The sequence below is a fragment of the Haliotis asinina genome, chromosome 1 (genome assembly GCF_037392515.1).
Source record: "Haliotis asinina isolate JCU_RB_2024 chromosome 1, JCU_Hal_asi_v2, whole genome shotgun sequence".
Lineage (NCBI taxonomy): Eukaryota > Metazoa > Mollusca > Gastropoda > Lepetellida > Haliotidae > Haliotis > Haliotis asinina.
In genome coordinates, this window is record NC_090280.1 from 15099978 (window position 1) to 15160925 (window position 60948).

The 60948-nt window shown below is 40.5% G+C and overlaps 2 protein-coding genes across 2 annotated transcripts; one reads left to right on the forward strand and one right to left on the reverse strand.

Annotated features, from left to right (window-relative positions):
* Nucleotides 1-22972: 22972 nt before the first annotated feature.
* On the forward strand, nucleotides 22973-36613 carry LOC137287428 (uncharacterized). The gene is made up of 12 exons (XM_067819701.1): nucleotides 22973-23211; nucleotides 25621-25650; nucleotides 26324-26480; nucleotides 28729-28940; nucleotides 29760-29959; nucleotides 30563-30951; nucleotides 32151-32244; nucleotides 32739-32889; nucleotides 34341-34731; nucleotides 35203-35293; nucleotides 35817-35916; nucleotides 36095-36613. Exons 1-12 carry the CDS (start codon nucleotides 23160-23162, stop codon nucleotides 36382-36384), a joined length of 2157 nt encoding a protein of 718 aa, XP_067675802.1. The 5' UTR covers nucleotides 22973-23159; the 3' UTR covers nucleotides 36385-36613.
* A 7463-nt stretch (nucleotides 36614-44076) lies between these two features.
* Nucleotides 44077-50803, reverse strand: LOC137296146 (galectin-3-binding protein B-like). The gene is made up of 3 exons (XM_067827885.1): nucleotides 50510-50803; nucleotides 46038-46183; nucleotides 44077-44248 (listed from the first exon to the last, which is right to left on the reverse strand). Exons 1-3 carry the CDS (start codon nucleotides 50801-50803, stop codon nucleotides 44077-44079), a joined length of 612 nt encoding a protein of 203 aa, XP_067683986.1.
* Nucleotides 50804-60948: the final 10145 nt, after the last annotated feature.

Sequence of the window (60948 nt, forward strand, 5' to 3'; positions counted from 1 at the left end):
AAAATTAGCTCTACAGTATACGACAAAATTATATTCCAGTGAGTCAAACCCTGCATATAACTGTGTCTTCAATCCTCTCTACGAGGATTTGTACAATAGGAGATCTTCTTTTGTTCCGCCTCTTGGTTTAAGAATAAAACCACTTATTTCTGCTGCCAGCATTGAGCTGGGTAGTATAGCTCCTTCCCGTCTCCTCTCTTCCCCTCCTTGGCAGATGGTTAGGCCCCGAGTGGACCTAACCTTGACCACTTTAAAAAAATCAGAAACTAATGAACTAAACTATAAACAAGAATGTAGTCAATTACGTACTAAATATAATAAATATAAATCCTTATTTACAGATGGATCCAAGGGTGGTGGCTCTGTAGCTTGTGCCACTGTCATTGGATCCAAAACAATATCTTCCCGATTGCCTGATAACAGCTCTATTTTCACGGCGGAAGCAAACGCTATATTAACAGCCTTAAAATATATCAATAGACATCCTAAGTGTAAACAATATATCATCTTTTCAGATTCTCTTTCTTGCCTTCAGGCGATTAAAAATATTTCTTGTAAACATCCACTTTTAATAGAAATTATTGAATTGTATAATAACCTTGCTACTGGCCAATACGACATCGTCTTTTGTTGGTTACCCAGCCATGTAGGCATTTCTGGTAACGCAATGGCCGATCTTGCTGCTAAGGTAGCACTCAACAAATCTGTGACACCACTTCTTATTCCCTACACTGATTGTAAAGCTACCATTAGATCGTATGTCCGTGATCTGATGCAGAAGAAGTGGGACACCCAAGTGGATGTAAATAAATTACATGCAATGAAACCATATATTGGGTATACCCACTTGGGTTGTCAGTCCAGATTTGATGAGGTCATTTTGCGGCGATGTCGTATTGGCCATACACGATATACTCATGAATACCTATTGAAAGGTGAGGATCCTCCGTTCTGCATCCCTTGTGATGAACGAATCACAGTCAAGCATATCCTGCTTGACTGTGTTGAGTATTCCATCACAAGGGATCGGTATTTTAGTTCACGAACTATGAAGGATCTTTTTACTAATACCAGCTCTCATTTAATAATTGCTTTTTTAAAAGAAATACATTTGTTATCAGAATTGTAAATAGTTAAATATTTTACTATTGGTAGTCTAGAGTAATAACTGAGATTGTTAGTGGCTGTGCCCTTGAGGGGGGGTTGCAGTATTGTAAAATTATTGTCCTCCTGAGAGGGTACGTAAGTCCAAAACATTCTATGTAAATTTAGTACGACCAAACTTTTACTCGTAGTATATTTGTTGCTTTTAATAATGGCTAACTTTCAGTATAATCGCCAATGGCTGAGGGGATGGTGTAAATCCATCTGGGGTCCATGCAGGTAGCAAAGGTACTGTAAGTCCCCATGGTCCTTAGTATGGTGATCTACCTTCAGTTGTTGGCGATCTACAGCCCGTGTTTTATGTTGTATTGTCCAAATAGTGGTATTTGTTTTAACTCTCCACACTAGTTTTAATTCTAAATGTGATATTCTAGTGGTCTTACTGTCCTTTGACGACAGGTTTTTATAATGTATATATATTTCATTTCAGTATAAAAACTGGTCTCGTCACGATATGGCTGAAATATTGCCAATGTGACGTTAAATATTAACTCACTCACTCACTCACTATAGTCGACGACTCGTCCGTCTGTCCGTCCGTCCTCCCGTCCGTCCGAAATCATTTTGTTTACGGAGCATAACTCAGAAACCGTTTTCCATGGAACATTTTGGTGCTAAGCTAATGGTCGGGTGGGCTTCGTTTCCGGAGCAGAACTAAAAAACCGTTCAATATTTTTCTGCAAAACTTGGTAGATATATCGATCAGAACCTAAAGTGGTGCCTTTTGGAATTTACAGGTTTTTGTAATTTATTATTTTCTCAGTTTCCATATAAGCGTTTTGGACTTAATCTCATGCCTTTTGCTATTAACAGGTTTTTGTTTTTTGTGATTTGTTAGTTTCTTGGTTTCCATGGAAATGTTTCGGACTTTGTCTCAAAATGGAGGGATAGGCTTCGTTTCCAGAGCACAAGTCGAAGACTATTTAATATCTTTCAGCAAAACTTGGCAGATATTTGAGACAGACCACAAAGTGGTGCCTTTTTGCTATTTACAAAGATTTGGTTTTCTAATTTTTCCCGGTTTCTATAGAAACAATTCGGACTTAGTCTCAAAATGGAGGGATAGGCTTCGTTTCCGGAGCACAACTCGAAAAGCATTTCATTATCTTTCAACAGATCTGGGCAGATGTATGAAACAGATCATGAAGTGATGCCTTTTGGTGTTTACAGGTATATGCTATTTCTATTTTCATATTTTCCATGGGAAGGATTCAAACGTAGTCTAAAATACTTTAAGTAACTGTCAGATGATTTGTCCTTTCAAATATGTTGGTCGCCGGGGGGGATATGTCATCTTCCGATGACTCTTGTTTCATAGGGTTCATAACCTTATCTTTAATCAAGTCTTTGAAGGACATTTAGAAGTGAAATACGTAGGAATGAAGATTTTTTTATGGATATTAACTTCTTTATTATGATAACACAACGTTTTGGAGTTAATGCTTACTCCTTCATCAGGTGAATGAGAATGGGGTACAGAGCTATATTTATATGTACAGGTAAACAAAGTAACAAGTGGAATGAGTTAACAAAAGCTGGAAGCCAGTATAAACAAGCACTGATAGGAAGGCGACAGTTATGATAACAATGATGGAAGCCAATGGTAAGATTATGTTTACATAACGCAGATGCGGATTAAGGACGATGTACATGATTGGGGATTAAGAAGGTCCATAGTGATGACATACACATGATAGGATGAGGATTAGGGATGATGTACATGATAGGGATGATGGTAAAGATGTAGACGGGTGAATTGTGTAAACACTAATGAATTACATAGCTGGAATGTACACAGATAGAAGAGATTAATTTATCAACAAGTCCCAGGCACTTGGTAGGTACACTCCTTGGTCACGGTTGATTGCTGGTTTCTGTCTCCGGATCTCGATGACCTCTTGTAGTTTCCTTTGGCACCAGCTGGTGTTGTTTGTAGATAGTATCCTTGTGTCCTCCCATCGAATATGAATTGCCAGGGTTCTTGAGAATGTGTTCCGAGATGGCTTTTGTTAACTCATTCCACTTGTTACTTTGTTATTGTTTACCTGCACATATAAATGTAGCTCTGTACCCCATTCTCATTCACCTGCTGAAGGAGTAAGCATTAACTCCCAAACGTTGTGTTATCATAATGAAGAAGTTGATATCCATAAAAAATCTTCATTTTTATGTTTCTCTTTTGTTTGTTACTACGAAGAATTTTCTTTCGGTGTCCTTTATTGTTCTCAAAACTTAATAGACAAAAACCGTGGGGGAAAATATTGGGATAATAACTGACGAACTGCGCACGTGTGATACTGATGTAGTGGCGATAGCTGTTCACCAGCCAGTACAGGGTATTCATTGACGTGTACAAGACCAATGGTTTTGACTTTTGCAATTTTTCATCGTTTTCATTTGTAGACAGTCAACCTGCTCAGGCGGATCACAACTTCGGGGAGAGAGTACCATCGCTGAGCCCACGCATGTTTATTAGGAGTGTTAATGAGGTGTGTGATAAACAGAGACATACCTTGAAGGCGACATCTCAAAGGTCAGTAGTCGTCAGTCACACGCCATATGTCTCTCTGAAACCTGCCCAGAGAAGTAAGCAGGCGAGTAACGATTCGAAGAGGCTAGCCCTGTTTAGACTCCGGTTGCAGCCATTTTTCAGCAACCAGGGTTTCGTGAGGTAACGGGATCGGCAGGTCAGGCCAAGTGACGTGGTTGATGAATGCCATTGTATCTCTATTGCGTAAGTAAGATGTCAACTACAACATGTCTTGGCAATTACTAAAAGACCGTAGTCTTTCTTCGATATTGTTGAGAGATGTATTAAACAAAGGAAGAAGGGAAGGAAAGAAAGAAAAGACGAACGAATGAATGAATGAATCCAGAAATTAAAGATCTGCTGCACAAAAACTGAGCCACACAAGGTTTGCCCCTATACTGTAACACCGGAATAGTATAGTATCGGAACGCAATGTGCTTATTGCATGGGCCTCGTGTCACAAAACGATCTCATCTCGTGGTTCTATGCACAACATATACTAGCATTAACTCTTTGTATTGAACGTAGTTTATAGAAAAAAGGAAGAACAGAGTCGTTGTAGAAATGTAACCGAAAGACTCCCAGGAGCCTCCGACACTGTAGTAGAGGACACCAGCTGAGTATTGCCGATTTGTGGTGGACAGATGATGCACAAAGGTCGAGTGATATGACAGATGAGTGAATAAGTGAGTGAGTGAGTGAGTGAGTTGGGTTTTCCACCTCTTGTAGCAATATCTCAGCAATATCACAGCGTTGGACTATGATGGATGGACGGACTTCACAATAGCAATATGTTTGGAATCGAACCCAGACTTTCGGTTTGACGACTTATCAACAAGGTCTCAAAGGAATTAATAGCAGAGATTTGATGGATTGGATGAGCAGCTTGGCACATGAAAGTGTCCCAGAGAGTGTCACGTGTAAGACGAGACGAGACTTCAGCGTGTTCCCAATGTACCTCTGTTCACCCTCCAGTGAATGTGTCCTGTTAACCTTCAAGTGTCTCAGAGGCAACATGAGTTGTATACTTTCTAGGGAGCTGAGAATGAAGATTGACTGGACACTTAATTGGACCATCATTATTTATGTATTTCATCATTATGACTCGAATCACATTATCGCCGAGATAACACATTAACGCTAATGAAGTATGCAGAATGAAAACTGTTAAACTCCCAAGAACGCCAACAGAAGGTTACACGTTACGTAACGGTTGTAGCATTCAATTTTATCCAACCGTTCAGTTGAGTGTTTAGCCGTTTTAGAGCTATGTTAATGAGACTTGAGAGTGAAACGCCCACGATACTGTGTGTATGTGTGTGACTGTACGTGTTAGAGACAGGTCCTCCATCCCACTGGAAAGGCTGATATGTTAAATTATACATTTGAATTTTCCACTTGCGATTGATGTCACAAAATCACAAAAACAACATGTTATGTTTGTTTCAGTGGACGGCTGTGCGGGTCATGTGGAGTTGGCAGCCACGGTCCAACAGGACAGCATCTTCTCCACAAACTATCCCAGCTATGACGAGTGAGTAAAACAGCAAGAGATTACTGTCTGTATAGTTGACAGAGTGTCTGCTCGGAGATGGTGGATAGTTCAACCCCAGACGCGTCAAAATATATATTGTTATACATAAATTTATTGTTGTCCAAACCATATAGCAGAAATTAATCGTGGTCTAAACGATAAAGACATTAATTATTTCTGATGAAACAGAGATAGATTTGTACCCAATGATAGGAAATTACTATTAACCTGAAGATAAAGGAATTAACTATTGACATGACGATACAGGAATTAACTACTGACCTGATGATACAGGAATTGACTATTGCCCTGACGATACAGGAATTAACTGGTAGCCTGATGACAGGGGGATTGACTTCTGACTTGGAAAACATGTGGTCGCAGTGATTCAGAGATTAATTATGGACCTGACCCACTGTTTTAAGTGTTGCCTAATAGTACATTAACCAGACACCGGAAGTACAAATACGTGCAGCATCAGCCATGAACTCCCTCCTCTTGTAGTGGAGCGTCCTGCAGCTGGAGACTGTATCCCATGACGACAGGTGCCCGGGTATACGTCGAGGTAGTCGACGTAGACCTGGACGACACACACGGCGTTTGCAGTGACAACCTCACACTGTACAGCGGTAGGAACCTTTTGTTCTGAATCTGAATTATCATTGTGGAAATTTCACAGGAAATAGGTAACAAAAATTATCTAATTTAGTTACTTCTGTCTCAGTACTTTATATCCAGATGTGCTTATAACTATTTTATGAGAATTATAAGTTCCTGCACGGTTCCGACACTGAAAACAGACACGTGACCTCTGGACGCTAAACCATTTGGCCAAAGGTCCTCTGTTACCGACAGGCAGTTAATGGTAGGTTGTGAGGAGGGAGGCATCTACCTGTTGAGGAGAGAACCTTGTCTCCCAAAACACGCGAGGAGAGCACATTATAGTGAGCCAATGAGTAGTAGTCCAGGAGCCGACATCTCCTTTCTCTAACTCACTTTCGCTGCACACTCACTTAGGTCGTTAATCTTCCTACAAAGTCAAAATATGTGAAGCCCATATCTGGTGTATCTAGCCGTGATGTTGCTGGAATATCGAAGTTGAACTCACTCACGCACATTTGTGCATGTCATCACTATACATAACAGTACTAAACATACCAATTTTTTATGTCAGTACTAGACATGCCAATACTATACATATCAATACTACAGATACCAGTGTTAGACATAACAGTTCTACATATGCCAACACTACACAAAACATTACTAACCATAGCCATACCACAAATATCAGTACTATACATATAAGTACTACACATACCAGTACTACACATACCAGTACAACGCATACCAGTACTACAGATACTAATACTACAGATACTAGTGCTACACATACAAATACAGCACAGACCAATACAGCACATACCAGCACCATACATACCAGTACTACACATGTCAGTATGACAGATCCATGTGGTAGACATATCAGTACTATACATATCAGTACTATACATACCAGTACTACACATGCCAGCACTGCAGATACCAGTACTACACATGCAAATTGTACACATACGGTACTACAGATACTAGTACTACATAATTATACTAGTACTACAGATACCAATACTACACATACCAGTAGTACACATGCAAACACTACACAAAACAGTATCAGTCACTGTGGTAATTAAAAATTAAATTAACAGTGTACACATACACGTATTTGTAAGATTTCCGAAGTGCTGCTTCAAGTCTTTCATAAGGACAGTAGCCCAAGGTTGAGGTGTATGGAATTACATGCATGTGGAAGACTTCGAACCCCAGAATCATTATAGTGGGGCAGTTTGTAAGATCAAACAGTTCAAAATCAGGTGAGAGCCATGTCATCCGGTTACTGAAGGCAAGCATTATTTACGTTCATCTAGGTATGGCGTACTATATCCCAGTGATTTGACATGTCCAGGAGAATTGTTTATGAGGTATGAGCTGGTCAGCAAAACAAAGCTATGACGTCACCGTTGGTTTATGCGGCTCTTCAATCATTTGGAACGTTTCTGAGGACATCCGCAGTGGCCAGTCCTGTCCCGTGTCAGCCGGTATCCGTTCACTCGGACCATCCCGTACCACTGTTCCAGGGTCAACGTCAGCTACATACAAGTGTCTTCATGACTCGGTAGTAGTTGCTATGCAGTTGTAAAATCTGTAGTTTTATTTAAATTCGTCAGTGAAACACACCATGGGATTGAGGTTCTCGTAGTACCTGTGGTATTTAAAAGGATATGGGTATTCTTTCTGCGTTTCCCATCTAACGCCATTCCTCAATTTTCGTTTCCGTGACGTTTTCTCACCTCAAACTTCTCAGCCGTCGTGGCATGTTACTCCTTTTTTTTAATGGCAACTTTCCAGGTATATATGTTATATTACGCGTATGTCGTTGGCATTTTGGAACAGGGTTTATGAGAAATATTTGTTATATTCCTGGAGTTATGTAAATTGAAATAGCCCTCTAAAATAATGACATGGCTGTCAATAGAAAGGAGTAAAATAATTGTCCCCCTGAGAGGGTACGTAAGTCCAAAAACATTTGACGTAAATTTCAGTTTTCCAGCTTTTTAATCGTAGAATAAGTGTGTTTTTACTTTATGGCTAGATTTGTCTAAATTGCTAACAGCTGAGGGGATGATGTAAATCCAGCTAGGGTCCATGCAGGAAGCAAATGTACTGTAAGTCCCCATGGTCCTTAGTATGGTGATCTACCTTCAGTTGTTGGCAACCTATAGCTCATTTTTATATTGTACTGTCCTCTATAGATACATTGTTTTAGGTCTATTCACTAGTTTTATATTCTATTCTGTGATATTCTAGTCAGTTTTACTGTCCTTCGTTGACAGGGTTTTACAATGTCCCTGCTAGTGATTCATTTGTATTTTTATAATTCATCGTTCTCGTCACGATATGGCTGCAATACTGCCGATGTGACGTTAAATACTAACTCACTCACTCACTCAATAGAAAGGAAATCAACGCAGCTTGACCATTGTCTTTATGGCCACCAACACTGAGTCATTTGCTGACTATAATTAGTTAGCCAAAGGCCGGTTGGCCACTGAAGCATGACATTGTGGATGAGGTGCAGGATACTGCAGGCCGACATCTGGACAAATACGTCACGTGACAGTCTGATCAGGACCCTAGGGTTAAATTAAGAATGCTTTCTGTGAGTCTGGACTGGACCCTCGGACAGCGGCTAGGCAGGATGGTTGACTATAGCCTCCCTAAATCCGCCTAGCCCTCGTTAAAGCATCATGTAGTTGTAAACAGATTATATCATGAATAAAGTGTTGTGGACCCACTGATGGATTTCTGTATTTGAAGAGACAGTTATCCCATAAACAGCCCGGGATACTGTGTTTCTGCAGGATGAGGTTGGAGATAAGGCACACACAAAAAAGGACCTATAATCTCAGAGTTACACCGTATTTGCTTCCAGAAGAGCGGGCATGAAGAAAGAGGCAGGTTAAAGTCTCTTCCTGGTCACTTGTAAAGCCGCTTCAGTTGTTGTTTATCAAAAGTGAGTAAGTTTAGTTTTACGCCGCTTTCATCAGTATTCCAGCAATACCACGGCGGGGGAAACCAGTAGTGAGTTTCATAGACGCGTGAGTGGAATCGAACCCGGATCTTCGGTGTGACGTGCGAACGCTTCAGCCAGTAGGCTACCGAACCGCCCTGGTTAATCAAACTGTTCTCATCTGAAGGTGGATTGTTGGGTGTTGGCAGGCACACAGTTTAGGGTACAAACGTTACCAAACGTTATTTAATCAACTGTGAATGGTGATTTCCCTTGAAACATGTCATGAAATTGATATAGCTGTTTTTGTCATGGTCATTGGGTGTGTTCGTGTTTGTGCGTGTGTGTACGTGCGTGGCGTGCGTGGCGTGCGTGTGTGTATGCCGTGCATGTCGACTTCATGGGGGTTGATACCAGAGGTAATGCAGGCCTCTAGCGTCTATGAGTATGGAGAACTTACAAAGTATGATGCTGAATTATCTAAACACACAACACTGACTGACTGACTCACTCACTCTGACAGATGAAGACACTGTGGACTTCCTGCACCAACCAAAGTGATCGCACGAGGGACGGCCATGTTACCGAGCTGAAGAGACGGAGCTTGTGATTGGGCAAGCCGTGGACGGTCCTGGGGTCATATACTTGCTGGAGGTCAAGGCCACTTCCTGGGTAGCCAACAATAGCGAGCGGATCTGGTTGGCATTCGTCAACAATTCCTAAAACCGCTCTTCAGGCGCACTGTCTACAGCTGGGCAAATAAGGAGCATGTTCGCACTCGCACATAACGGTGGTGGTATTGATTTATTAAATGTTAAATGTATCTGTTATCTTGCATAGTCCTTGTTACTCTCGTTACACACGGGTATAGACGTCGTGAGCTTATTTACATGCAAGGGCCAGTGTGAGACTTGCATTTATTGATTACATGCGGAGCATGTGCGTCTCATTCATGATCTCTTAACTGGCTGTCTCACACATTACAGGGTACAGATGACAGGAGGAGACTAACGATGTCATGGTCTCAGGACAAACCATCACCCTCTGCATGGACAGCTAGTTACACGCCGATCCCACTCTCACTGGGGAGGTTATGTCGGACAACGCGCGATACACCTGTGATAGTGTGAATACGGTGACTGTGTGAGCGATGGAGTGTGAGTGAGTGAGTGAGTGAGTGAGATCTGTCATCTGTCGTTATGTTCAGTCTTGTGTCGTCATGTGCTTATGGGTCCACATTCATCGCCAAGCGTAACAGTGAGCTCCAGATAACTGTCAGTACACTAACTCGTGGATCAGCTTACTCAGTCTTGTGTGGTTGAGGGAGTTTAGTTTTACTAACGATAATCCAACTATATCACAGCGGGGAACATCCGAAATGGTCTTCACACTTTTGACCAATACGGGGAATCGAATCCGGGTCTTAAGCCTGGCGAACGAACGTCTTAACCACCCCGCTACCCCACCGTCTTGAGTACAACTCAAGTGTGCTATATACCACAACGTACAACATCACTCAGCCACTCACTTGGTATATAATATCATCGTATCCCAATGCTCGCACTGTTGATCACTGGATTGTACGGTCCAGAGCGGCGTCAAACAACAAACCGACCGAACACTCAAAACTTCATCAGATGATAGAGTAACGCCCGTCTGCCGAAGATCAGGGTGTGATAACTAACATGGGTGTAACGTGTGAAATCTGCGGGGACCCCGCCAGGATTTTGCTGGAATATTGTTAAATACAGCGTAAATCTCTCTCACGCACTTCACCACGCAGGATACAACCGGTCGTCACCCCGACTGGGGGAGTACTGCGGTCATCGATTCAGTCGGTCACCGGTCTTCACAAGTACATCTGCCTACCTATTTGTGGAACTCATCGCCTCAACAGCCGGGCACTTCGTCCACGTGACGTGGGAATACTCCGCAGTTGAAGGTGCAGTAACTGAAACGTCATGTTATAACTAACAAGATAGACTACGAATTGATGCATCAAATCAAGAATGGTATTCATCTATTCAGACGAAATATTCGCTGGAGGAGACGTTATTTTAATGTAGTCATATCTTTATGTCAGTATTTCCACTTACCTTAAATGATATTTGTATTTTGCTGGAGATATCAAGGGAGATAATTCTATTGGTTTGTGACTTCTATGATGCTGAAAAGACATATGATATAAGGAGAAAGGGTTTGCCTTTTAAAGTCATAAGAGTTTGGAATAAAGGGCACATGTTTAGATGGATTCAATGATTTCTCCCTGAAAGGATCATTCAGGGTAGTAATGGTTCAGAACTTTCTGGTGTGCACATCATGGAATATGGTACTCCACAGGGAAGTTTAATTAGTCCAGTTTTGTTTAATATCATGATATATTTCATCGATCTACCTATTAATGTTGATGCTGCTCAGTTTGCAGACGATATTTCGTTCGGGAGACGATTTTGTAGCTTTCGGTTTGTTCCAGAATCAATTAACATGTTTAGAGTTGATTAATGTTTGGTGTTCAAAATGAGGTTTCAAAATATATGATCGCTCTGAAAATCCCTTTAAAGACTGAGCTATCCCTTGGGAACCATAAGCTGGATGTTGTATCAGAATTCAAATTCCTGGTAATGTATTTTGATCGGCGACTCACATGGTCTTGACATATATTGTGTCTCTGTAAGAATGTCCTTAATCTATTGAAGTGTGTGTCATAACACAATGGGGAGCTGATGAATCTACCATGTTATTACTATATAAAGCACTCATGTTATCGTGGATTGACTATGGCTGCCAATTCTACATGTGTACTTCTGAAAGTCATCTCATCAAACTTGATCTGATTCACGCTAGAGTTCTTAGAATATGCACTGAAGCTTCTGTAACTACTCCAGTCTCGGCTCTTGAGTGTTTTGACATGCCCTTGTTTCTCAGATGCCAAAAACATATCCCTGAAATATTTTATAAAGATGACAGTGGACAGCTATCAATCAATGACGGATATACGTAATGACAGCGTGGAGTGTATCATGAATGACTGGTCTCATGACAAGATTCCGTTTGATTTAAACATTCAACATTCACTTGAATCCAGTATAGTTATCTATCCCTCCCGAAACTCCTCCCTGGCGTCTTCTTAAGCCAGGACTATAACCTGTTTCCATCGTTCAGAAGGATATGAACCTGAATGTGGTGAGGATTTTATGCAGTTTTGCCCACATTTGTACTGACGCTTCTACTGGAAGACAGATGTACAGACTCGGTCTTTGATAATGCAAAGTTGTAAAATTCGCCGACGTAAGAGATGTGATGAAGTTGTTTTTACCAGGCTTCGTCTTGGCCACTGTGCGCTTAATGTCTTCGTATTTCTGATTGAGTATCACCCCTTTGTGACCAATACAGGGATAAGACGCAGTTCTGCGCTACCTATGAGTGTCCCCGTTATATCAACAACAGACACAATCTTAAAAGTACCGTGCTTGAGAAATGCCAAAGATTCTCCCTTGCTGCTACATTGAGCCCGATATTAGAACACGTTACTACGTTACTGCATCAGGCAAATATTAGACACCTTAAGCATATGAAAGTATTTAGACAGTGTATGCAGTTCAACGTCAATTAATGCGTTGAGCGTAAACAGACCCTAATTCTGGTCCACGTCGCCCTACAGCTAGATCACCATCACCAACTTCTGTGAGCGCTTTGTTTTCGTGTACATAACACACCGTTAGAATGTGTTAAAGATGATGTGAAAAAAAACCTCCAAACAACACTTGCTTGACTTACATTTAGACGGGCACTGTTTTTCAAAGACACGCCATTATATTCTTTCATATACATTGTGTCAAGATATCCATTTTCGCCCTGTTTACAGTCTGTTCAGAGATACTTTAGTGACCATTCAGTATATAGTTTGAACCCTTACCAACTAAAACAACATGAGAATACCTTGTGTCGTTATACGGACGTCATGTGTGTTCGATTGGCCATTACGATTCCCATTTAAAGCCGCGATAATTGGGGAAAATCCACTAGAAGCAACCTGCATGTCAACAACACGATCCCCGCTATTGGTGGGACATAAATATACTATGAATCAAAGTCTCATGCGTCAACAACAGTAAAAACACAACGAAAGATTACTTTTAACTCGGGAATCATTAATGCAATATCTGCCTCATAATCAAACGCATAAAAATCTTAAATCTTTACTCCAACGATGCCATTAATGTTTCACCTGCCTACTTTACACACTACCTTACAAGGTCACGTTACTAGTCATGTGACAGATTTATTTTTATGGCACGCCCAAATCGCTAAAAACATTACGTAAAATCGGTATTGAAATTCATTTGCAAACAGACAGGTGCCGTTTATAGAAAGCTATCAACGCAAAAAAAGCCCAGTTACTGACAGTAATTATGAGTCTCTAGATAGTGATGTTAAGGCTGTATAGTAGATGGACGGAAAGTGCTATGGCACTCTCAAATGGTACTCACCACGATATATGACATGGGAAATCTGCTTCAGCAGGTGTTTTGTTCCCGGCTACACTTAATACTGTTTTAGAGCAATTCAGACAGGCAAAATCTTTATTATCTCTGCAATCTGAAATGTTTGATAATACAGTGCAAGGTTTTGATACAGTGGACATGCCGTACTATCATAACATTGCTAAAAATATTCAGCCAAAGAAAGGCTCGAAAACATATGACGTCACGTCCGGTGAAACTTTGAGATTGCTTCAACAGCAGTGGCGGATTAACGATAGAAAAGGCGTGATAGGCATGTTAATATAATAACCTTGACCTTATAGTAACCTTTTTAGGGTTTATATGTGGCCTAGGATAATTATAATACCTAGAATTGCTGTCGGGGAATTAGCTTGGGACCGCACACCTTCAAAATAACCAAGAGAAGCATCAATTAGTGGCCAGTCTTTATTCGGTGCATTTCATGAGTCATCACATAACAAAACATTAGCAAACTTGTACAAATAATACATATGAAAGCCATGTGAATCAACGATTACACAAACCTTACTGACAAAATACCTTACAATAAACAATCGCAAGGATTACACGGAGGCTAAGCCAGCGCAGCTGACAAATAAGCATAGAGACCGATGAGGCAACGTTTTAGTAAGACAAGTAATACATGTGTTATCAATAACTAAAACAATCCTCTGTTTGTGGAGGTCGTAAATGACAGGGAACACAACTTAAAGGGCGCAATATAAATACACAAATAATATACACGTCAGTGTGCCAGTTGAATCATATGACCACATTTTTACATCTAGACTATCGTGGGATACAAAAGATCATATGTCGAACATCATGTTATTGAAAGTATTCAACGTATATATAATTAGAGCTTAACAATACTGAAAACGTAGCAATATTGAGCAGCAGAATGCAACAACAAGGCTTATGCGCGCTCCCTACTTTTGCGTGTACAGTATAGTTACGTCATGTAATACATTTGAATTAAACGCACACAACAACCACCCAGAAATACATCCACCGGCACACATTTGATTGTAAACACGCAATAAAATATACAAGACATGCACAATGATTTCTCTGCTTCCACGAGCCCGATCATAGGTAAATCTGATTTACTAAAGCTAGATTATGCCTGACGCTACCAAATTATACTGTAAGCTATTTGACGTAGACTACATATCTAGGGTGGTGCTACATGGTCTTACCTAACTAATATATTCCCTGGTGTACTTAGCCTATACTGCATAGTTTAACTGACAGTATATCGTATAAACCAACAGTATGGAACGCAACAGAAAACAGAAAACATGAACTTAATTTAGGAACATACATTGAATGAAATGAACATGGCTTACCTTCAAAATAACCAAGAGAAGCATCAATTAGTGGCCAGTCTTTATTCGGTGCATTTCATGAGTGAAGTACCCCGAATAAAAGCCGTTATATATACCACCGATGCTCTCAGAGTTAGTGATATGGACGCACGTTCAACTGAGTAATCCTTAAACAATACTTACAAATGTTACTAATCTACACTGCTGCCTATCTGAATTTTGAGATTACCAGCGTAGCTTCAAAGACTTGAGAATGCAGAAATGACTAAAATTATCTAACAGTTTTCTCGGCGAGTGTGTTATCATAGCGTAATCTTTACCCTTTCTCTCTGGACATGTATTCTTAACGATTAGGACATAACGCTTATCAAGTAACTTAGTAATTAAAACGAGCGCATATCTCACTGACGGATTAATATACTTGGAACGGACCATGCCTGTAATCTTAAAGTTTAACACACAATGCCAATTATCTTATAACCTGGAAAGTGGAGATCACCAATAACAGATACAGCGTTCAGTATTCTCGTTTTTGAGTAAAAATATACAAACTGGGTTGTTTAGTTCTATTCTATAAACTCAGATATATGTATGTAAGACCGAGGAAAATATGGCGTATTTTAGAACTATGATATTAATATAACATTTTATGAAATAAACGTGATCTTATCTGAAGGCAGGCCGTACGATATTAAAAGATTGTACTTATTTTTCGTTGAAGAAACATTTTATCGTTATCCAATCGAAAACCCATTACGCCAGGATATATAAGTTGAAATTAAAACAAAAGTGTTTTATGTTCGTTCACGCCGTAGTCAGAAATTTTCAGTTGAAAATAAGGTATAATCTCAATGTATCTCAGCCAGTTAATAGAATATCAATCTGCAAATAAATCATCGTGTTTGATGGTAAAACTACAGACGGTTCTTGTAATTGAATGGCCGTTCATTTCACGATGAGGCCCAGGAGACGGGAAACTTACATTCAGACCTGGCACAATTTTTAAACGTCCACAATTAACTGCTAATCCACTGAAATTGTCGGTAAAACTGACAGTTTCTTCAATATTATCATAAAACATACACATCACTTATTCAGGTAACAGGAAAACTGAATTTAGTAAAATATTGTTCAAACGCATTCATTTCTGTACTCTGCGCACCTGTCTCCCAGGTAACAGCACGACAAGCCCTGTGTTGGCGTCCTGGTGCACGTCCAGCAACACCACCTTGACCAGCTCCAATTCCGTAATACTACTCATATTTACATCAAACCCTCACTCTGGAATTAGCAGGGTCAGGGTCAGGGTCAGATATGTGGACGACGTACTGAAGTGCATGTTGCGATTGTCTGATAGATAAACAACGCAGCTAAGTGTAAGTTGTGATTGCCTAATAGATAAGTGTATGTTGTGATTGTCTGATAGGTAAGTGTAAGTGGTGATTGTCTGATAGATAAAGGACGTGCCTAAGTGCAAACTGCAATTACCAGATATGTAAACGTTAATCTAAGTGTATGGTTTAGTTGAAATAGTTAGTAGCATGTCGTACTGAACAGCAACAGGTGATGCTTATAAACGTGGCAAAATAGCACAAGTCTAAGAATGGATGTTCTTGTTGAATTCGGGTTAAACGAGGGTTGTATTTTCAAACAGGTATTGGCATTTACACGACGTATGTTAATGTACAGATTTGCAAGACGACAAATAATAATAGAAATCAGTATTCAAGTACAATAAGTAATATTTCGCTTACAACGAAAACTAATCACATGCAATTTCACACAGAGAGGAACTATACACATGAGCATTAATTAAGCACCACCAAAAATAATTGTCGATTGTAACAAAAAGGGATCAAAACAGAGAAGTCAACCAGTTATATCTAAATACACATGCATTTAGCATGAAATTCACCTGCTGACGCAAATGCATGCTTTTCATGCTAAAGTTCTGTCATGGTACAAGTGACTGAGAGGTACAAGAAGGTGAAATAAAGTATTCCCATTGCTTTCTTATCGACGCATCTATAAGTGAACAGTGCTGAAATTGAACTTTTTAGAACATGTCAAGGCGAAGGCTTTCTGAAAATACCAGATGACAGATTATTGGTATGCATGAAGCTGGTTTGTCCTGTCTCAGCATTGGGTCCAGATTGAATATCAATCACATTGTCATTAGTTGCCTTGTAAGGAAACATGCGGCCACTGGTTACGTCGAGGATCGTCCACGATCAGGAAGACCGAGAACGAGCACTCCTCGTGATGACCGTGCCCTAGTCCGCCTAGTGAGACGCAGGCCCATGGCCAATGCCAAAGAGAGTGAAGAGTGGGCACGTCGTCCAATCAGACGTCCCTTACTTATGAAAGACAGACACAAGGCTCAACGTTTGGCGTTGTGTAATCAACGGCAAAACAACAATCTGAGGTCATGGCACAGGATCCATTGGTCCAGGGAAGGCCGTTTTCTTCTGTCTGTTACTGATGGTCGTTGGCGAGTTTGGAGCGGGTGATCCATGCAGCTGAGCCCTTTTGCGGTGGCTCTGTAACGGTGTGGGGATGTATCTCTTATGACTGTAAGCTGAATCTTATCACCATTCAAGGGACAATCAATGGTCAGAGATACCAACAGGAAGTACTGGAAGCTGCTGTTGTCCCGCATTTTGATAACCACCCCCTCGCCAGTCGGCCATTATTTACGGACGATAATGCTAGACCCCATCGTTCCAGAGCTGTTATACTTGCATAACAACGCAGTTGACAGGTCACCTTGGCCTGCGAGAAGCTCTGATCTCAACATAGTTGAGCATTTATGGCACCATGCTGGGGCGTCAAGTTCGAGTAAGGGATCCACCTGTTCAAAATCTACAGGAATTAGCCCAGGCTCTTCTTCAGGAATGGCAGAGGATTCCAGTGATGCGCATTCGGCGTTTCATTTCCAGCTTGATGAGGAGGATTGCAGCAGTTATCCGTGCGAGGGGAGGTTACACCAAATACTGATGTCACCATTTCTGTTGGCTTAGGATTAGATAGTGAACATTTTTAAGAACTTTGTGTACGTTGTACCACAGACATTGTCTGTGTGACCATAGTTTGGGACAAGGTTATTGAAAACGTTTTTAGTGTCCCCATAGGACCGTCAATAAATTACAGTCGAAAGTAGCAGCAGTGTTGGTAGTTGATAGTATGACACTTTAGATGATTCAGTTAACGAAATTATAACCATGTGTTCGGTTTCCACATCAGGAATGATGGATGGTGCTTAATTAATGCTCAAGTGTATATACAAATTCCATAGATACTGAAAACGGTATGTGACTGTCCACACATTGTCGATCGTGGTGATGTTGTCTCCCTTTGCAAAACTATATTTCATGTTGCAGTTGCTTCGCCTGAGGATCCCCGCGTCCTTCCCGCAATAGCAGCAGTGGTTGGACTTGCCAACAGCGTGGGGCTGGTGTTCCTTGTGTCGGCGACCTGCTGCTACTACAGGAACAGGTCCCAGAAGGACCAGATGGTCATAGAGAAACACCTGGATCTGGCGGACGAAGAGACGAGAGAATCTCAACAACAACTGCGTGTGATATTCTTTGACTTGGTGACTCTAGCAAGGAAAGCAAAGGCAGTGGGGCTTGCTGATGTCTGAATGATATTGGATATTACCAGGAATAATATATCACTTTATGTACAGTCCATGAAGTTATTGGTGCCATGGCTGAACGGAAGGTGTCAGAACCTAACGCAGTTACACACATACTGAACAGTACAAGAAACGCAACTGAAGTTTCGACGACATACATTATATTTAAATGCAAAACATGATGGCTTACATTTATGAGATTTCTTTTTTTCGAAATTGTGTTTTCTACTCTTCAGTATATTTTCAGTAATAACACATCTATATCCATTGATAATAAACATGCGCTAATGTCTGCATTTATTTAAGTATTTCTCTCACAATGTGTACATGCCACGAATATCCAACAATTTACAATGATACCCAGTCATGTTATACCGCCCATATCAAACCTCTCGAGTGTGATCACATTGGAGATCATTAGTAACGGGAATCGTCAGTGAACCATTGCAGCTTTATTGTACGTCTATTTGTATATACGTGTCTTCCTATGATTCGTTAGTTCGTTCATCCACTTTTATGATACAGTGAACATTTTACCAGCGAGAACGTTTGATTATGTTTGCTTGTTTGATAACAATTTCAGCAGTTACGCACAAACATCCCATACATGGTAATTAAGAAGTTGTTTATCATATGGAGTTACCTTCCCTGCTTTGATTGTGTTGTTGAACGCTACACACAGCAATGTTCCGTCAAATCTACTTGCTGTTCAACATACTTCAGCGGGGACCAAACAATCCAAAGATTGATATAATCAGCACAGGCCGTTGTGGACGACACGCAATGAGACATGTATATGGGGAACATATGAAGATAAATCAGGTCAAACGGATTTTTAACCTGTTCACGTATATCTCATATTTGCTAACTTGTACATGGGTGTGCGTGGCAGTAATATTTTCTCAGAGTAATGCATGGCGTGGTTTTGAATGGATTCTGAAGTTGATTCTGAACTGACCAGTTATTGTCTTGTTCCCTTGAAACAGAGTTCCAGGCAGGGAATCAAAAAGAACCATATTTTAGGTCTTTTGGTGTGACACAGATGGAAATTATCTAACCACTGATATTCCGTTATTTGGATACACGCTCTAGTCAAATTACCAGGCGGCGGTACTTACTTACTAATGGCATGAATTACTGAAATCTGAATGACTTTTTCATGATGGAAATATTGCAAATGAATCGTGTATGTTGTTTAACATGGCACTCAGAAATATTCAAGACTGATAACAACGATATGAAATGACACGATATGACATGACATGACGACCTGTATCAACCAAGTTTACAAAACTGAAGACAACTTTGGGTAACCCGTTCTTCAATGAGACGTTTGTAAAGTTCTGATGACAGGGGTCATTTCCTGGTGGTCTCCAGTCATGATTATCTCACAGAATGGTGTACAGTGTGATAGGCTGCAGGAAGTCTACATCCAACGGTTGTATACACTGAAAAAAGGCGGTTCTGCTGTTCAGCTGTCTATCAGAAACTGTACCCACAACGTTACGAAAACCGTCAAATAAATTTTCCCAGCAGCATATCAATGATTTTTTTGTCCACGGGTATAAGTCTGTGTTGACTTTGTCAACCTTAACGTTCCAGCTCCCAGCTGATGTGGTAATAAATTAGTACTCAAGAAAGATCAATACAAGTGCGTGGTCGTCTCACGAACTGCCAGGCCACACAGCGTGAGGCGATGACTTAATGTGTTTGGTCTCAGCTACTCTTCCCGGTGCATATCAGTTGTAGTTAGATAGCACCCTGGGCTCTTCTTCCGCGTAGCAGGTTCAATTTGCAATAAAGAACAGGCGACCAGTTCATATATGGTTCAACTCAAGTGATAACCTCACTTCAGAGAGATTACTAAACAACTGCAGTAAGATAAAACAGTTGGCACAAATCGGACCGTTCCAGGTTACGGAAGGCATGTAAAGCGATCAATACTACTTTATCTTGCGGCTGGTGTTACGGTTGACATTGACAGGTTTGTGGTGAAACCTCTTGAAATCGTGCTGCTTACACACTGCATGAGAAAGCCCTGCGAACCCCTGCAAGAATAGTTTCAGGAGCTTTGTCTTTATTACTAATCAGTTTAACATTGAAAACGTTTTACATACGTTGGGTAAAGCCAGAGTACATACCCTATGCTCACCAGCGACAATCGTGACCAACATCTACAACCAGTCTGACTCTGTAGACTGACACTGGCAGTCAACAACATTCTATAGCTGCCAATGAATTTCCTTCATTGTGTTTAAACATCTGTTAGTATTATCTTTGGGTGATAGCGAGCTGACCTGTGACGACTCTAACTTCTTCCTTGCCAAGTTGATCGCCATTTTGAGGTCATTTACTTGATGGGATGGGATCGTTCCACTCATAGATTTCTAATGATGTTGTAGACGATGTTTTGTTTTGTTGCTACTAAGGACGCCACTATAGCGCCTTGAGCATATATAAACACTCGTGATATCTTGTTTCCATCACCCATTTCTGTAAATGTAAACATGCAGTTACACCTATCAAGTCAGGTTTTCTTTACAATATAGACTGAGGGTCATATAGCAATATAGACGGAGAGTAAAGTGTAATAGAGCAAAGCAAAAAGAGAAACCCGATATTGCAAATGTTATATAAAATAAGTAAACTCATTCGGGGGGAGTCAAACTCTGGTGAACACATTCTGATGGTCATCACGTCAACATCACACACAGGAAGGTGTATATATATTTCAAATATTCCTCATGTAGATGTATTTCTTAACAAAACTCCCAACTTCAACGACCGTGTTTGGAACACAGTGAGAGACACACCGAAAGCGTGTGTACGTGCGGAAAGCTGTCTGCACCTAGACTGTGACAGCTGACCTCAGGCAGCAAACAATTTGTTATTCTGATTGTATCTGTGTCGACACGACATTCTGAAGTACCTTTTTGTCATTGTACCTTTTTTTCACCAAAATCTGGAAAGATTAACATAAATTATCTAGCTGCAAGTAAAGGTATTCTGAAACGTCTATAGAAATACGTATTAGAATAAAAATCATATGCAAATATGCATTATATTCAATTGTTTACAACAGTTCATGATTTCCCTAAAAAGTTTTAATGTTTAAAAATACATAAATGGGTACACTTCTTGCCTTTTGCACGTAGGCACCCACATTCATGGGATATGTCAGCGCGCCTTTTCGTTACAAGGACTAACGCGGTCACAATATGGCCTGAGGCAGATGCTCATTTACTTTGGAGATACCATGTTTATTGAATTCAGAAATGTATAAAGAATGTATGCACATAGTAATTAAACACAGGCAGGGATCTAGGTCCCGCTTCTCAAGTCACTTCACATGTCATTGCTAATGGTTTCAGTTATTTCCATGCCTCAGGGCCTCATTTCACAAAGCTATCATTAGGCTACGACAGTCACATCTCCAATTCTGTGAAACATTCTTACGACAGTCGTAGCGCTACGACAGCATTGTGAAATGTGGCCCTGAAGCATGGAAGTAATAGAAACTATTTTTATTGATATTGTTTTAAACATGACTATGCATGAGGAAAATGATAGTTTAATCGTAATATACGAACACTAAAGCATTGATTGATTTTTTTCCTGCGGTTACACGCGAATTGCCAAATCAAAAGAAGAACAGTCAAACACATTGTGTCGAAGGATCCGACGTATTGTTACGGTTTGAACTTTACCGTGACAAAAAGGTGTAAGAAATCCCCTCAGAACCAGCAGAATACAATACTGAGAAGTTCGAAATTTTCAATAATTTGTATTAAACAAAAGCAAGATATAAAAGATACACAATAGACGTTTCATGTAAGTGAGTCAAATCAACAGTAATGGGTCACAATATAATGTCAACCCTTAGAAGTCTTGATATGAAAGTGAGAAACGGTTATGCAGAATGTAACACAGCGAGCGGCCAGGCAGCGATTATGTAGATCACGCGTTGATGGAGGAAGGAAGATATACTCCAGTTATCTGTGTGTATTTCCGTGTCAACAACACGGCAACTAGCCTTCATATGTACAATCAGTCATTTCCTGAAAGTTCAAGCACCACCACTAACGTGGAATGCTCTAGAACAGTAGTAGTCTCGTGTTTACCTTGTTTTCAAAGGGAGGTAACTCTATAGAACTACCTTAAAGGCCTGTCGATAAAATACTTATACCACTGAACTTCTTTCATACGGAATGTGAGCCATTATAATTATTATTCAAAACAATAAACACTGTGGCCCAAATAATTATTATTACTTAATTAATAATACAATATACAAAAATACACTCTCGTAACACTATATACTTCGAGCTATCCAGTGTTCGATCGGGATCGGGTGTCCAGGCACTCCGACCTGGTTGCCACAAGTTCTCGTATCCGAGTTACGAGGATTGAGACTCATGCTGTTATTCATTGGATTGTCTGGTCCAGATTATTCACAAACCGCCATATAGCTGGAATACTGAGTGCGGCGTAAAAGTAATCTCACTCACGCCAGTGTTCGACATAAACCGCTAGATGGTGACAAAGAATGTATTACTTCAGTACAACCATAAGTTCGATACACCGGTGTTGGACTGTTTAGCACAGGATGAAAGTCAATGGTAACTCATGGAGATTCAACTGTTTCGTGATCAAAACGTGTTATCAGACCGGCTTAACGTCTGTAGCAACTGCATGCTTAATACAGATTGATATGCACAGTGTCTCACACCCGGGGTCTTTACTCAAAGAAGGAGCCTATTTCTGAACAGTGATGTCACTCTGCGCATACAATCTGCGCTTATAACCTCAGCCAGTCTTTATGTTATCAGTGCACACAACCAATCCCCCACAACCACAGAGTGTTGTGTCTGTTGTTACACTTCTCCAGCTATGAAGAGGACATCCCTGCCCCTGTTGGTCTCGATCTGCCTAACAGCCTTAGGTAAATCTTCTACGTACTCACAGAAAACATAATACTGATTTTGTTCGTATTTTTCGCACTATCGTTTTATGACAATAAGACAACCACTTCTTTTCACACAGAAGGGCAACGGGTATTGGTGCTTAAATCGGATATATATGACCCATAGACGTGGAACCTTTGTAACTGTAACCCAAAATGAGGTTACGGTAGTTTTTATTTTGTTTTTATATTATAACAAAAATAAAAGAAAACACAGTATTTATTCGTTGGTGTGTGTGTATGTTTCATAATTGTTTTCTCATTTCTTGCAATCCAGAATTAACTTGTGTTGTTTCTGGAATCAAAGTAGCAAATCGATTTAGATTTTGACCTTTCATAGTTTCAGTATTTTGGGTTTAATCCGCAAACGAGCTGATTTTCCTTTGTGTGCAAATAGCATAGCGGCCGAGTGATCATTTATTTCGTATAGTCGTATAGTTGGCTACGAGACCAACAGTACAATATGTGTAAAACATCTATATGCGCCATACAGGCAATATACATCTTGTTGCCTGAATAAATATGATAAAAGATATTTTTGTTTTGATCGAAGTACAAGCACACAATTCCAAGAAAGATACAACTAACTGAAAATCGTTCCTCATATGACGTCACTGTAAGGCTCTGGCGACAGGGTTACGTAACCTGTCTGTGGTTTCGTTGGCGGGCGAGAGTGAAGTAGACGGCTTTTTGGTAACTTTTAATTTTAAGACTGGTGTTCCGTTCTTGACTAACCACAAGTAAGAGCACACAAATATGACTTTATTCGTTCTTTAACGGCCTATTCGAATCACGGGCTCTCAACAATTAAAGAAATATTTAAACATGAGGGTTATTACGGCTGTATTCAGGTAAAATATGTTCCACAAATATTATTGTTAGCGGATATACTCATGTAAGTACAAACCGCAGTTTCATAATTTTTGGAGTATCTATGAGAATTAACATTGAAATCATGTACATTGCAATGCAGTTTTTGTCAAACATTTCCGCATATCTTTTGAACTAATAGTTACAAGATATTTTCCAAGAAAATAGTCTGGCTTTATGGTTGAATCAAGAGACAAATATTTGGCTAAGTATTCTTGACAATAATACACAGCCGAAACCTGGCCGTCTGTCTGCCATACGTTTTTGTGAATTAGGCCGTGAATATTGTAAGCCCGATCAAACAGTTCTTAAGCAGTTATCTGTCTGACGCACTGAAATTTCAGTTTTCACTGTGTCTCGAAGGTTGTGAGACGTGGACGCCTAACGGTGCTCCACACAAAGGTGAAAATTGTTGTGCAACCTTGTGGATATTTTATGTCCACTGAATCCGAGCATAGACCTCCATTTCGACTAATGGACATTTTCCCTTTTCTGTTTCATTTCTCGGTAAAACTTGTAGAAGTGGAATGTCACACGTTTACTCACGGCAGTCATGTGACCTGCAATTGTAATCAAGCAATTCCATTGTTTTAAATAGCTGAGATATAAACATAATGAACAATATTACCCAGCATAGATGTAACGAAATATTTACCACAACATTTATCTACCGGTTGGTGGTAGCTGTCACCTGTTTAGAAAAATATACTTTTGTGATTTGTTAATCTCTTTTCTGTAGCAGTTGGTGACAAGAAAGCTGGTTGATAAATTTCAATAAAGTCTCCTTCACATTGTAGCCTGTCCGCGTTGCCGTGGTGGAAAGCTCTTGTGACGTGGCTGATATTAACACATGGTGTTCTTATTGTAAATGATGCCATTTTGTCAAACCGGCAACCAGGAAGTGAAGAAACCCCTTTGTTTATTTGACATGTCGATTCAATACTGACTAGATAAGCTAGGGAGAACCCACTTAATATCAAGCTTTGACAGGCACTTCTCTGACCTCCATATTTGGAGCCCATCAGTTGTGAAGCTCATGTCTAGTGTTCTCCGTCGTGGCATTGAAGGAATACAGCTGAACGCACCGTAAAACTATACTCACTTACTGGTAACGCCGCCGCTGGTATTACTATCGTGTTCGGACATTGCCTCATTTTGCCACCATTAATACTGCAGAAGATTATTCCACATCTGAGTCGCCAAAAGTCTTTTCGTTTTACCAGAGACGATTCTATGGTTAGTTAGGCAAACAATACACAAGAGTGAGTGAGTTCAGTTTTGTTCCGCACTCCGAAATATTCCTGTTATATGGCGCTGGTCTGTAAACAATAGAGTCTGGACGAGACAATCCAGTGATCAACAGCATGAGCATCGGTGTGCGCAATTGGATACTGATGACGTGTCAACCAAGTCAACGAGCTCGACCACCCGATCCCGTTAGTCGTCCTTAAGACAATCATAATCAGAGTTTTTGTCAAGCATGGGTTGCTGATGACATATTCCTTTCGTTTGTTCCAGGTGTGGTGTCTGTCCAGTCGCTTTGTCCAGGTAAGTAGAGTTACATTTGTCATGACGCAGGGAGAGACTTGCGCTATGAGTGAATGAGTGGATGCAATGAGTTTATCACCGGTTTGAGTGAATGAGTGGGTACAATGAGTTTAAAAGCGCTCTGAGTGAATGAGTGGATGCATTGAGTTTAACACCGCTTTGAGTGAATAAGTATAAAATGCTCTCTTGACTTAGCGGAATAAGCTCAAGAGACCAGTCTCTCCTTGAACTACCACAAACTAGAACTAAGTCATAGGGTGACAGATCTTTCTCAAGAGCAGGATCCTTCCTGTGGAAAGATTTATCATCCATCATCCGTTCCGAAATTGAACTATCAAATTTTAAAAGTGGTCTCAAGACGCACCTATCCACCTCTGGACAGATAAAGTGTACTCAGATAGCGCCTTTGAGCAATTACGTTGATGAAAAACACAACAAATGCATGTTTATTGTATCCACCTTGCCATATGTGACCACAATGTACGTCCAAGTGTAAGAAACCACGATGAAGCGCCTGAAAAATCGCAGTCCAACTGTTTTGGTCGATGTTTTGATAAAGGTCTCTGATTGTTTTGCCCAGTCTCAACTATTAATAAACCATATGTTAAAGTTATAGCTGGAGTATAACTCAGTCTCTGACGGGTAATTTAGTTTGCACTTGTTATTTCCACAGTCACAGACCAGAACGTGCGTCTGTTTAACGATGGCGGACCGGCTGGTATCGGAATTCTGGAGGTGAAGGACGCCGCCACTCGTTCGTGGGGGTCTGTCTGCTCTGACAATTTTGATGTGGAGGCAGCAAGGGTCGTGTGCAGAATGCTGTGTTTCAAGTAAGTATTGCCATCCTGGAGGACACTGTCTCCCTCGCCGTACCCTTGTATGATATGGGGATGAACCGTGCTCAACTCGTATTGGATGACCGTGTGTTTCGCTTAAGCTTTGTGTCCTCTCCTCACGCCATTCACGAAAGTCGGAGTTCGACATATCCCTCTGTTCGTTCGACACACGCTCTCTCTTCACCTGTAGGAATAAAATGTTCTTGCGTTTTCAATGCCGGTCTTTTTGCGATGTTTTCCTTCGTTAACGCGAGTACGCTCACAACATAGTTTTGTGGTTCTCATATAAGATAAAAAGAACAGAGAGTTTATGTAAGCACATGGCGTAGATGTGTTCAGCCATTAGCCTGGGACACAGATATGAAGTGTAGATGAAAGAGTACGTAGACTAATTGTATTCTCGATGTCGACTGTTTCATTGTGAAGGAATCTCTACCAGTCATATCTAAAATTTCACATATGTGGGTGGAGTGTTTAACGAGATATTAGTCATCACATCACATTGGGGTGTAATATTTCTCACACAACTGCAGAAAATGGAAATCGACCAGTCATTTGGATAAACAGGTATGCCCTTAGTGTGTATCACGGAAAGCATGTTCAGTATAGTACTGACTTCCCGCCATTATCAACAGTCCCGTATTTCGACTGCTTAATTTATATTTAGGCGAGGGCTGGTTTAGAAATGAAGAGTATTGCTACATAACTATTACACTGGTTTACGAGTATTGCTACATAGCTATCACACTGGATTACGAGTATCACTACATAAATATCACACTTGTTTACGAGTATCACTACATAAATATCACAGTGGTTTACGAGTATCACTACTTAACCATCACACTGGTTTACGAGTATTGCTACATAACTATCACACTGGTTGACGGGCATCACTACTTAACAATCACACTGGTTTAGGAGTATTGCTACCTAACAATCACACTGGTTGACGAGTATTGCTACATAACTATCACACTGGTTGACAAGTATTGCTACATAACTATCACACTGGTTGACGAGTATTGCTACATGACTATCACACTGGTTGACGAGTATTGCTACCTAACTATCACACTGGTTGAGAAGTATCGCTACATAACTATCACACTGGTTGAGAAGTATTGCTACCTAACTATCACACTGGTTGACGAGTATTGCTACATAACTATCACACTGGTTGAGAAGTATCACTACCTAACTATCACACTGGTTGAGAAGTATCGCTACATAACTATCACACTGGTTGACGAGTATTGCTACATAACTATCACACTGGTTGACGAGTATTGGTACATAACTATCACACTGGTTGACGAGTATTGGTACATAAGTATCACATTGGTTGACGAGTATTGCTACCTAACAATCACACTGGTTGACGAGTATTGCTACATAACTATCACACTGGGTGACGAGTATTGCTACATAACTATCACACTGGTTGAGAAGTATCGCTACATAACTATCACACTGGTTGAGAAGTATTGCTACCTAACTATCACACTGGTTGACGAGTATTGCTACATAACTATCACACTGGTTGAGAAGTATCGCTACCTAACTATCAGACTGGTTGAGAAGTATCGCTACATAACTATCACACTGGTTGAGAAGTATTGCTACCTAACTATCACACTGGTTGACGAGTATTGCTACAAAACTATCACACTGGTTGACGAGTATCGCTACCTAACTATCACACTGGTTGAGAAGTATTGCTACATAACTATCACACTGGTTTAGGAGTATCACTACCTAACTATCACACTGGTTGTCGAGTAACACTACCTAACTATCACACTGGCTGAGAAGTATTGCTACCTAACTATCACACTGGTTGACGAGTATTGCTACCTAACAATCACACTGGTTGACGAGTATCGCTACATAACTATCACAGTGGTTTAGGAGTATCACTACCTAACTATCACACTGGTTGACGAGTATTGCTACATAACTATCACAATGGTTGATGAGTAGTGCTACCTAACTATCACACTGGTTGACGAGTATTGCTACATAACTATCACAGTGGTTTACGAGTATCACTACATAACTATCACAGTGGTTTAGGAGTATCACTACCTAACTATCACATTGGTTTACGAGTATCGCTACATAACTATCACAGTGGTTTAGGAGTATCACTACCTAACCATCACACTGGTTTATGGGTATTGCCACCTAACCATCAAACTGGTTGACGAGTATTGCTACATCACTATGACACTGTTTGCAGTGACACATATGCCACTCCCATGATGTTACAACACCGAACGCTGCGCCCACGGTTTAGAGTTATGCACAGACCGTTCTGTCACGGAGGAGAATTGAACCTACTGACTGACTGCCAGCACTCCAACTGGGGCGACGTCGATGGCTGCACTGACGCCGTGTACATGACGTGTCTTGAAGACAGCCCCTGTCACCCTGAACACTGCGTGTCTGAACGTGAGTATAAGAACTCCTGTGATCTTGGACACTGTGTGTCTCAACGTGAGTATATTTACCCTGTCACCCTGAACACGGTGTGTCTCAACGTGAGTATATTTACCCTGTCACCCTGAACACTGGGTGTCTCAACGTGAGTATATGTACCCTGTCACCCTGAACACTGGGTGTCACAACGTGAGTATATGTACCCTGTCACCCTGAACACTGTGTGTCTCAACGTGAGTACATGTACCCTGTCACCCTGAACACTGGGTGTCTCAACGTGAGTATTTGTGTTACAGTCAGATTGTGAAATGAGTCATTTCGTGAAATAACTTAACATTTCAGTCATTTCGTGAAATGACTAAGAGGGTCAGCCATTTCGCGTCATTTTTTTGTGACAACAATCAATATACCTCAGTCATTTCATGAAATTATAAATGACTGAAGTATACTGATTGTTGTTACACACAATAACCCGAAATGGCTGACCCTCTTAGTTTTTTCACGAAATGACTGAAATGTTTAGTCATTTCATAAACTGACTGTAAGATATGCATCATGTCAACTTCAACACTGTGTTTCAATGTAAGTATATGTACCCTGTCACCCAAAGCGCTGTGTCTGAACGTGAGCATATGCACCCTGTCATCTTTAACACTGTGTCTGAAAGTGAGTATAATAACAATAAACTAAAACTTACAGATCCTGTGTGTGTAATGCCTGTCGACCAGATATACAAATGTAACTGTCACAACCTCATTGTAGGTGATATGTGTACTTTTCTTTAATTCTTGAAGAAGTAAAGTGTGGTTTAGTGAGATATTGTTTCCACAGCTGATGCCCCGGACATCTCGTGCAACAACACGTACATGAGAGTGGATTTCAGCAAGGTGAACGACAAGGATCTCACACCAGCCCACATCTCTCTGATGGCTCATGGCTGCCCCATCAACACTTACAATTACGACCCTGGGTCTGGAGACGAAGTTGTGTCGGCTGTCATCGCCTTAGATACATGTGGTGTCAAGACGTCGGTAGGCGAATCCAGTCTCCCGTGTGGCAATTTAGTTTGCTGATACAGTTTATCCCTAATGATAAATATTGAGTTGGATATTTTTAAAACGTACACTCACTGCGCTACAATAGTATCAGAAGATGACATACGCCAGAAAATACATTGTGGTTTGACGAGTTTGTGAGAGGTGCTCTTAAAGAGATTGGTTTTCTACCAAGATTGAGAACTTGCGAAATTCTGAAAGTTTACTATTGAAACATAGGGAACTCGACACGAACAGCATGTCGGAAAGGGCACGCAAAATGAAGCTAAGAGGATCTAGGGGACTGCTAAGAGGAGCTGTTTCTGGGATCGAAACGTTATGGTTGTGGTATATTCTGTCAGATCAGTGACATTAGTGAGACAAGGTGTCTCTGCAGATGAGTTTAACGTCAGTACGAAATGTAATAGAAAGCCAATGTACGGATTTGAGAATAGGAGTTATGTCGTTTACTTCAAAACATGGTATACGTGTGGCTGAAATGCATTTTTCCTTCACCGAATGAAGCTTGTTGTGCCAGAAAATCCACAAGGAATGCCCAAATAATTTTGTAAAGTCTACTATAAATGTATTCACTTTTAGGGAAATGAGACACATCTGCTCTATGAGACCAAGCTGATTCACAGTCCAGTGAGTGACAGCGATGGTATAACACGGAGAGGTGCATATGTCGTGGATGCCATGTGCGCCTTCGAAAGAGAACGAGAGGTTAACATTGGCGCTGAAATTGTCACTCAAACAATTGGCATTGTTGGCAAGGGGGAGTTTCGTTTCAAGATGTACCTGTGGAAATCAGACCATTTCTTCGAGCGATATAGCACTCCAGTTAGCCTCCACGTTAACGACTGCTTGAACGTCACTGTGGACCTTATCACTGAGAACCGCGATCTAAAAGTGGTGGTGCCAGACTGCTGGGTTGTTCCAGAACCGAACACTCCCCCTTCGCATTCAGCTAATTTAATCAGGAACAGGTACGTCTCCTATTGGTTATTAGAACATATAAATTTGGAGGTATTCAGTTGGGGTGTTTTGCTGATTTTGCTGGAGCTTAATGTGCTAGAGTGAGCAGCAGTATTTTGGTTTGATGTATGGAAGTTTATAGTGACTTGTGGTGGCATGTGCTTTAATACGGTACACAGTATGGTTCGTGGTGCACCTGCGAGTGCTGAATTCTACTGTAGAATGATGGTTTGTTGCGGAGAGTATTCAGGTATGATGGAGCGAACTTATATTTGCTGGTATGTGCTCATCTGTGCTTGGCGCGTTGTGGATTGTGCCAGAAAGTGCTGGACTAAGTGAGTGTATACTCGAGTGTACCTATGTGTGTAGGCGCATGCTGGTGTGAGCTGGAGTTATCTGGTGTAAGCTGATGTGTGCTGGTGTCTACTTGTGTGTGCTGGTGTCAGCTGGTTGAAAGCTGTTGTGTGCTGGTGTTTGTTAGTGTGAGCTGAAGGTTGCTGGTCTGCGCCAGTGCGAGCTGGATCTAGCCGGAGTTTGCTGGTGTGAGCTGGTGCGTGCTGATGTGTGCTGGTGTGTGCTGGTGTGAGCTGATTTAGCTGGAGCTGGTTGGTGTGTGTTGGTGTCGACTGCTGTGAACTGGAATTAGGTAGAGTTGGCTGGTCTGTGCTGGTGTAATCTGTAGCTAGCCGGAGTTAGCAGTTGTAACCTGGTGTGAACTTGTGTGTGTTGGTGTGGTCTGGAGCTTGCTGGTGTGAGCTTGCGTGTGGTGGAGGTAGTTACTGTGAGCTTGGGGTAGCTGGAGTTACCTGGGAGTGTTTGATTGTGTAGGTATGTGCCAGTAATACTGGCGCGCGCCCATCATTTATTATGAAGTGACATCATAGTACTTCCAAGCGGTGTGGCAGATTCACATAGTACTTCCAAGCGGTGTGAAAATCGCAGGTCCACTGTATAGACACGTCATGCCAATATTGTAGAACAAAGCTGTGTACACTTCTAGATTCGTGATGACTTAGGGGTAGAATTTTTCCTCAGCCACCCATGCTTGTATTTAGAAACGACTAACCGGATCGATTTTAAATTTTGAAAGAAATATTTGCAAAACAAATGACGCTATTTATACGCTCCCGTAGGTGAACCATTAGACACGCACAGAAGTGCAGTGCTGTCATCCACCTTTTTCCACAGATTGTCTCCACTCTTGTTCCAGGACAATTGAGGAGAAGACTTTGGTCGGGTACCCCTTATCTCTTACAAGGTTTGGATTCAAATACAGAGTCTTCCAGTTCGGAGTCATCAACAAGGTAATAGCCTACATGTTGTTACCATTTACACGTAGGACACATAATCAAAAATATGACAATCTATACGTTAATGTGGCATCAAGGGAACACACCATTTTTAAAGAACGTGCTATCCCTTACATTTTGTACTTTACTGCCGTCTAACGCCTCAATGTTCAAGCTATATGGCAGCGCTTTGTATATATAATCTACCCTGGACCAGACAATATTGTGATCAACAGCATGAGCATCGATCTGTGCAACTGGGCATGTTATAAACCCAGCGACACTGACCACCTGATCCCTCTAGTCGCCTGATAATTACATGTTGATAATGGTACGGAAAGGTGCCATTTGTTCAAAATTATAGCTAATGTGTCTGTTACATTTTGCATTTTGTTGTGAACATTGATCAACTGAATTAAGTTTCGTTGACATTTGCCCAACGCCATAGCGTTAATTGACATGACATGACAATGCGATGTTTGACAATGATGTTCTTGCATCTGTTGTAGATAAGAATTTACTGCAGGGCGATTGCCTGTGACTGGCAGGAACGTAGTCCTACCTGCCTGAACCGATATCACTACCGTAGGAAGAGGGAGACCCATGACGACATTCTCACCACGACTGTAGTCATAAACCCAGTTGATACTGTTGACAACTGTGAGTTGATACACATATGTCTTCCCTTGTGTCTGTCCAATTTCCTTTCCCTTGTTTAAAAAGTTGATACGCTTTGAAACAATCAGTTGTTCGGTAAACTGCATCCGAGAGACACAGTAGATTTGTACTACAAACAATAAATTGGCACCATTTTGATAGTGAGCAGAGTTTGTACTATTCTCGTATTCACTGTGACGCAGTAATACAAAACGCTATAGTTATTTGTGACGACGTCTCGAAAACTGCTCACTGGGCATAAATAGTGTGACCGCCATATACATAATAAGACACGAAACACATATAAACTCTCTACAAAGTTTCGACACAGACGCAGGAGCCCAACGTAGTTACCATGTAGGTGTGTAAGGGATAGTTCAGGAGGGTTGTTGTGTTAATGCTATGGTTATTCTGTGTTCCCGGCTCCCATGGCAGCCCCGTTTCCTTGAAACATCGTGCCCCGTGGGATTTTGACGATTTTGTTATCTAAGGTCAAGTTTTCTCACGGTCTCCCACAATATCAATGATGGGCCATAGCGAAAACGGGTTGCCCGGAAGCTGAAAGGTGTACTACGGCTCGGTCCGAAGTCCACTACAGATGAAATTACGTGTCCTCCCGACCTGTCGCGTTGTGATGACTTCCCTCACGTTTCTCACGGTTTGATCAGGGTTCTGACACGTCTGGGGCGTTCTATCAGACTTTCTACGGATGAACCATTGCTTGTCGTGAGAACCGTGACAAAACGGGCAGCAAGGGTTTAAACAGTCGTGACAAAACGCCATGTAGACGTGGACGAACGTTACAAAACCTGAAAGGACCATTGATATGGCGATACATATGCTTCTCAATACGAACCGTCTACAAGTTCTGCTACGATCTATTTCGAGCTGTCACGTTTTGTTGTCCAATGTAGGTCATAATGGACAATTGTGCACAGTTGTGTTGATCGTAGTGCACTATGATAACGTGGCACTGCGATAAAAGTATGGCTTACTAGGTTAATCACAACTGTCCAGTAGAACTACGTTCATGGCCGCAAGCTGTGACCGCGTCTTAGTGTCTTGGCGGTGAAGCTTCAGGTAGGGGTGTGAGAACGGAGATGGGGTGGCGATGGGGGTGATAAGATGTAGACATGTATGGGTGGGTGTAGATGAACCTTTTGATTCTTGAATTTGTGTTCTGTTAGAGGTTTCATATTACCTTGTCATATATCTATATTCACTTCAGACAAACATCCGTCGTTCGATTTTTCAACAAATCTCTTTTCACGCTGTACAGGACACCATATGAATACAGACCGTTGCCGGATTCGATTTGTCTACAGTTAAAAGTTTATGCAATCTTTAAATAATGGGAGTCAATGACATACGTAAATCATATCTGGTCGCATCCTCATTTTACTGACACTTTATGAAACGTTTGTCTTATGAATTTATCACTGATGCCCCTCAAGATCCGATACGTCACGGAGTCTCAGCTGTCCGAAAGAAGAGTAAGCGTCCAAGTGAAGAAAAGAGCAGTCTTCACAGAAGCCAGACAGAAACCTCACCAGCTTTACCATTATATGATCTGACCCCCACACCAGCACCCATCAAAACGGCAGGTACACGCGATGAGCACATATCTCCTCCGACCAAACCAGTGATGCACTTGGCACTTTGGAAAACAGCTGACCTGATCTCAGACCTCGGACCCCGTCCCAACCTATATCGGAATCAGACGGTCTACATGACCTTGGAAACAGAACCAAGTATGTCGGAGTTGGACCAGAATATTCATATTACAACATGCCGGATGCACCCTTGGAACGATGACAAACTATCTGTTGAGCTTCTAAGAAACGGGTACGTGTCAGTAGGCTGTGGAGTAGGGCAGTTGCAAATTTTTTAATATCCTGAAAATAAATCCTCTGTGCTTGTGCTCATAGCCTATTCGTGATTTTTAATTGCCTTGTGAGGTCCTTGTGGATATGTGTCCTAATAATGTAGGCCCTCTTGGCATCTGTCATTGTTCTAATAAGTCCATTATTGTCAGTATTGAAAATCGCGGAACCATACATACAAGACTACTATTGTCAGCCGTATCCACCACGGATCTACACGCTTATCACAATAAGACTGTTGTCATTGTGAGTCACCATTGATCTGAAATTAAGTTAAACATGTCAAAGTAGGCGCTGACTTGAAACTGTCCTTCAGTTATAGCCGTCACTGTTTTGCAACCATGGAACAGATAGTGTCAATAGAAGGTTAAGGTTGTCAGTGTAGAGGCACGTTACACTCTTGCCTATATGTATATCTATGTCTGTTTTTCAGCGTTCCCAGCGAGGATACGCTCACCATGAGGAGACGCAAGGACCGCATTGTGCTGGAATTCAAGACACCGCCCCAACTACAGGTTTCCTTCGTAAGGATTGACCTATATACACGTGCTCTGTATATGAACTACCCACCGAGTATAGCAGTTCTTTGCTGTTCATACAGAAGTAGAATGGCATTGTCTGTCGTGTATAACTCGTCCTGCAGCTGGTTATCAATATTGTGAAATAACTGTTTAACAGTAATCAATGTTCAGTGTCGGTGTATTGTATTTGGTGTTTCACGTGCCTTCCCTCCTTCCCCGGTCACCCTTGTCCACGTTAGAAACGATCCCTGCTCTATCCACTAAGTGCCTGAAGTTTACTTTGCACTTATACATCCATAAGAATATCGCTTAGAACCAGAAACCGACGGGCCTGAGTTCTTATCCCGTATTCGACCTGATTTAATCTTATTGAATCACATCGTGCTCACTGATTGCTCGAACATGGGGACTTCACGGGATCTGCACTACGTCTGCATTTCCTCTCTCACACACTATTATATCACTAATACTGTTCACATAATACCAATACTCACTTACCTGTTTCATTCACGCCTCCCTGGTACAGTTCGTCATCTCCTGCAAGGCCCACACATGCTACCAGGATCGTCCCATGGTATGTTCAGAGGACACGGAAGCTACGACAACAGTCATCTCAGCTGTCGACCGTACGTACTCTTCAACAGCTGTAAATCTTATACCCACGAATATCAGCAATGTCAATTATAACCTTCTTTGAACCAAATGCTGTAGGAATGATATTATTACGTAAGAACTGTGTGATACTAAAATCAAAATGCAGATCTGGTCTTACATTTCATAAGATACCATTGCAACCTTTTACAGATCCTCTGCCAAACCCAACTACACAAAGTCATGTTGCTGAGAAGCATGATATGGTCTTCGCAATACCTGCTGCAGAAGCTGACGTCTCGAAGAAGACTTCAGCAATATACAGTCCGAAGAAGGACGGGCTAAGCATCTTGCCATCAGCTGGGAAGTTAGCAAATCCAGAACCTATGCCACCAGCACGCCTAGCAGGAAATCCTCCTCCAGCTAGTGGTCTGGGTTGTCAACCCAGCGGCACACTGCTTGTACATGTGTCAGTCATACTGGTGTATGCAGTTTTCATGTAGACGTGTCTTGTCTCTTTGATGCAAACTGCACAATACAAGTTAGACAGTATCCGTGGAAAAATATGCCCTAAAATGTTCATAATTCCGCATCTTATATAGTCAGTGTAAGGAAGGATTCATGTAAGAATTTAAATAAGCTAAAACCCTAACCACCAAATCCTGTATACAACACAAATGCACAGTAATTGTTTCGCAGTTTCAGAAATAAATACAATGATTTCTCTAAAAATGTACTTAATTCTGTTGAAGATTCAGTACAATGACAAGTGAGGCTAACCGCTGATACCTTTTGACTAATTTATATAATTGCACTGAGATCTTAACAATAGGCAAGGTTAATACTCTGTTGTGCACCGTATTAATTTTGTCAAATGTGAAAGACGGGAGTAAAAGATACGAGGAATAGAACAATGTTTTGAACTGTTAAAGATAGATAATGTTCAAGTCCTCTATTTTCTTGCTGCAAATACGACCTGTTCCGACTATATATCATATTTAACTACTTGCCTTGCGAATGCAATCATATGTACAGTACTGTGTACATATTTACTTAACTGAATGAGGAGTAGAGGTGGCCAGTGAGACTACCTCCAATGTGTTGTACTTCGATCTCAGCTTAAGGATTTGGAGTGACAGAGAACTCTCGCTTTGACTGGAGAGATAAATCGACTGACGGACTGACGGACTGACGGATTGTTTGATTGATTGATTGATTGATTGAGTGAGTGATTGAGTGATTGACTGATTGATCAAGAGCCCACCTGTTACAAATCCGTACAATGGCCACAGTAAAACCGTTCACAGTATTATATGTTTTCGTGCAATTTTCCTGTTATTGTTTCATGTTTATAACTTTGATTTGATTGTGTTTATGTACGGCTGATATAACCTGATAGTAGTACTTTCTACTGAAGTACCGGGCAAAAGAAAGCACATATTTGAAACAACAATGTGTCCGAATCTGTATTTATCTAATGACAACGTTATTTGGCTGAAAGCACTCTCTCCAGTAACAGCGGTTTGTGTCTGTGTTGGCCTTCTCCTGTACAACAGTTCACTTTGTTACCTAAGTTATTGTCTCATTTTTTAAAATTCGTGGCAGAAAGTGTGATTTTTCTGCAGTTTGTAATAATGTTGTTCCACCTTTATGTAACAACGTGTTGCAGTTGATGAAGTGTCATCATTCCTGATGGTTTGGACGTTTGCTCACAATATCAGTCACTTGCTCATGCTCTATTATTTACAAAACTACTAAATGTGAAGGTCAACAGATACAACTGGAACATAAATAATGTATTACTTTCACCAAGAGAGTTTGAAACCACATAACAAGAAAACGTTGTAATGTTCCAAAGGTATCAGCTTGAGCTGTCAGCGAATCAAACCGAAATTCATAAAAGAAAAAAAAAACAACAGAAAAATAACACGACGTCAGAGATGAGTGAGTGGTTGAAGATTTTAAGTAACATCAGCAAAACATGTATTTCAGCCATAACGTGACCGCCAGGGAGATGAACTGGCTAAAGCAGAATACAAACACATATATACCTTAGTTGAGTATACTTTTACAAAGAGAAATAGAGGCATCACATCAGCAGCATAAACTGCTTTCAAAGTAATTGATGCATGCTTACAGCATAAGAATATCATGATATAAGTTGCAATATATATTGAGCAAGTGGTGCAGGAACTTTCAATAATTACAAATTGATACTGGTTAATCTAGTTTTAAAATAAATGTTACAAGTACACGTATATACCAGGTACTTGGTATCTTTATGGTTCCTGTCAGCAAAGCTGAAACCTGCCACGGCTCATATCGAGAAACTCAAACCTTCCACCAGTGGAAGTCGCGATGACTGTGGGTTAGAGGGCCGACTCTCTGTGCTGGCGAGTAGGTGCCTGGCTCTGAATCCTACACAAAACCAATAGAATAGTAACACCCGGGATTCAGTACCATCCCCACCACCCACCCACCCACCCAGTCACAGTCACAACTCGTATTTCAGTACACCCTCTGCACGAAAGGGGGACCATGATTTAGTATGACGTCTTTTGAATGGATGATTGGCAAATCCGGGAAATGAGACTCAGCGACGTTTGAACCGACTTTGTCAGGGGCATGTAGAAGTAGACACAGTAGGGGCGGATAACCTTTGGTACATGAACAACCTCTTCATTGCTTTGGGAACGACGTTTCGGTGTAGGCTCCAATACCGTTATTATCATATTCTTAACATCGGTAATGGAACCTAAACCGAAACGTTGCCCTCTTTGCAATAGAAAAGTTGTTCAGCCATATATTTATATCTTTCTTTATTTCGGACTAGTCAAACGGTGGGGCTGCAATAAGGCTGATATAAAGACGAGATAACCTGATTCATATTAGTGCCTGTATGCAACAGATTTTAGACTGGTTTAAGCAGAATTCTCAACAACAATATTTTATAGTAACCGGGAAAATCTTGCCTGTGCTTCTCGCCTGAAAACAACTGACCATGTAAGGAGGCCAGGACCGCGTTGTCATCTTGTTGGCCTTTACAGCACGAGATACCCTGATGGATAAAGTTGTTGTTAATGAGTGAGTGAATTCAGTTCAACAACATTCCAGCAGCATCATGACGTGCGTGTGCGTGTGTGTGTGTGTGTGTGCGCGCGCGCGCGCGTGTGTGTGTGCGTGTGTGTGTGTGCGTGTGTGTGTGTGTGTGTGTGTGTGTGTGTGTGTGTGTGTGTTTTGGGGGGACACCAGAAATGGGCTTCAATATCGTTCCATGTTGAGAACTGAACCTGGGTCTCTGGAGCGACGAATGAACGCTTTGCACCAACGCCAGTATTGTGAATGACAATTGAAGACCATTGTTAACATGGATCTTCAAATGCAAGACCAGGGGCGTAGCTACTATCACAAAACAGACAATAAATAACTTTGATCATGTTGTCATGAATATATTTCATAGAAATAGAAGAGATGCAAGATTTTGTAGAAAAAAAGAGTATACGAACTAAGTGAACAAAGGCTCCTGAGTAAACCGTCACCATTGCCCTTGATGTACGTGTTTATTCGGATAATGGTGTCTAGGATATATAACAAACAATGGTAAGAATTTTTTGGACCGGGGTAATTATTCGACCAAGGAGTATTGTAAATCTATGTATCATACAATATCCACGTGGCAGGTGAGTGATCAGTTGTGACGCTGAATATGGTGATCGATCGGTTAATCCATAAAACCTTGATCGATGACCATTGTTATCAAACACGGGAGTTGTCAGTGTGTCGTATATTACCGAGGTCTCAACACCCGTCAAACACTTGTTGAGTTTGTGACATGTTGGTTTTGTTGATTTTCAAACCGAAGCTAAACAGGTAACCGGGAGTCACACAAGCCAACAAGCCATAAAACCTACAAACACAAATGTGATGCAATTAACATAGAAAATTAACTGAGTTAACACGTTAACGCAAATTCAGCACAAAGATATCACTATGATAGTTTGACTTGCTGTCGGTATAGATCTTTCGGATCAATAATCGTTAACTAAACATCATACCTTTGAGCGAAGACTGCTAAAAATGCCTGAAAGAAAAGAATATATTTCACATTACGGGTGTGAGGTGACAGTTTTGTACATTATTGAGAAACAGATACTGATCAATACTGCTTCCTATCGGCGATATATCAGATTATCGATCATTTTAGCCTGTCCTACTAAATAGAATAGCAGTTGAATGCCATGGTAACGTAACACAAGAGCAATGGTTATAGCAACCAAGACAGTAGTCACCTTTTTCTAACCTACACGTACAATACTGTAATTTCATTGGGAAATCTATTACCCTTTGCCACGGTAACCGCCAAACTCTCCGCCTAGAAGCTATATCGCCAACTATTGTATGACGTCATAATATGACGCATGCAGTGTCCGAGTTCGATTAGCTGTTTTCGAGTTATTCACCGACTTTAACTGCTTCATTTAAACCATTATATGCATTGAAACGTTTGCACACTCAACTTAATTAACCACATTTATAGCAGATTTTAGAATATGTTTCACTGATTTTAAAAATCCACTCGAGAGGCAGACGTCATTTTGTTCACATGCCATGTAGCGATTTTCCAAATAACATAAAATGATATTTTGTAAGCTTGTAACGATGCATCGAACTATCAATTGATCACGGATGTGAACCCTCCGATAGTACTTTATCATTACGTGTATGAAATAATGATCAAATGTATCCATATAGTTGCATCTACTGTCAATACTATCGATTTAGTTTGTTCTATAAATGACGGTAACTTGAAAACACGTTCTGTCCTACAGTCCTACCTCCGATTGGGATTAATGGGGTAATCTATATTTGCTGTAAGCGACAACATTCAGTAGTGATACAGGGGGATGTAGAGTTGCCCTCGTTACCAAAACGACCGCTCAAGCCGAGTGCGAATTTTGAAATCGTAAGCCTTACGGTCCCAAGTCAGCTGTATGGGACCACTTTGGTTTTTTGAAAACAGATAAAGTGGACAAGAAGCTTCAGTGTTGTCCAAAATGGTGGATTTAGGGCCGTGTATATGAATCACTATACACAATCCCCTCGCAACAGCGTTTCTCAGATTCAGCCTTTCCCATGTTGTATGAGACTGTTAGAAGTGAGGTCAGGAACGACATTCCCTGTGCTAAGAATGTTTCACTCACAACTGACGGATGGACTAGCAGACTCTTAAATTTGTACACGTAGACAGACTCTTGTTTCTAAAAAAATGGAAAGTTGGAAACTAAGTAAAGCTATTTTTTGCCTTCATCACACTATTTCAGCGATATGGGGGCGAGCAAATAATCGACTCTGGACCAGACAATCCATGAACATCGATCTGCGCACATGGGATACGATGACATGAGTCAACCAAGTCGGAGAGCCTGATCACTCGATCCTCTTAGTCGTCTTTTACGACAAACATGGGTTACTGAAGATCAGCTGTAACCCATATCTTCACGGATATCCAAGATATTTGTATAAGATAAAGATTCTATCATTTATTTCCGCTATACCATACCTCATGATAATCTAAGGTGACCTCATATGAAAGTTCAGATTCTGGCACTGTTAGGCCATAGAACATACCCACAAGGGTTATCTGTAACTGAAATGTCCTTGAGAAGCCATGGAGATTGTGATGTCTTCAGTTTGCATAACAGACCACACATTTAGATAATCAATAGAGATAGTCCTTGACGACACATGCTATTCTTCTCTGTTACCTGTTCATATACAGCGAATGAAGACTGTTTGGGTTTGCGACGGTTTGGAGGCTCATTAACACTGAGTTTGTGCCAAGGAACATTCAGCTTTCTGTTTCCTATTAGTGATAGCTGAGTTATGGTTTGAGGATGTCTCCCTTGACTGTGTTGATATGGGTGACCATACGGAGACATCATTACAGTCTACGCTACATCGCAGACATGCTTGATCAAATTGCAGTGCCTCAGTTTGCTAACCACCCACTGGCACCCAATCATGCCATTGAGACTCTCCCATAAATGCAAGGAGCACTGATCTGAACACTATCGCACACATCTGGGACACTCTTGGTCGTCGTTTGCAATCAAGGATCCCTCGTGTGCAAAATGTTAGTGGATTGGAGGCATCGTTGCGTATCTGCAGATTCACTGGAGCGGGAGGGAAAGGTGGAGACTGTCGCCCAGTCACGTGGAGTATACACGTGATACTAATGTCAAACATCTTTTCAGATTTCAAGGGGCCTATACAGACGGTGAGATCCGGCACGATGTCATCATGCTTCGTACCAGGACTATACCTATTAAATGCACTGATTTTCCACAATACAATAGAGTTGGTATTGCTCGCTTACAGGGCATACAAACTAGTAGATTGCCTATTTGGTTGTAAACTTCCACATGTATGACCGTTCTCACACCTTGAATATATGAAAATAGTTCACAAAACCTTTAATAGGATTTGCTGGACTTGCAGGCAAGTAACTTAAAGGGTTAACGTGGTAGTTGCGCACATCAAGACCTGGGCGTGTTACAACAGAAAGGCCATAAACCTGTCTGTCAGCGAGGATATATAGACTGTCCTTACCACAAATTATTCACAAGAATCAACAATTAAACACAGAACAAGGGAAACTTAAGAATAATGCAATGGGGTAGTACAAAGGCTACATCTGCCACATAATTCATGTAGCTATCATTAAATTTTCAAGATTCACGCTGCCCTTTTAATGCTCTGGGTTTAACGCCTCATCACATGTACAATGGCTGACCACGTTTCAAGGAAAGGATTACGAATTTCATCTTTTGGATGTTTCCGCTCTACTACATTTCCACGGGAGAATTCTGTTCAATGCCATTCTTGTGTCTGTGGTGTCGTGTAGTGTAATACTTTGTTTTAGAGTATATTGAGAAAAGTCTACAGCAGGTGGTCCCACGTGACAGCGTGATGCTGTTCTACAGAAAATGTGTCTTTGTCCCGGTTCCTATTTTAAACAAAAGCATTAATCTGGGATTATCTGTGCGTAACAATTTCGTCCACGAATAACTCTCAGCAGTCACAGAATTAGTGATTGTGTCTAACACTACAATACTTAACACAGTTTAACAATGTTATCATAAAATAGGACTATCGGGCATTGGCTGCGTGGGCTTTCACCCGCCTAAGTTGTAATATAATATGCATTTATGAGTGGCAAGGGGCTGTTGTATGAGTGTATGTGTATTCACACAAACCGTTGTGAAAAGAACCTTGTAATTAAATATGCTGTGTTGTTAAAATAGAGCAAGTTGTTTGACTACAGGTAGATAGTAGAAAATATGTAGAAAATCCACCCATTGTACCCTTGTGGGGAATCGAACTCGGGTCTCATGCGTAAACAACGGCTGTTTTAACCACCGGGCTAGCCCACCGCCTCTGGTGTAAGAAGTGTTTAGAATTCGACATTCAAGAAGACAATTGTACACACAAAATAAACAGACACATGTACATATTACACACATAGGTACAGATCTGGATAAACTTATTACACATTTATTAACACCAACATGACATAAAGCAATCACATTTGCAACAGAATTTACGTTATAAATTAGTGATGCTGGTCAAACATACGAATGATATAAAGTCATTATACGTCATTATGCATGGACACATTTATGGACACATGTATTGACAATATTATAAATCGAAATCAGTCACTTCTAACTTCGCTTTACCATGATAATCAAAATGTGAAACAGTAAATGAAGTCGCCTTGACATGCGTTATGCTTCGTCGCCATATAACTAGTATACTGGTGAGCGTGGCTAACAATTACACTCACTCACTGCTCTGTACCTACACATGACGCATGTCTTTACCCTGTTATATACTGCTAAGTACCTTAACTGATGTTTAAATAAAACTTTGTAAGATCAAATTTGCAAACTTGATAAACGTTCATCAGTTCAAAAAGCAAGCGGTACATTTCCCACTTTTGAACCCAGTCTTTGTCTCCTGCTGACAAATCCAAATTCGAACTCACGGTCAGAGCATTATTTCACAAAAGAACGCACATCTACATCGGCACTACGTCGTCGGTGAAGACTGCGTCAGACGTCCCAACTACTGCGACCGACACCTCAGTGATGCTGCGTGGAGGAATCACCTAATGCCTGTTGCTGATGCAAGCGTTACATACAGTCTACGCCAACATCTTCCCCATGATTACAGTTGTGACTTGTCCAGTCTTGGTGACAACACTGGGACAGGTATAGCTCATCCCCTGTACACTGTACATTGTCCAGTAGTATCGACCCCGACCCTTGGCCATAGAAAGCTGAGCTCTTGAACACCGCATTGTCCCTGGAAATATGTTTAGATGTTGTTAAAGCGGTGTGGAAAATCCAACCTGGGTGTTCGATGTAACGAGCAGACTGGATATTACTATTTCTATAAAGAAAATGTGAGAATTGTTTTACAACCCATTTTAGAAATATTCCTGCAAAATCACGACAGGGGACACCAGAAATGGGCTTCAGACATTGTACCCATGTGGATAATGGAACACTTTAATCACCGGCCTACTCCAAACACCGTTAAATTATAAATATCTAGGACTGCAACAAGGGAGTTTCGAGCGTTGCTATGCAAGTTTCTGGTGGAAGATTTGGAAAGGAGAGACATTGCAGAGCGTAGTGTATACATCGTATGTATTGATGGTTGTTATCTTTTAGACATGACGCTTCTATTGTGCACCTTTAAGAAAATGATTTGGCGTTGCAGACAATGCATACATTCAGTAAATAGGGTACATTCAGTACAGTGGATAGTAGAAACCAAATGGATTTAAACGATCTGTTCCTAGCTTAACAGCTTTAGTGTTGACTGTTACAGAGAGATTATATGTACATATGCATGCGTGCATCTCTACACAAATCTGTTTTCTGTGCATATAAACAATTTCTAACAACTCTAGCTTACATCTTTCCTAACGGAAACGTTCTGGAACAGGTGATATTATTCACTGCTCGTTAAATCACAAATGGAATTGTCAGTTTTGTTCAGTTTGTAAATTTCGACTAACAAAGATCTGGCTTCCATACAGACATGTAACGCTTCTGATGAAGCACACTAAAGTACCCTATGTCAACATCTGTAAGACATAAATGACTCGGAAGTAGATCACGGCACTGGCGATAGTAATGTTACAAGGTGCATGTCCTGGCTAGTCTTGTACTCGACACACGCTCTCTGTTTTAGAAAACTATGACATGCAGCAAGCTGCCAAAGCACGGGCAAAGGTGTCAACAGCTGTGCTGTCATGCGTGGTTGTACACTTGCTCAAGTCAAGGAAGTCATATTTTGCGGTCAAGCAATTTAGAACTGGTTCTTGAGTACATACATGTCACCGGAAGTAGCGCCTTACAGACATAATAATTCATTACATTAGTATTTCTTCTGAATATCTGGTTACAGCTGATTACACAGAGGAATGACCCGAAGTGGACATTTTACCTGTGATGTGATGCAACAATAGATATACTACCCGTCAAAAGGTTAGACTCAACTAAAGCATTATATGTATACGTGGTTACATCGAAGATGAATTTCCCCACTCTCACTTGGGGGAACCGACTATAGCACTGCAGGAGGATTATACATCAAATTGCGGTAAAGCATATGCAAATACCATGTAAAGGTTTGTTAAGAATTCGCGTTGCAACATTCTTTTCCTGAAAACCGGTATACTTGGGAAAGAACATATATGAAGTTTATGTGATTATCTTTATGGTCTCGATTGTATGAAAAGGGAAATAGAATCCTTGACTCTGCACCTTAAACTGAGATAGCGTCGCTTACTATCAAACACTGAAGCTCCCAGTATATCGCAATACAGGTTCCTGAATCGCAATATACTGCAATACAACTCAATTTGGCGATATACAGCCTTGTTGCATGTGGTTATTGTTACATGTCAATATTACTAAACCTGTTATGATCGATTATCATGTTGGATGGTTTATTACACTTACGATGGCAATCCATGTTGCCTACAGACAATAACTTCGACGTAAATAGGTGTACTGGATACAGGCTAACACTAATAAATACATGATGACATATGATCATGCAGACGGTCCGCAATACTTACGAAGGCAATCCCAGTTGTCTGCAGACAACTCTGGAGTTTGCAGCAGTAAAACCGTCGTCACAGACTGTTCCCCATGAAGACTGGTAGTAAATCTCAAGACGACCTGATTTTGGACCCGGAACAAGTCGAACGCTGTTGCCACTTTGCTCTGAAGCCATTCCTGCAGAGAAATCTTTATAATTCACGTTGTAAACCACTGCTGGTATGTAAAGCTACATAAAAGAAATACACGTATTTCCCCCATTGAAAGCGAAACAGGTTAAATAAATAGCAAAATAAAAACCCCGAAGGAATAAAATGTGAATAAACATAAATATTTTGTTTAATATGGATAGTGCATGGGATGGAATAATCATAGAACACCATCGACCCCATACACTAACTCTAACTCCAGCATAACACCAGTGACTGTAGCACTAAGTGAGAAAAACAGGTGCCACATCATGGAAATGTCATGCTGTAGTGAGCCTTCCTATGTAGACCTAGAAAGGAGGGTCATTCTGTGCAAGCAGAAAAGATGAATGTATGCAATACCTATGTCCAATGCAACTCTACTGCAACACAACTTCGTCATGGCGAGAAAGACTTCTGCTCTTCTCTGATCAGTTCCCATTGTCCCAATCATCAAAAATATACTTGATAGATAACACTTCTTTTTGTATTATGAGACGTTTCGGAATATATTATTATTACATTTCGATATAGTTCATTGTATCTTTGTCTTTCGGTATAGTTCATTGTATCTTTGTCTTTCGGTATAGTTCATTGTATCTTTGTCTTTCGGTGTAGTTCATTGTATCTTTGTCTTTCGGGATAGTTCATTGTATCTTTGTCTTTCGGTATAGTTCATTGTATCTTTGTCTTTCGTTATAGCTTCTTGTACCGTTGTCTTTCGGGATAGCTTCTTATACCGTTGTATTTCGGTACAGCTTCTTATATCGTTGTCTTTCGGGATAGCTTCTTATACCGTTGTCTTTCGGTACAGCTTCTTATACCGTTGTCTTTCGGTATAGCTTATACCGTTGTCTTTCGGTATAGCTTCTTATACCGTTGTCTTTCGGTATAGCTTCTTATACCGATTGTCGTTTCACAATAAAGAAGTCGTTATCCATAAATTATTATTCATCAGCTTCTAAAATACCAATCAAACAGACAAACCAGTACACACCAGAAAAAATGGATGACAGACGCTTCTCCACTACTGCATCTCAATTATGGAACTCTTTACCACAAGAACGCAAAGCCAGCATTTGTGACTCCACTTTTAAAAGCCAAATCAAAACCTTTCTGTTCAGAACGTCTTACCATATTTCACATTTTGTCCCTCACACTCCACTGAGTCCTACGGGCATCACTATGAAAATTGTGATTAGTCAACGGAAGACCAGAAGACGTGAAACCATGGACGTTATATAGAACTTATATCAAGTCTATCAGCAGTATTGGTATCGAAAGGCAATGTACTGGGGCGCTTTGGCATTGTGAGACATGGAACTAACCACAGGTCCAGAAATCCAGAGGTCTACAGGTCGGGTGTGGTTGGAACGATATGTTTTCACTGAGCTCTCTAACGGAAGTGACCAGTGAAAATATGTGTTAGAACGTATCTTCAGTAGCCCATGCTTCTCGTAAGAGGCGACTAACGGTAGTGGCCGTTGACATGTCCCCTTGTCCCAGCTGCCTAGATCGATGCTCATGATCTTGATCCCAGGGTTGCCTTGTCCAGACTCGATTATTTACAGACCGTCGCCATACCGTAGCTTGAATAAAGCGATGAACAGCCAGGTGTGCGAGAAAGGATGAAGATGGCACAGCACTGGCTAATGAATCAATAACTTTGTCGGCACTTGTGCACATACTACACGTACACCTAGCTGTCCCTCTCTTTGCACTCCTATTTCCACAAATAGTGAACTGTATAAATATTTTAATGTTAGTTTGTTCAGCAACCTTTTTAACGTTTAGGACATAAATTCTGGAAAAAACTCACACAGTTGGCCTGATGTTTTGATAATTATGGAATACATATATACGTTTTGGAGTTAGATTGCTGTTTAATTCATCTGTCCGCATTTGAGCCATTGCCAACTGACCATGCAACTATTCAAAGTGACTTGGAAAACACTAATAGTTTACAGAAATCCCTGTTCAAGTTCCTGGTCACTGATATATTAATTATTACAAAATGACTCCTTGGTGTTAACATTGATTAAAATTGCTCTCTGAAGGCCTATAAATATGATCTCACAACTGAGAAATCTGACTGGTTGTGCAAGCCTATGACAAGGCCACATGCATGCCTTCACTGAGTGTTTGTTTCTTGTGTAACGCTGTAGTTTCGAAACTATATGACGACAGGCCGTAAGTAATGAGCATCGCTCTACGCCTATGGAAGACGCTGACATGCATCAAATAAATCAGTCCATCCGGTTCCGTTAGTCGCCCCTTACGACAGGCATCTTGTGAAGACACATTCTAACCAGGCTTTTTAAAGGCTCATCGGTCGTTTGGAAAAGGTAAAACTTCAAGTCATGTATCACTCGATATCATTGGCTGTAAATATTTAAATATTTAATAACGATTCCATTTTTAACAACGGTGCACGTCATTTGTTTCCTAACCATTCTGGTGAAACACGCCCAAGATCTCTGTGTTTCTTGAGGGTAGTTCGAGACATAGAAACTCCTTACCAATTGTCATCAGGCGAATGCTAAAGACGGATTCGATTTTATTATTAAGCATATATGTCTTTCTAATATGGGATTATGTGAAACACGTGTTTGCTCGGTGCCTGCACGTATTTACTTACCGTCATCAAAAAACAGAGAAAGCCTGCGTTGGTCGTTAATGATGTTTACTTTGTCAGTTACTGTTTGAAACACAATGCTGTCGAACACAATGTCCTCAAGTAGCTTGTGGATACAACTTTTTTAAATGGTGTAACTAGAATTCGGCGAAACTTCGAATCAAGCGTTTCAGTGATATCGTGCATAGAATTATGTTGTATGTTATGTTAGAGGCCTCAAATCCTTGTGAAAATATCTAAGCTTACTAAGATTTGTATGATGAGAAAACAGACACTAATAAGCTCAGTGCCCCATGGCACTGCCTCTCAGGTTATCAAATATACACTGAAAAATAGCCAAAGCGTTTGATAAATTCCAAACGCAATACAAGCCATCCCCAACGCCAAAGACATAAAATATAAGAGGAAAAAGGAACACTACATCAAGCCAGTAAACAGGCCCTCCAAATGGTTCACAGGTACGTTGACCGGCAACATTCCATCTACATGGTGGCGCTGTAAAATTATTGTCCTCCTGAGAGGATACGTAAGTCCAAAAAAATTTGAAGTAAAATTTGATCTTCCATTTTTTCTTAGCCGTAGTATTTCTGTCATTTTAATTTGTGGCTAATCTTGCCTACAATCACCAGCAGCTGAGGGGATGATGTAAATCCAGCTAGGGACCATGCAGGTAGCACAAGTACTGTAAGTCCCCATGGCCCCTAGTATGGTGATCTACTTTCAGTTATTGGTGATCAATATAGCCTGTGTTTGATATTGTACTGTCTGAATAAGGATAATAATTTTAACTTTTGAAGCCAGTTTTATTTCTTATTGTGATATTCTAGTTGTTTTACTGTCCGTCGTCGACAGTTTTTTATGATATACATAGATATCTTTTTTAAGAATGCTCACGTCACGATATGGCTGCAACACTGCCGATGTGACGTTAAATTGTAACTCACTCACTAACTCACTCACTCATCTACATGGTTGCGGTCTGCAAATAATCGAGTCTGGACCAGACAATCCTATGATCTGCAGCCTCCGATAATTATTTGAAACATCCATGTGTTTCTAACATATGCAAGCATGAATTGCCACCTGCTTGTTAAGTGTCGATACTTAGTTGCAGACTATTTCTTCGGGCCGTGCATATGTTTTCGGGATTGGAAGGTTTGTTTTTGAGACAAATGGAGTTTTAAGTTTCATTATGTACATAAACTATTTCTCGTCCTTCCTGCGCTTTCCTACATTCTCCTCCACTGAAGATCACATAAAAACACATGGCCAAATAACCAGGAATCTATAACTCTTTTCCCATCAGACATGGATGGAGCTGTACATAAAAAGTGGCATGATCGTTTTCAACTATTATAATGGTATATTGTCCCTGCTACACACATTGGCAGTATTCGTGAGAGGATTTCTGTTCGACTTTCTGTTTTGAATGTTTAGAAATGTTTTGACTGAGCGAGTAAGGTTGGTCTTACATCGCTTTTAGAAGTATTTCAACAATGTCACGACAGGAGACACCAGAATGGACTTAACACATTGTACCCATGTGGGGAATGGAACCGGTGTGACGACCGAACGTTGTAACCAGTGGGCTTGACCAAGGCCCTTGGAAGTATATTGATTCATAATGATTTTAAACATTACTATCAGATAAACAATATCGGATAACTAGGGTGTTATACGTACGTAATTTCTTATACACATCTCCTTTAAAGCAGGATGCAGATGTCCCGGTCAAATCACGGTACATGGCACACGTGTAACTCGCAGCAGTGAATGTAAATGAGACACAATTTTCTGTCGACTCACACTGGACACTACAGTCAGCGGTAGAGTTGGCTCCTTTGTTTCCAAGCAATGTCATGTACACCTGTGTTACTTGCTTAAAAGTTTCGTTAACACACAATGTACTACTTAGCACCAACAGACCAAACTGTAAGGCAACGAAGATATGTACAATCATGGCGATAGTTTTGTAGTTGTTCCTCCTCAGATCAAGTTCAATGTTTGGAACAGTAGGAGAGTTCTAATACACCGTGTGACTCACCATTAGAACATAATGTTGGGTTTCAATATTGATTAAAGTGTGGTACTCCTAAAGCACTCGCAGTAGGCGGAGCTTACTGGAGTGGTCTAGTCTGTCAATGCGGCCACACTTGTTCTCATTGGTTACTATGGTATGAGATAGCATGGCATTTAAACACCTACCAACACAGACCATCTTTAATGCGGATTTAGGCCAATCAGATCTCAATTTGTCTGTATTTCAGCAGATAGTCTGCTGAAAAAGGCACTGTGTTTTAGATTAGGGTTTTTGAACTTCTTTGGGAAGTTGGAGCAGTGATGAAGTATAACAATATACGGATGAAGATCTTTATTGTGATGAGATCAACGTCTCGGTGTAGGTTCGCTCTCACGGCAATAAAAATATTGTTGATCTATATATTGCTACCCTTTCCATTGGGAAAGAGTTAAACTACAAGCATATAATTATGTCACTGGCCTCAAAGATTGATGCAGGATAACACGCACGCACGCGCGCACTCACGGACGGACGCACACAGTCACGGTTGTTCACTTGTATTCAATTAGACGTGTTATAGTAATAACTGAGGGAAGTGTCAAGAAAACATAACAAAGCATATGTACTATTCGTTCTACTGTCTTTCTCAAATGATTCACTGCTACCAATGTTTCCGAAACAGTATTCATTCCAATGATAAGGTTAGCAAAACGTTTGTAACTGAATCACACATATACACTCACGAATTCACGAACCCACGCACGCACACGCTGTACATTTTGAGAAAATTCCGTCAAAACCTTGTTTTTGCAATAACGGGACACACGTTGTACTAAATCAGAATCCGCAGTTTAACAAGCACTACATACCAGACTGAATGACCTGACAGCTGTGATTAGGTGATTTTGTGTAAGACTTTTGTTTTTTAAATGTACACCCATACAGTAAACATGACCCATTGACATTTCTGGCGGAACTGACGTTGGCCTGTTTATCCTCCTATACCCGACAAAGGAGCTGACTTTTATTATCCATTTAGGGCCAGGCTATGCACATACGTGGACGTAATAGCTGACAGTCTTTATACCTTAATTAATGTGTTAAAAATATAACGCTACTACAGAGGACAGTTGGAACGTTTTTAACTTATTTGTTTCAGTTTAATGAAACTTTCTTTTCAGTTCGTCAGTACCAGGTTCTGTTCCCATCAGTTAAGTAGATTCTTTGTGTCACTACCTGAAAAGTGCTGGAGCATTGCTAAAAGCGGTTGGAAAACTTTGCCGAGAGAAACAGTCTCATTTGTGGCATCTGCATTAATTATGTCTTTGTCCAAAGAAGTATATCACCTGTGGGGACATGTTCGGTGACTTGATTAAATCCGTGATATGATAAACTGAGTTTGAGACATGTTATTGTATCCCATTTGCGTGGATCGATGCTCATGTTCACTGGATTATCTGGTCCAGGCTCGATTATTTACAGACTGCGGCCACACAGCTGGAGTCTGGCTGAGTGCGGGGTAAAATACCTAAGAAACAAAGTGATTTCATCCAAGAGGTCCTATGCGATCCTTTATAACCCGCCGTAAATCACTGTTGTATTGAACCCTTCATGGATTACCTCAATAATAACTATTTACTGAATGATACCACTACACTGTAACTGTAGTCACAAGCTATCCATGAACATTTTCTTTGTGGGACTTACAAAACGTGTACTTGACGCCTGTCAAAACGCGTGCTTCACCTCTTTTGAAACGTATACTTCATGACTAAGCTTCATATCTGTCAAAACGCGTGCTTCTCGGCTGCCACAACGCGTGCTTGGCATTTGTCAAAACGGGTACTTTATGTCTGTCACAGTGCGAGCTTCACGTCTGTTAATACGTGTACTTCATGTCTGTGAAAATCCGTGCTTTACATCTGTCAAAACGTGTACTTCACGTCTGCCGAAAGGCGTGTTTACGTCTGTCAAAACGCGTGCTTCATGTCTGTCAAAATGCTTGCGTCATATTTGTTACACGTATTGAGAAAAAACATTGATTATTTTAATCAAACATTGACGATGATGCTGGCTGTTGTTAACAGAAATGAAAGACCTGAGGGGTGATAAATATTATATGGCAACGTTCAACTTCAGATCGCCTGGTCATAAATATTTTAAGACATATTGTTAATCACATAACACTTGGGAGACAAACAAGCGGGATGTGAACCATTGGGAGTGACCCTTTTCTGAACAGAGCTAAACATCTGAATACACAGAGTCGGGTGGAAATTGGGCGTTCTAGAATGTTCGCTATTGGGAACATGTAATTCCAAATATAGCACGTGTTCATGTCACGTGTACTAGAATGTACGATACTGGGAAAAGGTAATTCCAAATATGTCACATTTCATGTCACGTGCTCTAGAATTTGTACTTCACGGGGAACATGTGATTCCAAATATGTCATGTGTTTCACGTGACGTGCACTAGAATGTACTTTCATGTCACGTGTACTAGAATGTACCTTATACTAGGAAAATTTGATTTCAAATGTGTCATGTTTTTCATGTCCCGTGAACTAGAATATATACTTTACTTCCTTTCGTGTAATTTTAAACATATCATGCGTTCCATGTCAACACTTTCTAAGAGGCATTGTGTATTTATACATTATATTTTTATCACAAGTTGGCGCAGGCACAGGTAGTAGGGAAGCGGCTCAGTACCAGAAGTAGCGCCTCGAAAGAATTACAGGCCATATTGCCATATTTCCATCACTCCTACATTATTGTGTACGGCCAAAGTTGTACATTTGGGAACTTAGTGAACGTGAGGAACCACTAATACAACATTCCTTTGTGGTTTGTTCTATTCACGCTAAGTCACCTTACGGGCTGATTCAAGGTAACATTTTTTATTTAGCCTGGGTCTCAACGGATCATTGCTGTGACATGAAACACTCCTAAATATTCCTTTGAGATTTGGTATTTACAACTTCATGTATTGACAACATCGTTCACTTGCATTAGCAGTTGCAGACTGTGAAAAGAACATAACACCAGATCCCGAGGGCTTCTGTTCCGGAAACGATCGTAACAAGTCAAGTTTTCAAAAAAGAAGACATAAACATGAATGGTTTGTTTTGTGAGATTTCACTTTTTCGAAACTTTTTCTGTTCTGCATTTTAATCCAAGGACCCTCCTAATGGCAGACGTTTATTGAGTAATGCGTAAAAGTAAAGCCACTTTAGAGACCGAAGATTGTGAAGATTGGGAAAGTCTTTTAGACGTTTCTATTTCAGATGAAGAAATAATGCATGCTATTAATCAGCAGAAATGGAGTGAATGTCCAGGCAAATATGATACCCCTTCTTATGCCTTTAAATGTATCTGTAGTTTCTGAACTGAACAAACATGGCCGCATTCTAGATACAGACACCATTCCACAAATTTGGAATCAATCGTTCCCTTGCACAAACCGGTGTCACATAATCCCTGTATGTAGAAAGTACACTACTGGATTCAGTAAAATATTCCCATAGTAATTACCAACAGACTGCAAAGGCGTGCCGGCGAAAAATTATTGATTAAGAACGCGAGACAACTCTACATGCCATCAGACATTTATCTTACACTCTGTTGCAAATACTTGAGAAAGGTATATCAGTATTAGACTCATTTATTGAAATATTCACAGTAGTAAAGGGCATTCAGTCAACATACAGAAAGAAGAAACTTCAACTTTAACATGATGGCAAACCAAGTATCAGAAAACGAATGTATCGACAACTTGATTCTCTTTCGCTGAGAATAGTGTGTGAGTTTAGTTTAACGCCGCACTCAGCAATATTCCACCTATATGGCGGTGGTCTGTAAATAATCGAGTCTGGAGCAGACAATCCAGTGATCAAGAACATGAGCATCGATCTGCACAATTGGGAACCCATGACATGTCTGACCACCCGATCCTGTTAGCCGCCTCTTACGCCTCATAGTCGCATTTTGTGGCAAGCATGGGTTGCTGAGGGCCTATTCTACCCCGGGACCTTCACGGGTCACCTTTAAACAGAATGGAATATTTCTAGTTTGCAACTAACTTAGCTTTCATGACTTTTGATGATAAAATACAACCAATAATGTTACATGGGGTCTAACATATCGAAAGCCAATTGAATGAACAAACACGAAATAATGTACTTCTGATCAACTTAACCCGTCTTTTCAGAACCCTACCTTAACTTGCTATCTTCAATCTTTTATCCTATGTACACAGTCTTAATAATGAAGGTATCCACAGTTGTAGGTATATTTCATGTAAAGAGAATATTCTAAATAACCCTCGTTATGGCTGTGTCCTATTTCATCTTCCTGGATTACATATACAGCTCATTCAATTTCAAAAGCCAATGTTATTGAATTGTGGAATTCAGAGGTGGAAAATTCCATTCTCTTTTTATTATTAAAATAGAAAGTAATTATTCGTAAAAAGGTATGTTATGAATAATCTCTGTAGATCCGGGAAATATATCATCGTATTTGTAAAATCTTCTGGTAACTGCTATTGTGCCATAATATTACCATTTATTTGTACCTCACATGCCGATACCTAAGTTCTATTGTGGTCTATTTTATGAACCATTCTTATTTCCATAAGAGGTATCAGGAAGGGGATTAACTGTGCACTCCAACATAAAGTTTTTTGTTTTAAACTGTCTGACTTTTGGGATGTCTGACAAATGTCAGTCCTATCAATTTGGTTTATACGAAATTACTGTCTCGTTTTGGCTAGACTGGAGACAATAAGAACGTAACTGGTGTTAAAATCCTTCTATATTTATTTGGTACTGCCTACGCCTGACTAGCCAAATATGTTGGTGATCAGAAAATATTTGTTAGACTATATTTTTTAGCAGGTGTGGTATAATGATGGATCTATTCAAGCTTTATGGGACAATATGCTTCAGTAGAAACACAAATTACAACTGGAAGGCAGCATTAGAAATAGATACAAACTGCCAATAGCCATGGTACACGCATGATACTTTTAAGGATACGTTACACGCATGATGCCGTTAAGGACATAGTACAAGTATGATACCTATAAGGCCATGGTACACGCATAGTAGTTTTAAGGACATATTCCACGCACGATCCCTACATGGCCATGGTACACGCATGATACCTTTAATTACATGGTACACGCATGATACCTTTAATTACATGGTACACGCATGATACCTTATGGCCATGGTAAACGCATGGCACCTTTAAGTGCATGTTACAGTGTGGAATAATCAATCTATAGCCAACAGCTCTTTTGCTTGGAAGTTTAACAAGACAAACTTTATTGATCTAAGTCGGTTCTTGCGATACGAGACTTTGTCCCCGATTAAATAAAAGTTTTAACAGTAACACTGTAACCGACAGAGAAACAGTGTCTCTTTATGTACACGTATAACCGCGTGTACTCGTAAATTGTTTATTGAAACTATGAAAACGAGTTGACACCTTGAGGCCACAACCTGTGATTGACGTATAGCGTCGGATGAACGCCGCACCTGATTAAAAAGACAAAAAATCCCCCAAATCCGTTGAGACCATAGTCTTCAAGCGTTTCGATGTTTTATTGGGTTTGCTTCTTAAAATCGTTTCAACAAAATGTTACGGAAGTGTAGAGTGGTTCATATAATTCTACTTCTTTACTGACTTCGCACCACTGGGGATGGTGGTGATGGATGAATGAGTTGTGCATTCAGTCTGAATGTACAAAGGTGTTTTTGTGACATTTGGAGTCCAAAAGTTCAATGCTGTGCCACGACGCCTACCTACTCTACCTTGTCATAATTTATCTTCAGTAAACTATGACTGTCTTAAGACATGTACTGGTTTAATATTATCCGTATGCGAGAACATCAGCTTCCTAAAACAGTTTATAAAGTCAGACAGATGGTTTATTTCTATATGTGACCCTATGGCCAATAGTACATCTGTGAAAAACCTAGCAACGCATATGTGCGGTACCTGTAATTTCGTATGTGGTAGTTACATGATAAATCCATAGACACGAATTTGTAATTTACATTACTTTTAATTTCCGTTACTTCTTAACCTAAGGGTGTGGCACAAGAGCTACCTTAAACAATAGGCCCGTATCTTTTGTGCGGAGCAGCATACAAAGCGGTTGGTCATAAAATAAAATAATATTTTTCTCTTATTTCTGAGTATTGCGGGCATATAAGAAGTACGTGGTACTCATCCTCTTGCGACAGATTACAGAATGGACATTAGATACCTATTACATTTACAGTTCTGGCAAATCGTACGGCTTGGACTTTAAAATTGTGGGCATTGCATCTAACTTTAGTGACCGCACGCTTAAGTTGTGATGATGTAATCTTTGAAAAGTAACTTTCTGTTTTAATACAATGTTCATATTCTGTATGAACGTTGACAGATGTTCATGACGTTATTTCATTCTAGCAGTCTTGTTGATAAATGTCTTCGCATCTCTGCTTGAATTCTTCGATGAAATATTCTGCAAAACAGCTAAATCATGCCCTTTCATCAAGATAGCATAAGTAAGGTTGCATGGGTATCGCATAAAAGGACACTACTATTATCATGTGAATATGTCTCGTTTTCCTTATCCCAACTTGCTCAGCAATGTCGGCTACCCATTGGTCAAAGCCGGTCACTTGCCCTAGGTATATGTTCCTATGTTAAACTGGAGTACGTGCGTCCCTAGTAAAAACATGTTGTCAAGAGTTATCTCCCTCGTAAACAAACACTAGACGACGACGCATTTTGGTGTTACCCTTTGGAGTCAATACTCTCCAGAAACCCATGCAATCACAAAGCAAGCCTTGCAATCTATCCACAGTGTACAAAACTCACTCTATCCATGCCATTGGGTTCACAGTATTGTCAATGTGTCACTTCGGTGCAGCTCAAATTATGGACGTCACCGAACCCAAGCGTGTATAAATACTGTCTCCCACTGTTTATCAGCGAGTTGGCGATACTAAGAAACAATGTACGGGACAAGCCAACCAGAATAAACAATCACAAATTCACCTTCTCTTTTCCCATCTTCTACTCGCTCTGTCTTGATGCCAGCGACCCAAAACGACTCGCTTTCTCGTCCGGTCCCGGAAAACGCCATGACACTTTCAAGCAGCGATCATGACCTGACGCCACCGGACAATTGTGGACGCCACTCGTCTCTTCTACCTTCAACCTTTGGAAGATCAGAATAATGATCATCCATTCAGCTTGTTCGTTAAACAAACTGTTTCCGCATTCCGGTTTTGGCTTATCATTCATAACGAAAACATGCATGGATTGGCCATCTTCTAATACCGTACACGGGAGCCTAATATCGTACATCAAAACTTCAAACACCGTACAGGGTATTTAATTCCGTACACCAAATGCAGAGTGTGTTTTTCACACTGCATTGTACTGAAACGAGTGTGTAAGTTGGACGTATTTAAGTTGGATATAAAATATCCTTATACTCTGCTGTTTGTTTTGTCAACAGTTTGCAGTTATTCAATTCATTACCCGGTGCAAATCCTATCATTTTGATGAATCAGACTTCAACTATATTCACTTTACATACAGTTGATACTGAAAATATAACGCAAGGTGTAACATTTTCTAAAAACTGTTGAAAGGATCGTAGTAACATTGTTGGGGGGAACAGTGTAAGTAGTTGAGTAGAAGTACCCCAGTTCCTGTACTTAAGGCCTAACTGGAGTTGCTAGCGATATACATTGTTTTGGTAACTTGATGCTGCAAACCCTCTTTATGTATTGTTACCCGGATGATATATACCGATTTTCATAGTAGTAAAGACGTTACTTCCATTTGTAGGATTCACTTAAAAATGTCATGTTTCACAAACAGGTACAGACAATGTCAGAGAATTGTCACATTTAATGCTGAGATAACCAAGTGTGTCTCAAATCCCGGAGTAGGCAGCCTGTGTCACAAAACGAACAAAAGACTCCAACAACATATGTATACTCCAGATCAGTCCTAAGTTTCCTAGTCTATGAAAATGAATATAGAGCATAACTAACTGTTCTAGTCCCTTTTGAAATATATTTTCTACCATGTGGGACAATTTGGAAAGCAATAATTATATTTCATGAGCATTTTGGTTTCAAGCTAATTTACGGTTCTGTTAGTCACGATGTTACCATTATAATTCTAGTCATTTTTGGACAGCAAAGCAGAGTTCGGCAACGTGTGAGTATAAATGCAGGCTTCTACACGTCTTTACATTGACCAAAATGAGCCTTTAATGTTGCTGCTTGGGAATGATCTGTCATTCTCTCTGTAACGCCTGTTCACATTCATCCAGGGTGAACCTGGAAACTGGAAAGATAAATTTCAAAAATGCCCACGGCATGTTCAGTGGGATTAAGATCAGGTGACCCTGAAGGCCAGTCCGTATGTATGATCTTAACAACATTATTACAACTCTTTCTCGTCCATTATCATCAGTGGACGGGTGTTATTATCATCCATATAAATGAGGGTCCGCTTCTTGTATCAGAGGAATGATTACAGGTAGGATTTACATGATCAGACTGCGTGGTGAAATTGTAGACCACATTCATGCCACCTATTGTGCATGTTGTTTCTGTGTTCCCGTGATGTTATCAATGTTAAGAGATATATCAACTTAACAGCCACGAAAGGTTATGTATTGTTTGAAGGTTATCCATTTACCTTTCCGTTTTACAGCCGCAAAACTCTTATCGAAATTGATAAAGATATTATACTAAAAATACTTGTTGCTTCTTTTTTGAGGAGCATATATGAATAATTGAGAGTGGATCAGGCAAGCCGTTGATCAACTGCATGAGGGTCGTTCTGCACAGTAACATGCGTGGCCTCTTACAAGCATGGGAGGCTGAAGACACATCCTAACCAGAATCTCCACGGGAAGTACCAAGTGGATAATTGAGTGAGTTTAGTTTTACGCCGCTTTTAGCAATATTCCAGCAATATCACGGCGGGGGACACCAGAAACTGGGCTGCACATATTGTAACCACGTGGGGAATCGAACCCGTCTCCGGCGTGACGAGCGAACGCTTTAACCACTAGGCTACCCCACAGCCCCTTGAAGTACTAAGCACTACCATTGATAATTTTGTACGGCGTGAGTGAATATAACACTGCAGTACTTTTAATGCTCTACACAGCAAGCGAAACAAAAGTCGAGTTGTATTTGTTCATTACCAACTACAGTGGAAGCTTCTAAAACCGGTAACTGTCACATCAGGCAAGTTGTCAACACTGGCGTAAAATATCAGTCCGTTCACTGTCTTGTACAGTTATCATCAGCTCTCCAATCCGGCACACTCTCTAAACCGGAATATTCATTGAGTTTTCAAGTATGAACCACAACCGTACATAAATAGTAACGTTATAATAACACCATTCCCATTCAACACAAAGTGAAAATAATGTCTTTGTGTTAATAATAAGAAGAGCGTGTGACTCGATAGAAAAACCCTATAAAAGGCGTTCAGTATTCATGACTGTTCCTATTCTCAAGCTTTCTTGAGAAAGAAAGAAATCTTCCTTAATGAATTTCTTAAACTCTACTGAACGGCTGGTTAAGCTGCATGCCCTATAGAATAACTCTACACGTACAGCTTGTGCTTGAATGCGGCTACGTTTTGGCGACAGATATGTGTAAACAGAAGATGAAAAAAATGTTACTTTGCAAGCACTAAATGTTAACAATGATGATTTTAGGCGTTTCTTTACACCTTTTTACAGTATCAAAGACAGGTTGTACTTGTTTTCGCTACAGTCAATAAAATGTTTTTTAAAAGACTGAAACAACACGGAATTTCGCGGGTCGTGCTGTTGTTTGCAACTATATCCAGCGTACCATCAGAGATCGTATAAAAAATATATTTTGAAAATAACGTTCGAAGAAATACAATTTGTTCTTTTACCAGACCAGTGAATGCATGTCTGCCAGGGAACAGGGAAGAGGTAAACAGAGATACGTATGTCATTGACATCATTGACACGTGCAAGCACTACACAACAGCGGCCTTCACCACTGATCG

What these genes read in the sequence shown, in the direction of transcription:
- LOC137296146 (XM_067827885.1), bottom strand. Translation starts at nt 50,803, where the DNA reads ATGATTGTACATATCTTCGTTGCCTTACAGTTTGGTCTGTTGGTGCTA. An exon ending in TACGTACGTATAACACCCTA is followed by an intron (nt 46,184 to 50,509) that starts GTTATCCGATAT and finishes ATGGCTTCAGAG; the next exon opens with CAAAGTGGCAACAGCGTTCG. An exon ending in AGACAACTGGGATTGCCTTC is followed by an intron (nt 44,249 to 46,037) that starts GTAAGTATTGCG and finishes ACATATTTCCAG; the next exon opens with GGACAATGCGGTGTTCAAGA.
- LOC137287428 (XM_067819701.1), top strand. Translation starts at nt 23,160, where the DNA reads ATGAAGAGGACATCCCTGCCCCTGTTGGTCTCGATCTGCCTAACAGCC. An exon ending in TGCAGAATGCTGTGTTTCAA is followed by an intron (nt 26,481 to 28,728) that starts GTAAGTATTGCC and finishes CACTGTTTGCAG; the next exon opens with TGACACATATGCCACTCCCA. An exon ending in TGAACACTGCGTGTCTGAAC is followed by an intron (nt 28,941 to 29,759) that starts GTGAGTATAAGA and finishes TTGTTTCCACAG; the next exon opens with CTGATGCCCCGGACATCTCG.